Source organism: Apium graveolens, chromosome 2, assembly GCF_009905375.1.
Source record: "Apium graveolens cultivar Ventura chromosome 2, ASM990537v1, whole genome shotgun sequence".
Lineage (NCBI taxonomy): Eukaryota > Viridiplantae > Streptophyta > Magnoliopsida > Apiales > Apiaceae > Apium > Apium graveolens.
The window spans coordinates 126989785-127061873 of record NC_133648.1 but is presented as its reverse complement, the minus strand read 5'-3'; the positions used below and the strand labels follow the sequence as shown (position 1 = coordinate 127061873).

General features: G+C 35.4%; 2 protein-coding genes across 2 annotated transcripts; both read left to right on the top strand.

The window, feature by feature from the left end:
* Positions 1 to 26535: 26535 nt before the first annotated feature.
* LOC141693054 (uncharacterized) lies at positions 26536 to 29901 on the top strand. The gene is made up of 2 exons (XM_074498051.1): positions 26536 to 28266; positions 29224 to 29901. The coding sequence occupies exons 1-2, from the start codon at positions 26536 to 26538 to the stop codon at positions 29899 to 29901; spliced, it is 2409 nt and encodes an 802-aa protein (XP_074354152.1).
* Positions 29902 to 31339: 1438 nt separating this feature from the next.
* On the top strand, positions 31340 to 34286 carry LOC141706073 (uncharacterized). The gene is made up of 8 exons (XM_074508906.1): positions 31340 to 31462; positions 31547 to 31961; positions 32115 to 32378; positions 32486 to 32772; positions 33130 to 33231; positions 33329 to 33395; positions 33474 to 33572; positions 33906 to 34286. Exons 2-8 carry the CDS (start codon positions 31590 to 31592, stop codon positions 33993 to 33995), a joined length of 1281 nt encoding a protein of 426 aa, XP_074365007.1. The 5' UTR covers positions 31340 to 31462; positions 31547 to 31589; the 3' UTR covers positions 33996 to 34286.
* The last annotated feature ends 37803 nt before the right edge of the window (positions 34287 to 72089 follow it).

The window sequence follows — 72089 nt, the reverse complement described above, 5'->3', positions numbered from 1 at the left end:
CTTGATTCTATCAAGGTATTCTGGATCTGTTGCTTCCAGGAACATGGTCATCCTTACCTTCCATATGGGATATTCAGATGGTCTCAGTATGGGAACTCTGATGGTCTCATACCGACTCTGAATTTGTGTCTTTGGTGGTTCCTCAGTTTTGGTAGGCTTAGTTGGAGTTTCTGTGTCCGACATGATTGTGTTTGGATCTTTAACTGTATGTATGTTAACAGATAGGCTCTGATACCAATTGTTAGGTCACACACACACTGTAGAGGGGGTGAATACAGTGTATAGTACACTCAAATCGAACTTTAAGAACTTAAGTAACAGAAAACAAACTTTATTGAACAATAAACTCTGTTACAGTATGGAACTGTTACCTCTCAGTGATGAACAAATATCACGAGAGCTGCTCGGGTTACAATGAATAATCTTCTCTAATAATGATAACACTTATAGTGTAAACCCTATATCTGTGTTTATATACTACACAGTTACAAGATAATCGCTAATTGATATGGAATATAATTCTGCTTCCTAAAATATATCAATCAGATATCTTTTCTTCCAAGTATTCCATTCTTTACAGAATTCCTTCTTCATGCATATCTCTTCTTATGTTTATCTTGATCTTCTTTCCTTTAATCAGCTACTGTCCTTATCTGATTGTCCTTCAGCACTTAAGTTCTGATATCTATCTTCTGACGATTATCTCCTGATAATATATGTACTGATATCCTTAAGTCCTGACTTCCACTATAAGTACTGATCAACAGTTAAGTACTGATTTATCCTGTTCAAGTAAGATCTGAAAGCTAAACATAAAACATATTAGCCATGACATTATCAAATATATCTAACAGGAAATATTCTGGATTTTAAGGTTCTGAAACAAGGTACAATAAATAGAAGGGTTAAACAGAGGAAAAACTGGAAAATATCCCCCATCTACCCCTAACTTCCAACTACTACTACTACTGCACTGGTCTGAAATACAACAAGATAAATGAAAAAAAAGGATCCCGGCATCTGACCAAGTATCCCAAAGCCTACCGGCGCTGAAAATAACAACAATAATCTACGGGCTCAACCAACAGTCCCATCTAATCATCTAGGATCTCTCTCAACACAACCAACATCCAGCGAATGATCTTATGCAGCCTCCGGGCCTCAGCATCAGCATCACTAGTGGATGGTCCCTCATCCAATCTCCTCCTGGAAACCTGCTCCACCAACTGAATCCTAGCTCTCCACTCCTCCACCACCACTGAAGTCCTCTGCCTAGAGTCTCGAATCAACCTATCTACCAAAGCTCCCAGCTCAGGAATGCGGGAGTACACAAAGTCTCGGTCCTGGGCTAACTTGCCACCAATACTGACAGGAACAGTCTTAGGCATCTCCGACTATGGCTCAGGGGCAGGGGTCTCTGAATCAGGCCTCAAAGGTGAAATCTGCATAGGGATCTCACTACTCTCAGAAGGGTCCTCCTCTGGGTCTGAACTAACATATACAGGCTCCTCTGGAGAGGGTGGAATAGGGTCCACAGGGGTACCAGTCAAGCTAATCTCTGAGTCTGAGTCACTACCACTACTAGGATCCTGAGAGAAAACATAAAACAACAACCAAGAAACAATGTTAGGGTCAAATAAAGCTTCCAGCTAACTCACACCCTAACTCTAGTTTCTGCTTTACCAATCAAACATTTTCCTTAGACTATACCTAATAGTCTAACTCAACTCTACATGAGTCGAACTCTCTCGCGATATAGATATATTCCCAAAATACCCCTTTAAAAAAAACCTAACTTGTCTCAGGGACTAGATCCTGTAGCTCTGATACCAACTTGTGACGACCTCAATCTCGGGGTTAGGAAATGAGGACTCACACACCTCTAATCTACTAATTAAATATGCATAAACCCCGATTAACTACTAACAGGATCAACAGGATAAAGTATGAGACAAGATTACAACTACCAATCACAGAATATAACTTACAAACCCAAAATATTATTAAATAATCAATGTCGATTCCGGCTGGGAACCGACAGATAACCCATTGTATCTTTAAACACCACTTTCTAGGCGCGAGCTCACTCATAACCTGTACTACCTGCTCTGGCAACTGGAAGCCCAAAACACGGTAGGGACCACCAGGTACGCTCTTACGAGCAGTGCGCCTAAGCCTGGCCATCTTCTTGCTTAACTGCCATGGTTAGATTAAGACAAAACAAGTGAGTAGAAAACTCAGCAAGTAACTATATAGCAGTTCTACAATATCAATTCTCAATATACTTTGAACAAACTAGGGCATTCTCTTTTAGCTAATCTAGGTGGCAGATTTCCATATATTTATTTTTTTGTTTTCTTTGAGATAAGGAAAGGGTATCCGAAGAATAGTTGGGCTTTCAAGAAACAAAGCTCGAAGCAGGACAAAAGCCGACATTCATCACAATTCATTATAGGATCAAAATAGATCTTTCGATAGAGGAAAGCAACAGTATTCAAGATATAGAATCATTCATATGATCAACAATTTCAGGGATAGGGTTCTAAGCTTTAAACTCCACAATAACATAATCAACTCTTTTCAAAACAGTATAAACCATTTTCATTTCCAAAAATCAATTTACTGAATAAAAGTTTCAGTTCCCTTTTTTAAATAATCATTTAGAACCCTTGATTGGATCACTTATCTTTCCATTTCATTATATACGGGTGATCAGCCCGTATCGACCTCCATTCCGGTCTTTAAGGTACCATTCGGCATAATTTCAGCCTTAAATTGGACTAGTCCCACTAGCCTCTTACCATGACTGGACTAGTCTCACTAGCCTCTTACGTCTCAATCCAATCCATCAGGAATTCATTTGGAAAACCTTGAGTTGGAAAACAATAGGTTTTCTAAAATTCATTTTATCATTACCAAGCCTTTGAAATCATTCAGACTCTTTCAAGTCGAAACTTATTCTTAATTCAGATTTTAAAGAAACAAAGTTCAGGGAGTGAATCAAAGATAAGCAAAGAACAATTCTCAAGAATTCTGTATCAAGGATAACAAGGCACTAAATTTGAAGGATCAGAAATAACTTAGGGATCATTAGGGCGATCAAGAGAAACAGGGTATCATTAACAGAGTTATCCAAGATAATTTAAAGGTTCAATATGATTCATGGCATTATAGGAATCTTAAACAGAAAGGCAGATTATCAACGGGTGAAATCAATAGGATTATCAATAACAGGTTATCAAGAACAAAGGGTACTTCAAATCAATATCAGGGTTTCATAAAGCAAAGGTTTTATACTTTAACAGTTCCATACTCTACATGGTATGAACAATATTTCCTTTATAATCATTTACACAAGTAATCAGAGTTACTTGCCTGAAATTGCTTTCCTGAGGGTTGAACTACTGCCACCTAGTATACTTTTCCCTTTCCTAGCTCGAATGCCCTCACGCTCCGAATCTACAATGAAAACCAAAATCTTAATTAGATTCCCAACTCTCGTTCCCGGAATGATCACTCTATACGATAACTCGATTATATTCTTGACTCGAACTATACGAGTATAGCTTATACACATAAGCACATAACACATAACACAATCCTTTCTCGTAGTTTTTATATCCTTATATACCTAGCAATCAAAGCGTACTCGCTTGACCTTGGCTATTTCTCAAATCAAACTAACAAGACTCTTTTACGAGTACTAGACCCATTTACAACCAAACATTTACGTTCATACTATCACTTATATCAATCGACTTAATTCCCTTTTCTTTTATTCCTTATTTCGAACCAAAACAACAATCCAATCAAGCAAAATCAAAGATTTTCACATATAACACTCAATCATTCTTTCAATTACCAAAATCAAGTTTTGACCTTTATTTCTTATGGCCTATTCGGCCTTAACACTTATCACAATCAAGAATCAAACATGCAAAAATAGATTTTGACATGCAAGGTTATATACCACATTTCTTTCTTGTTTTAATCCCCTATTAAATCATTCCATTCATTAAGTCACCAAACCATGCACTACTTAGTGATTTCAACTTAATCAATCCATCAAATCAACATGCATACACTTAATCACCAAGTTATCCCCTTTTTATCTTGTTTTCATTCGGCAAGAACATAATTTTCAACTCAAAGACTAATTACTAACATGCACTCATTGATCTCCTTTAAAACTATCATGCAATTGCTTTTAAATCATACAAACTTAGTGTTTACCAAGATTATCTCACCAAATTCAATTTCCTTTCTTATTAACTCAAAAATTTGAACCTAAACTTAGCATGCAACAATAATTCATTCCTTATTAATCTAATCACCATCCATCATTACTTTAATCAAGTCTACTCACAACAAACCACTTTAAAGATTCAACCCATTCGGGTTTATCAAGAAAACACACATACAAAGATCAATCTTGACATGCAAAGTCCTATATCACATTTTCAACTTGTTTTAAGCATTAACTTAGTCATTTAACTCATTTTCATCAAGATTTCCGAAGCACAAAGCCAAACATCACCTAATGACTCAACCTTAATCAAATTATTCAATGCATGCATTCACTTAATCACAAATCAATCTCTTTTAAACCCATTTTCCATTCGGCAAACATTCAAAATTCACAATCCAAGAACCAAACATTGACATGCATCACTAACTCCTCTTTTAAATCAACATGCAACTTTATTCCCTACTAATTAAGCTTAGTTCATACCAAGATCAAGTCACAAAATTCAATTTCCCTTTTTATTAGCATAAAGCCGAAGCAAAAACTCACATGCAAATCATCAATTTTAATTTTCTAAGCAACAATCACATGCACACATTCATTTTACAATCAAGGAAATCATTTTACCAATCACATACTCAATTTTCAACAAAAGAAACAAAACCCTTTTTCAAGCTTTCAAGAAACCATAACATGCAACATTAAAATCCAACAATCACATCATGAAAAACCCACCGGCTCTCCTTTGGATCATGCCCGGTGGTGGTCGAACTTGAGAGTGCCCATAACGGGTCTCCTCTTGAGTTTTAAACCATAAAATCACTTGAATCTACTCTTATGATCATATATCAAGAAATTATATTTCCTTGAACATAACCATAGAGATGGAACCATAAAAACTTATACAAACACTTACATGCAAGTGAAATCTAAGAAGTATACCGAAAATGGAAGCTATAGATGGTTATATCTTTGAATTTGGATGAGTATTTGTTATTGCATGCAAGAGAGAGAAAAGAGATGGGGAGAGAGCCGAGAGAGAGAGTGTCCGAGAGAGAGAGAAGAGAAAAAGAAGAGAGAAAAGAATGAGTGTTCGGCAAGAAGAAGAAAATGAGGAAGGAAGGGAGTATTTATACTCCACCAAGATTAAGGGCAAAATAGTAATCTAATAACTCCCTTTTTAGTTTGCATTTTCTTTCTCTTTTTACTTAATTGCAACGAAATTCAAAATAAAAATATTTCTCTCTCGGAAAGTCAAGAATTATTGAAAATGACATTTTTAACGCGTAGGCTCGAAATTAGCTTTTTATCCATTACTCATAATAAGAATTTGAGCGAGCGGTTGATTTTATATGAATTTCGCAAACTCGCTTTAATAAATACCTTTTCCAAATAAAATCGATTTAAAAATGCAAAGATCAACAATTAAATTCACTTATCATTTTTAAAAAGTCTCTAAGACCTCTACGAAGATATCAGAACAAATCCCATGTTTTTATCCATCTCAGATGATTTTATAAAATGCACGAAGGTTAATTAAACCTTTACTTAAATCACATAATTCCTTTAAAATTAACAAAAATTGACACAGATCATACAGTCATGCACACAGGCAAGCAATCACACAGATACGATCATATAACGACTTAGTTCTGATCATAGAATATATCACTCTTAAATCTTTATCCTCTTTTACGCGTATGGGGTCACGTTCAGCCTGACGGCCCGATGCTCAGCGTTTCGATTACGCTTCTCATTATCATTATCGACTGACACGTCACTTAGGACAAAACACTTTACTGACACATTCATTTCATTCAATTACACATAATTCCCCTTTTATATATTCTTTAACTCTTTAATGGAACGGGTTCCGTTCTACCTGACGGCCCGACAACACAGCTTAACTTCTAAGCTGACTCTTTAAATTGGAACATTTTTATCCACGCTCCTTAACTCTAGTATACAGATAAGACAAATAATCACCACTTAATCACATAATCTCATCACATAACACATACTTTACTTTCTTAATTACGACGCAAAATTCTCGGTCGTTACATCACCAGCAGCCGATTAACCCTAACGCACGGATCGTACGATCTGATGGGGGTCAAACGCCTGTTGGACATGTGCCTTCGGGACATGTGCCTGTGGGACACACTGTCATTGGACAGTTTAGTGTTCCTCTTGGACAGATATCGGCAGGATTCACTCCTCCGATCATACCTGCGGTGCCTACTGGTGTGCATACACCTGTAGTACAGACGCACGTACCATCTGTTCCACCTGTGGTGCCTGCTGCACCTGTTATGCCAACTGTGCCTGCTACATATGCTGAAAAACCTGAGAAGTTCAACGGAACGAACTTCAAATGTTGGCAACAAAAGATGCACTTTTATCTGACCATGTTGCATATGGATCCACGTAAATGGTGGATTGATACTGGTGCTACTAGGCATGTTTGCTCAGACAAGGCGATTTTCTCTAGCCTCAAAGCTTCCGATGCTGGTGAGAAGCTCTACATGGGGAATTCAGCAACTTCGACCATTGAGGATGAAGGCACGGTGATCCTGAAGATGACCTCTGGGAAGAATCTGACTTTGAAGAATGTACTTTATGTGCCTGATATTCGCAAGAACCTTGTGTCTGGTTCTCTGTTGAGTAAGCATGGCTTTCGCATTATAATAGAGTCAGATAAAGTAATTTTGTCTAAGAGTGGTATGTTTGTAGGCAAGGGTTATTTAACCGATGGGCTTTTTAAGCTCAATGTAATGTCTGTTAAGGACGATAATGAAATGAAGAATTCTTCTGCTTACTTGCTTGAGTCTCCTAATTTATGGCATGCTAGATTAGGACATATAAATTATGACACTTTACGACGTTTAATTGCAAAAGAATACATACCTAAACTTACTATCGATTCAAAACATAAGTGTGAGACTTGTGTTGAGGCAAAATTAATGAGATCATCATTTAAACGTGTGGAAAGGAACACCAAAGTGCTAGACCTAATACATAGCGACATATGTGATTTAAAATTCGCTCCAACAAGAGGAGGAAACAAGTATTTTATTACATTCATTGATGATTGTACAAAATACTGCTATGTATATTTGTTGAAAAGCAAAGACGAAGCTATATATAAATTTAAAATCTATAAGGAAGAAGTTGAGACACAACAGACTGAGAAAATCAAAACGATATGAAGTGATCGTGGAGGTGAATATGTTGAACCATTTGGAGAATTCTGTTCACAACATGGTATAATCCATGAGGTCACTGCACCATACTCCCCTCAGTCAAATGGTGTGGCTGAAAGGAAGAATCGCACTCTGAAAGAAATGATGAATGCGATGTTGTTAAGCTCTGGGCTTCCACAATCGATGTGGGGAGAAGCCATCTTAAGCGCAAATAATATTTTAAATATTACGATGCGCAAGAATAAGGATGTAAGTCCTTATGAAATGTGGAAGAAAAAGAAACCAAGTTACCAACACCTGAAAGTGTGGGGGTGCCTTGCAAAGGTACTGATCCCTGCACCGAAGAAGGTGAAGTTAGGTCCTAAGACTGTGGATTGTATTTTCATCGGATATCCTCCATATAGTACTGCATATTGGTTTCTTGTTCATGAATCCAAGATTCCTGATATTCAAAAGAATACCATTATGGAATCAAGGAATGCCTCATTCTTTGAGACGATGTTTCCCTGTAATCCAGGAAACCAACAACCTACGACGTCTAAACGATCTCATGAGTCTGTAGATGACGATAATGAGAGTGACGAAAGTGAAGACGAAAATGTGGGGGTAGTGAGAAGGAGCAAAAGACAACGCACGGAGAAATCCTATGGGTCTGATTTTATGACCTATTTGCTCGAAGAAGGTGACCCAAAAACCTATAAGGAGGCGGTTACCTCACCTGATGGACCTATGTGGAAAGAGGCCATCAAGAATGAAGTTGATTCAATTATGCAGAATCATACTTGGGAACTAGTGGACTTGCCAACTGGTTGCAAACCATTAGGTAGCAAGTGGGTTTTTAAGAAGAAGTTGAAAACTGATGGCACTATTGATAAGTATAAGGCCAGACTTGTGATTAAAGGATACAAGCAACAAAAAGGCCTTGATTATTTTGATACATATTCTCCTGTAACGAGAATAACGTCCATAAGGATGATGTTTACTATTGCTGCAATGCGTAATCTAACTGTACATCAAATGGATGTGAAAACAGCCTTCCTAAATGGGGACATAGATGAGGAAATCTATATGGAACAACCTGAAGGGTTTGTTGTCCCAGGACAAGAAAGGAAAGTTTGTAGATTGGTGAAATCATTGTATGGTTTGAAGCAAGCGCCTATGAAATGGCATGAAAAATTTGACGAGGTCGTGCTGGCTAATGGCTTCAAAATCAATGAATGTGATAGCTGTGCCTATTACAAGGATAACGAGAGTGGCTATGTCATGATGACGCTATATGTAGATGATCTACTTATTGCCGGAAGCAATGATAAAGTGATCAAATCTACCAAAGACATGTTGAAATCAAGATTCGATATGAAAGACATGGGACTAGCAAATGTAATTCTGGGAATTCAAATTTCTAGAACATCAGAGGGTCTCGCATTAAGTCAACCACATTATATTGACAAGATCCTTGAGAAGTTTCTTAAGGATGACTTTGAGAAAGCTAGGACACCTGTGGATATGACTTTGCACCTATCCAAGAACAAAGGTGTAACTGTTTCCCAATTGGAATACTCGAGGATAATTGGTAGTCTGATGTACCTCATGAGCTGTACAAGACCAGACATTGCATACTCAATTAGCAAGTTGAGTAGGTTTACGAGTAATCCGGGAGCTGATCACTGGAAAGCGATCATAAGGGTACTAAGGTACTTGAGGGGAACTCGAGACTATGGACTGCACTATGGCAGCACTATGGTTACTCTATAAGATAAAGATCACCTATGTGGGAGAGAAGTGGGGCCGCTTCAAAGGAGAATTGCGAGGCACAATTCTTTAAAAATTCCTGCAGAACCAGGACGATGTTCCATGGCCAAAATGGACATAATCATGAGAACTGAATGAGTCAGGAAAGATATAGTGATGAGTATGTCATCGTTTACACAAACGGTCGAACAGTTCAAGGACATCGCGTCATACTGTCTACCAGTAAAGTCGATATACTTATTCGAGCGAAGGTTCAAGGAGCATTCTCTACCTATCGTATGTTATATCTGACCGCCGGAACTATCACCAAGTCAAGCTCCGCGTCTGTCTGTCTATGTGGTGCGTGCTACTGGACCATCAATCTCATTTGTGGGGGATTGTTGGACAAACTTAGTATTTTAGACTAAGTTGTGAATCATTTTGAGACTCTATATGAGTGAGACACATTATGTGTTAGTGGTGTGTATTTATTGGAACGTATTCTCCTCTTCGAGGGGATTCCAACACATATTTACACGCTCAAAATGAGTAAAAGGTGAATGAGAACTGATGTTCCAAAGTTTTACCTTTTAATATGAAAAGTGGTTTTGTACCACATCGAGAGTAGCACAAACTTATTTCTTAGTTTTTCTTATAAATACCATGTACCACATCGAAAAGAAAAACAAGTCCTTTCAAGCCTCTCTTTATAAATAGAGTCTTAGGGCATCAGTTTTATTAAGTCAAGGGAATAAGAGTCCTTTCTTTCATTCTCGGTCTCTTTAGTCTTAAATTTTCCAATACTCTGGTGATAGTTCTCGGACTTAGTTCAAGTTCGCTGAGAGTATATTCGATCTATCGATTATACTGGTATCTCGTTTTATCCTGGGAGGCTATCGACTCGCACATACGGTGAGAGGCGAAATAGCTTTAAGGAGACAGTTTCAACTGGACTCGAGGATTTCCATTTGGTTATATTCTTCCTTTCTCTATTTGATTTCGTTTACTCACGCACACACTTATTTGATTTATATGTATTAATCGCAGATTGTATTCACACTACATAGTGTATAATCAAATTCCTAATAACTGGCAGAAATTAACATAACAACATCCTTGCAATTTGTATAATGCATGACTCGGAAACTAACAATCATTATTTTGCATTTTGCATTCTCTAATGCATAATTTACAATGAAAGAAATGTCTGCCAGGAAAAAGCCAAAGAGCACTCTTGCTACCACTGATCCGACGAAAGAAATGCATGCCATGATACCGTTAAGTAGAGTTTATAGTTCCGGTATATGAATTACAATCGTCGTGCAAAATCGATGAAAAAACGGAGATGGGGGCGGAATGGCAACCAGCGAATCTCGATTCTGTAAACAGAACGTGAAAAGAATACCCAATTCGATCTGCACAGCATCCGTCTCATTGGCCTTCTCAAATGATCTTCATACGTAGTGTAATATACAGTGGCAATGTGAAGACTTCTTCTCCTAGTACTTGCACTATCCTCCAAACACGCAATTATTGCACCAGCCAATTCGTACAGATATTCCACTAGTGGTTCGTAATCATTGTACTGTCGGACGCTGATGGTCTGCGCTCGCACTTCCGACAATCGGCCATTGCCCAAGAATGCTGAGTATTCGACATGTGTCGAATTTGTTGGTCTTATCACGTCAGCAAGACGGACCAAGCGGCGGAGGAGAGAGATCTCTCGGAAATAGAGTGTTGGAGTTAATTGAACGTGTAGCGCGAGATCTTGATCCGAGAGGCACCAAGGAAGACAAGATTATGGGGGTTTAGTGGGGTTCTTGAATTTCGAGTTCTTGGACGTGGACCAGAGCCACTTTGTTGGATTCTTCTTGCAGGGAGAGCTGCTACATTGCGGGGATGATTGGAGGGTGTACGGCGGCGTCTTTCTTGATCGCCGTTTTCTTGATTGTCAGATGGTTTCTTTGAAGACACGGGATTTTTTCTGTTCATGGCTAACAGAGGACACTTTGTGGTTGATTGTGTTTAGGTGTTTATAAGTTGTTGAATAAGAAATTCAATATGTTGATCTTAATAAAGCAAGAACACGAGGGCACTGTATATATGTAACAAGTGGAGCAAAGCTTCAACTCAAAACCAGAAAAATAAGAGGAAAAAAACATTTACCCGAGACGTGGTTATTCATGGAATGAAAACAAAACGAGCTTCCTAACAAGATATCAAAATATTGTGAAATTGTACTACTTATAGTTAGCGGTCGTGGACTTTTGCAAGTTTTGCATATAATCTTTGACACTCTCATTTATGAAATTTATGATAGTTTATGTTTGATTGGATTTCGTGAAGCCGGATTGTTTTCTAATAATAAAATGTTGTAGGGATAAAATGGTAAAAATAATTAAAAGCAGTAATTTGCCTAAAATAATTTGCAGGGTTTTCTATTTTGTAATTTATTTTAAAATTATACTTTTGTCTCTAAAAATGTGCGTGACAGATGCTTAAGAGATATTGTTAATATAATTTTTATTTTTCTTGTCAGGTGATATAATTTGTATTTGTGTGGGTAATTATGAGCAAGTCCATTAAATCAGACACTATTCGTTTATTTGACTTTTAACTGATGATATATAATAAAATTAGTTTACTAAGTCGCGTCTTGTGTCGGCAATATGAATTATTTTAAAAAAGTCACTTGAGATAAAAATTATAATATTATATAAGGTTAAATATATATAATCAACATAAATAAATTATTTATAATTTTTTATAATCCCGATTTCTCTCTAAGACTTTTTAAGCCGATAATTGTTGTAATTTAATAATTATATATATATTTAACGAATTAATTCAGGAGAATAATATAATTATTTTTGACAACTAGGAGCCAACAACACTACTATGTCATGTGTTTAAATAAATATAAAAAAAATTGTCCGCAAGGATTGACTCAATTGGTTAAAGAGGGGATAACTATCATTTGATCACAGGTTCGAATCCCACGGGTGGAGAATTTATGATTATGCATCATGAGCCAGAACTTATCGCTTAAATCCAGTTTGCAGGTTATTGCGTGAGCCCGTAGGGTTTACCCAGTGCGCACCCGAAGGGTAGCGACTGCGAGTTGTCTACGATAAAAAAAATGAAAATTCTAAGTATTGCGCACATTTAAATTATATAATTAACCTCCGAAAAAATATATAATTCACGTGATCCAACACAAAGATAATACATGCTATAATATTCTAAATAGGATTTTCAAAACTTAACATGATTGATAAGTTTGTAAATAATTTTAAGGCATGAACGTTTTTCGGAGTATAAACATGCACTACTAGAAAAAATATCTTAGACATTAGTTAAAATAAAAAAAACGGAATGATGTCTTCACGACCGATGTTAAATGTATTTTTTCATAGACATTGGTTTTTACCTGATGTCTAAAACTGTCTTACACAACGTTTTGGAAATTTTTTTGATGTCGTATTCCCTATTACACAAGCTATTAAGAGGAATTAACATCGATTCTTGATACAAAAACCGATGTCTCTTTGTATATTAAACATCGATTTTAAAATATTTTGATGTCCATTTTTACTGATTTAGTAAACATGTTTTACTCTACAATCAGTTATCTATAGATGTAGTTTACTCTATAATCAAACGCTCAAACACACCTGAGCCATCTATAACTGTACTATCCAGAGTATAATAACGGGTTACCAATTTTGTATATATATGAACACTTAACTTTACTACAGATAGAGAAATCAAATTAATTTTAATATATACAACATTTGAAACATACTATGGTTTTAGGGGTTCTTATAGGGAGGCATTCATATTACAATTACAAATATCTTCACGAGCAGCGTTGTTTAATTTTTTTTCTTGTCATCAGGTTTAATCAGCTGAACCGGAGCTGCAGGTATACTGTACCACCACTCCCTCATGCGTCTCATCTATCGATCACTGCTTTCTTTCCTCAAGGGCATTTCCCGTGTAAAATGCTTCTTGGAAAGCCATCAACATCAAATATTTCACACGCACAAATACAAATTCCACTACCTTGATGACTAGCGCTGAGGCAGATTTTTCTGTTGCCTAAAAGAAGCCAGATTAAGCGGCAATACATTGTTAGCTTCAGAGAAGTAAAAAAGAGTGACAATTGGAAACTAAACACCAAAATGAAGGTAAAAATTAACCTGGACGATAAAAAAAGAAGAAGAAAGCATCAAGTCAAATCAATTTCAGACACTTGTGTTTAATTTTAAAGTTCATCTATGATTAAGTCGGCATTTGCAAAGATTGTTGGAAAGTCTGAAAAACTGTCCTCCTAGAAGATTTGATGTACAGGAAGTATTGATAAATCATGGCCAGTGAAAGAAGTCAACACCTCAAGATTTATAAATGTGGTTTGTTTCTTGAACACTGTTGTGTTTGTTTCTTCTTTAAGAAATTATAAATAAGGCAGAGATAAACTTCTTAGATCACCACAATTTCGTGAAAATTCAGATCTTATTAGGAAAAAAAATAATTAGCCCTGCAATTTTAACAAGTCAGGATTGGGATATTTTACTTTTTATCTTATATTAATACCTGTTGAAGTATTAAAGAATGATACAGATCAAGAGCAAGCTGACAAGGAAGCACGGATAGCCGACAAACTGGGGTGACTCACAGACAATTCAACTGAGCAAAATCAGTTATAACAAACTCCAGCTGGCAAGACTTCAGGGAATATAGATAAATAGTCTTCATAAAGACACAGTCTCTTTCTCTCTTAATTTTTCAATCTAGTCTCTATAGTTTTATAATTCACTCTCTCTCTCTGGAAGTATGATATAGTAGTATGTAGAAAACTTGTAGTATTAAGTACAGATTTAAGAATGGAGATGCAGTATGTAAAGTAGCTTGTATATTGATGTCTTCTGTAATCTAATGGAGTTAATCAACAATTGTAAGATGGTATCAGAACGCTTCAGGTTACGTTTCTGTGTTTCGTCGTCTTGAGAGCGTAAATAAGGTGCAATCTTCGTTTCGCATCTTCGTATTGCCTTCATATCGTTTTGTGTTTTTGTTTCGAATGATTTTATGAATTAAATCAGACCAGATCTATAATATTCATGTTCGTTCTTCGTTGCAATTGATTTGTTCTTCGTTTTCGATTAATTTGTTCTATGTTATTCTCGATTTTCTTCTAATTGATCTGTGAAGATTGTTGAATCTACGATTGATCAGTTTCATGTTTCTGATCGATAAATCATCATTTCTTTTTAATTGATCCTTGTTATTGAAATCAACTCATTCCTCAAAATATAGTTACATCTTTCTTGTTTACATTTCTTTGCTGAGATGGCTACAGAACAAACACAAAATCAAACACAAAATGTCGATCTATCTCAAAGCCCTAATTCTCCGTACTATATACATCCATCTGATAATCCTGGTATGAAATTAGTTTCAGAAAAGTTTAATGGCAATAGTTATAACGATTGGAAGAGATCAATGATCATAATTCTGTCAGCGAAAAATAAAATGGGATTTGTTGATGGAAGTATAGAGAAACCAAATATTACTGATGATAATTACAAGGCTTGGGACAGATGTAATAGCATGATGATATCATGGTTGTTGGGAGTTCTTGAACAAGATATAGCACGAAGTGTGTTATACTTTTAGACATCACAAGAGATTTGGGCTAATCTAGAGGAGAGATTTGGCCAGGCATCAGGAACTACTCTGTTTGCATTACAACCATCATTGCAAGAAATCAAGCAAGGCACTGATAATATCTCTGGTTATTTTACAAAAATGAAAATGTTGTGGGATCAACTTGACTCAGTAGATCCCTTGCCATCTTGCTCTTGCAAGAATTGTAACTGTGGTTTAACCAAGAAGTTGGTTAAAAGTCAAGAAGATAGGAGGTTGATAGAATTCTTGATGAAACTCAATGAAGGATATGAGATAGTGAGAGGAAACATTTTGATTATGAATCCGCTGCCCTCTATCTCACATGTGTATAGGTTGCTAATACAAGAGGAGAACCATAAGAAACTTTATCAGCATCAAAGTTCAAATGAAGTAGAAGGTATGGCTTTTGCTGTGAATAGAAGAAGGTTTCACGAGAATTATTCAGATAAATCAAAATAATATCAATGATCATTTGGGAGACAGAATTCTGGGGGAATGGAGCAAAAAGGAAGATATAATTCTTACTACTGTGAACATTGTAAAATGAACGGGCACACTGTTCAGAAGTGTTATAAATTGCATGGTTATCCTCCAAATTTCAAAACTGGAAAAGTTGCAGCAAATACTCAGTTTGACAAGGATGAACATGAAACAAATGGTGCAAATATGGGTTTCACACCTACTCAATATCAGCAGCTGTTGCAGTTATTAGGAAAGGAGAAGAAGGAAGATCAACCTATCAATAATCAGGAGAATTTGAAGTTTGCAAATGTGGCAGGTAAGATGTGTTTATTATCAGCAGTTGGTACAAGTTGGATAGTAGATAGTGGAGCTACGGATCACATGTGCCATGATTTAAATCTATTTCGATCATACAGCTGCATAAAGGATAATAATAGCAAAATTACTCTTCCTGATGGAAACAAGTATCTGTTAAATTTAGTGGTGATATACATCTTAGTAATAACATTGTTTTGAAGGATGTGCTATACGTTCCAGATTTCAAGTTCAATCTTATATCCATTCCTAAACTCTGTTATGATATGAAGTGCAATGTGATTTTTAATGATTTGGGTTGTATGCTACAGGGGTCTTCAATGAGACCACTGCCTCTTGGTAGACTTCAACATGGTTTATACTACTTGGAGGACATCTCTTCCGTCCACAATGGTCCTTCAAGTGCTCCTCCATCTATAGCCACCAATGTTCAGCATACATCAACTGATTCTGTTAAGACAAAACTTTGGCATTTAAGGTTAGGACACATGTCTTTCAAAAATATGCATCATATCAAGGAGGTATTTCATGGAGAAAAATGTTTTTTGGATGATATTTGTCAGATATGCCCCATGGCAAAGCAGACTAGGATGAGTTTTCATAATAGTTTCATTAAAACTTCCAAAGTCTTTCAGCTGGTTCATCTCGATACTTGGGGTCCGTTTAAGGAAGCAACATATAATGGTTGCAAGTTTTTTATAACTTTGGTTGATGATTTTAGCATGATGACATGGGTTTTATTTATCAAACATAAATCTGATATGTTTCAGACATTCAAGAATTTCTATGTTTATGTTCATAAACATTTTCAAACTTCAATTAAATCAATTAGATCTGACAATGCACCAGAAATCTGTCAAGGGGAGATGAAGGAATTCTGTACTTCTCATGGAATTTTACACCAGAGAACTTGCTCTTATACTCCACAGCAAAACGGGACTGTTGAACGGAAGCATAGACACATTTTAGAGGTTTCAAGAGCCTTATTTTTCCAGTCTAAAGTTCCAATTAAGTTCTGGGGAGAATGTGTCATGTGTGCTATTCATTTGATCAATCGGATGCCCCTTCAAGTGCTTCAATTTGCCAGTCCTTATGAGAAGTTGTTTGAAGAATCACCATCTCTTGATTATTTGAGGGTATTCGGTTGTTTGTGCTTTGTCTCCACATTAGAACACGATCGAACAAAGTTTGATCCCAGGGCTACTCAACATGTTTTCTTAGGCTACCCACCTGGGCAGAAAGGTTATAAGGTACTAAATCTCCAAACTTTACAAATATCTATTAGTCGAGATGTTGTATTCTATGAACAGCACTTCCCTTTCCATCTCTGTAACGATCCTTCTCAAAACACTTCTTTCTTTTTACCAGTAGTCACTGAACAGACACCATTTGTGGATATTGTCCTACCAGAAATATTTACTCATATTTCACACACAATTCCTGAAAATTCCAGTTCTAATTCTGGTTCCACCTTTAATTCCAGAATAATTTCGGAAACTAATTCTATTAATCATTCTTTTTGTGATTCTCTTGATCTTACTGACATTCCACCATTAAGGAAAAGCACCAGAAATTCTAAACTTCCAGCACATTTCTCTGATTATGTTTGCCTACAAAGTTCCCTCACTCAACACTGGTGCAATTTGGTACATTACTCAGATTTACCTCCCTCTCATAAGGCTCTAGTAACAACTTTAGGATCTTTTACAGAACCAACATCCTATGAAGAAGCTGTAATTGATCCAAGGTGGCGAGATGCTATGGCCAAAGAACTCGATGCTCTTCAGAAGAATAATACTTGGATTTTGGTTGATTTGCTACCGGGAAAGAAACCCATAGGTTGTAAATGGGTTTATAAAATTAAATGTAAAGCTGATGGGTCTATTGAGAGGTTTAAGGCTCGATTGGTCGCTAAAGGATATAATCAGAAGTGGGGGATTGATTATGAGGAAACGTTTTCACCAGTGGTGAAAATGACCACTGTTAGATGCTTAATTGCTGTTACTGCTCATAGAGGTTGGTTTCTTCATCAGCTTGATATTAATAATGCGTTCCTCCATAGTGATTTGTATGAGGAAGTTTACATGGTAGTTCCACAAGGTCTTGATAATCCTGATCATAAAGTTTGCAAACTTGTCAAATCGTTGTATGGTTTGAAGCAGGCTTCTAGACAATGGTTTGCCAAGTTAGTGGGGGAATTGACTGCTAGAACTTTTTATCAATCTAAAAATGATTACTCACTGTTTATCAAGCAGAATGCAGGAAAGAGTACTGTGATTGCTGTGTATGTGGATGATATTATACTTACTGGTGATGATTTACTGGAAATAAAGGATTTAAAACAGCATTTGGATAATGTGTTCAGCATAAAAGATCTAGGAAAATTAAGTTTTTTTCTTGGTATTGAGATTGGATACCATGAAGATGGAATTACGCTCACACAGAAGAAGTTTACAAAGGAGTTGCTTGATACAGCAGGTGTTTTGAAAGGAAAATCAGTTACCCCATTGCCAATCAATCTCAAATTACAGGCAGAGGAAGGGGAAGCATATGCAAATCCTTCTCACTATAGGTGTTTAGTGGGAAAACTTAATTTTCTCACACATACAAGGCCAGACTTATCCTATACGGTGCAGCACTTGAGCCAATTTATGCAAAATCCCAGAATACCTCATTATGAAGCATTAATGCATGTGATGGACTACATAGCATCAACTGCAGGACAGGGAATTCTGTTAAAAGCAAATGAACAACTCACTCTGCAAGCCTTCTCAGATTCAGATTGGGGAGCATGTTTAGACTCAAGGAGGTCTATTTCAGGTTATGTGTTGTTATTGGGAAGGTCACCTATCAGCTGGAAATCTAAGAAGCAAGGAATTGTATCGAGAAGTTCATCAGAAGCAGAATACAGGTCAATGGCAGCTGCAGCTTCAGAGGTAACTTGGGTAGTGAGATTGCTGGAAGAATTAGGAGTAAAAGATCTTAAGCCTGTGACACTACACTGTGATAATCAAAGCGCAATTCATATTGCAAAGAATCATGTGCATCACGAAAGAACAAAACATATAGAAATAGATGTACATTTCACAAGAGATAAAGTTTTGGAAGGATTGCTGCAGATTACATACTTGCCCACTTCTTCACAGCTGGCTGATGTGTTTACAAAGATCATACCATCAGGACAGTTTAACAATTTGTTGTTCAAACTAGGCATGTGTAATACACAGCCTAGTTTGAGGGAGGGTGTTGAAGTATTAAAGAATGATACAGATCAAGAGCAAGCTGACAAGGAAGCACGGATAGCCGACAAACTGGGGTGACTCACAGACAATTCAACTGAGCAAAATCAGTTATAACAAACTCCAGCTGGCAAGACTTCAGGGAATATAGATAAATAGTCTTCATAAAGACACAGTCTCTTTCTCTCTTAATTTTTCAATCTAGTCTCTATAGTTTTATAATTCACTCTCTCTCTCTGGAAGTATGATATAGTAGTATGTAGAAAACTTGTAGTATTAAGTACAGATTTAAGAATGGAGATGCAGTATGTAAAGTAGCTTGTATATTGATGTCTTCTGTAATCTAATGGAGTTAATCAACAATTGTAAGAATACCCAAGTCAAGTAAACATGAGTAATTATTTAGGTCATAAAAAGGTAGAAAAAGGTCATTTGTTCAATATCATGAATATTTTAATTAACCTAAGAAATAATCCCTTCTGTCCAACCATTTTCTGAATGCTACAACAAGCACATGTTCGATCTTAAGAGATGAAAAAGAATCATATTGTCTTTCTTTAAACCCTCAACACTGTGAATTGCTGCCACCAATTTGTACTCCACCTAGCAAAGTCTTTACCATCAGTATTAAATTTGCATGTGCCCATCAGAAGATTGTTGTATTTCTTCTTTCACATTTTCAGCTTTATTACTCCTGAAAGCATAAATTAAACCCTGCTTCGTCGTACTCTGATCATCCCCTGAATCTCCTAATACAATCCCTGCACAATATAATTCTTCATTTGAATTAAAACATTTAAATAGCAATCTTAGCGTGAGTTAAGATTGAAAATTTAAAAAGCCTCCGTGCATATGCTAACTTGGATACTTGTTATACTTCATTTGCTACCTGCAGGCAATAGAGGTCAAACACAAGCCTCAAATATGATCAGCTAATAGTAAGATGATTGAGAATCACAAGAACACGTGTATAAGCACAAAGAATGCTCTGGCGTTTTTTTCATTGTGACCTCGTGCAAGTCTAAATGAGAAAGCATATATCACAATTAATAATCTAACCAACCTGATGTTGCATCTGGACCCAAAGTTTGTTCATTTCTGTGAAATTTTGAAGTACAAACTCTACAACATATGAAACTGTATCTGCATCAAAACTGTATCTGCATCACTGCAGAAATTGGGGAACAAATAGATATCAGGTCGTTGACATGACTCCCAATGGTATAAAATTTTGAGGATATAAAATATTTATTGCTAGAACTATGGAGTCACAACATTCAAATCCTGCTTCTATCCATCTATCTCTATCTATCAAATTTGTCAATCAATCAATCTATGTGTATAAGGATATGTTAGGTCATACACACTGTAGAAGGGGGTTGAATACAGTGTATAATACAATCAAATCAAATTAAGAACACAAGTATGTAACAAAGAATAATCTTATTAATAAAACAGTATTGCAATGGAACCGTTCTCTCTCAGTGATGAACAATATCACTAAGAGCTGCTAGGGTTACAAAGAATAATATTCTCGATAATGATAACACATCTAGTGTAAACCCTATGCTATGTTATATACCACACAGTTACAAGATAATCTCTAATTGATATCGAATATAATTTTGTATCCTAAAATATATCAATTAGTTATCTTTTCCTCTAAGTCTTCTATTCTTCATAGAATTCTTCTCCATGCATATCTCTTCTTGTTTTAGTCTTGATCTTCTTTCCCTTCAATAAGCCGCATTCCTTATCTGAAAGTCTTCTTAAGTCCTGATATTATGTTCTGATGAATATCTTCTGATATCTTAAATTCTGATAACTTAAGTTCTGATATCTTAAGTTCTGACTTCAGTATAAGTACTGATTTCCAGTTAAGTCCTGATTTGTCCCGTTAGTCAAGATCTGAAAACTAAACACAAATCATTATTAGACATGACATCACAAATATATCTAAAAATCTCCCCCAACTTGTGAATTAGCACAATATACAAGTTCAATAGATATTTGATGATGTCAAAAATATTAAGTACAAATACATATGAGAATTTGACTAGATAACTACAACTCACAGTCCTTGTAGCTTTTACCATCCTTAAAGTCTGATATCAGCTTTAGCCTGTATATCCTTCAAAATTTAACAGTTGTAGTCCTCGACCTGGCTTCAGTATTTGATCTCTTGAATTTCAGGAGTTGTTCTGAGATAGGTCTTCAGAAGAGTTCTCTCAGTATATTCAAGTTCATTTATCATCCTCATTTTAGCATCTTTAAGTTCAACTGTATCTTCTCTTGTCTGAAAGATAGCAGCCATGAGATCATTAATCTTTGTTTTCCTTATCTCCTGATCCAGTCTGATCAGATAAGTTTTGTCATATTCCAGATTAAATTCAACACCCTTAATACCCAGAAAAGTAGTGATCTTGGCAGTATTGGGCTTCATCTCAACTAAATCACCATTGTGAGCTCTGTACTTTGGATAGTATGGTCTGTCAGACTTTACAGAGTAAAGTTTCTTCTGCCTCTGAATATCAGATATTAAGTATCTGGCAGCACCATCTGTTGACCTGTTCTTCACTTGAAGCAGAAATAAAACATATTACAGTTCTTCATAATACTTCAACCGAATTGCATTCTTTCTTATCTGGAATACTCTCACATCTGTCATAAAATAAAGCTTTACGTCTTCTTTCAGCTTGGAGTTGTAGGTCATCTGTACAGACTCTAATTGATTTAGTCTTTCTGGAGTTGTCCCTACTCCTGGTTCAGTAAGGGTTGTAGGATCTGAGGTAGAGTTGTTTATTCTTTACTCATCAGGATTACCCAGTCCCTTTTTTATCTCTAGTTTCCTTTCTTTGGATCAATCTACCCTGAAAAACATTTGTTGAAGTCTTCATAGGTTGAGCAGATTGTTGAGCTTTATTAAACCCAGGTAGTAGAACCGTTGAAGGTTTAACATGAGCAATATAAGAGGTTTCCTTTTCTTCTGATGTCAAGACAACTTGAGCTATGTCAGAGGTTGCTTGAATATTCCTTTTCTCCTTCAAAATCAGAGTTGTATCTTCATCAGCATTTACTTCCAGATCCATGGTTGGCATATATATCTTTACAGGTTCATCAACTTTTGCCTTACCCTTGAATCTAGGATCAACTTCCACCTATGATTTGGACTTGGCCTTAGATGCCTCAGTATTTGTCCTCTCTTTGATCACAATGCCCTTAGGCTTAGGTGGTTTCTTTGCTGTGACTTGAGTTTTAGACTTTGACCTAGATTTGTCATTTTCAGCTTTCAGTCTAATCTGTTCTTCCTTCAGACTTTCAATATTCATGCCTGGATTGTCCTTTAGGAACAGCCTTTTAGAGATCTCCTCATCAAGTTTCAGAGTTTATTCATCAGAACTTATCCTTTTAGTATCAGAACTTGTTCTTTGACTTATAGTTCTGGCTTCCCTTGATAAAGAACCCCTGCCTTGACTTAGACCTCTACTCCTATCAGAGTTTCCCCGGTCTTCATTATCATCATCCTTACCCTTCAGTGGTTGATCAGTTGTGCATTTGGATTTAATTACTTTCTCCCCCTTTTTGGCATCATCTGGTAGAAGCAGGGAGACAAGCAATTCCACAGAGGTTTGGATTTTATTGAGTTGGTTTTGTTAAGCAGCTTGATTCTTTAAAATATCAGATAGTTGAGCTTGTTTCTTTTCTTGAGTCTTTTCTATATACTCAATGCGGTCAAAGGCTGGATTAAAAAACCTTTTCTTGTCCAATGTGACATTCATGGTTTGCTTAGTCACTGTATCTTGAATTTTGTCCACCTTGGCTTGAGTTATTGAGTGTTGACCTTGAAGATTTTTGGTACTCAATGCAGTAACTCTGATTTGTGCTTTGAAGTCATCATTCATCAGCATCTCATCAGCTTTAGCCAGGTGCTCAGCAAGAACATCTGCAGTACGAACAAAATTAACTTTGTTCCACTCCTTGATCCACTCTCTTCCTCTGTTAGTTTCACTCCAAGGAACTGGTGCATCCTTTCTCACAAACTTCTTAATCAAATCAACTTTACAAACTGTTTATGGAGGTGCATGTCCAGAAGGACCAGCTGCATCAACATATATATTTGTAGCAGCTTCACCAGTATTTTCTTCAACAGAACTTGCAGAATCTTCAGTATCAGCATCTTTTGATAGAATGATTGTATGTGAAGCAATAGAAGATTCATCTTCATGGTCATCAACATCTAGCAATGGAGTTGGTGGTGGAGTGTGCTGAGAAAGATGTGAAGTGGATGGAGATTCCAGATAAAAGACCAAAGGCACATCCAAGTTATTGATATCAATTTCAGCACTTGTGCCTGGGTTTTCAGCATGTACAGGAGAGTTTATTGGAGACACAGAAGGTGTAGGCATTGGAGTAGTCTCTGGATCTTGGATTGGAGATTTATGAGCTTCATGAAGTTCTGGCTCAGCACTTGGAAGAGATTCAACTACAGTAGGTTCTTGTGGGATCAGAGATTCCTTACCCCCTTCCACAGCTGTTGCTTCCATTCCTTCTTCAGAGGTTGATTCTTCAACAACCTTCCTTGCTCTTTGCTTTTTAAGTCTCTTAGCTAGTGGAGAGACTCTGGGAGCTTGATCATCAGAGTTTAGCTTTCTAAGACTTTTTAGGGGCCTAGAACTCCCAGTTTCTTGAGCTGTCAGAGAAGAGACCTTCTCAGCTACTTCAGCAAAAGGTTCTGATGGTTGAACCTGTGCCTCATCATCAGACTCATCTCTTAAAATCATTTTCCTTCTATTCTGTTGTGCCTGAGGTACTGTCTTAGTCCTCTTTGCTCTTGAAGAAGAAGGCTTCACCTGATTATGTGCTGATGGTTGGTTGGCATATTCTGATGTTTGTGTTTGTTGAGTGGCAGTAGTAGGTTCTGATGGCTGTTGTGGTTTTGGTTGTTGTTGTTGTTGTGGAATATCAGGATATAATACAGAGTAAGTATCAACATCAGCATTTACAAGGGCTTGCATTACTGCTAAAGGAATTCTAAAGGGCCTCAGAACTCTCTTTTTGTTATCAGCAGTTAAAAGGTCAGTAAAAGCCCTTTTTGCTAACCTAAAAGGTTCTATGTGTTCACTTGCTAGTTGTGGTTCATCTGATGTACAGTAACTGTAAATTAACTGACAGAACCTAGCAAAGTAAACTACATTCCTGTCCTCTTTCATTCTATCTCCTATAAAACATAACACAGTCTTGGCATAATCAAAGTGAGACTGGTTTAGGAGAGCATACCCAATTTGTTGAGTCAGAATCGGAATGGCGTCAAAATTTGAGCATTTGTTTGCGAACGCCTTGGTGATGCAATCGAAGAAAAAACTCCATTCTCTTCGAATATGTGGGCGTTTAAGTTGGCCCAACTTTTCCAAACTCTCCTCATACCCTAAATTAGCCATCATTTATTGTAGCAATGGTTCCTCAACAGCAGAACTGAACTGGCAGTTCTCAGGTAGATGTAGAGCTTTCTTGACTGTTGCCGGAGTAACAACGTACTCCACCTCCTTTTGCTGTAAAAATGATGCTTGGAGTCCCATCCTTACCACCATCATCATAAAGTCCCGTTCGCCAGAATGTCAGAACTTGAGTTCCAGATAAAGTGGATGGCTGCGTCAAAGCGAACCCTATTTCACTGTGAGCCAATAAGTCCTGAACAAAATGAAGTTCCGACGGAGCGTCACTCTTGGTTAGAATGGCAGTGTAGTTGTTGGGGACGAACTTTGCTCCATTAAAGATTAGATCCTTTGGTGCCATTAAAAAAAAGTGAGAAATAAGAATGCCTGAAAGGTGTTTGGTAAAATGCATGTGTAAAAACCGTCAGTGAATATAGAGAGAATAAGAGAAAAGAGAGAGAGGGTATTGAATACAAAAGTAGATAAAAGATTTAAAATTTTTTCTCTCTTTTACTTATACACGCCACTTGACAGCAGTTAAGATGAATTGGAACAGTCTTTACACTACTAGAAATAGTAGATACGACATCGGTCCTTAGACATCGGCATGTAATGCACCCGATGTTAAAATGCAATTTAACATCGGTTTTGTAAAAAGTGATGTTGAATACGCATATTGACATCGATTTCACTTAGTAGCCGTTGTCTATCTTCAGAAATTAAAAAGGCCACAAATATGTTTTTAACTTTGACATCGGTTCATTTTGTTAACCGTTGTCTATGGCCTTTTAAAAAAAATAAAAATTACTTAACTCCCCCCCCCCCGCTTTTCAGTACACTTCCCCCTTTAATTTTAACAAAAAATTCACTTTAACATATTTTCCCCCCCTTTTCCAAAAAACCTCCATCGAGCCTCTCATCTCTCCCCGACCCTCGCCTCTCTCGTCTCTCTCGTCTCTCCCCTCCTTCTCTCTTAGTCTTCTTACCTTTCTTCTCTCTTCTTACCTTAGTCTCTGTTAACCGTCTCTTCTCTCTTTTCTCCGAAACCCTAATTTTAGCCCCAATTCTAATTCAAGATTTGGAGCTTCAAATTAGAGCAAATTAAACTTGAAATTGAGCTAGTATCTGAAGGTTGGAGCTAGTATCTGGAGGTAGACAACATCTGGAGGTTGGAGCACTGAGGTTTTAGAACATTGGGGTTTCGGAACATTGAAAGCATCCGGAGGTATATTCTTCTTTACTTCTTTACTGTTTATCTCCCTCATTTTTATGTTTAATATCTTCTTTGTGCATGTAAATGTTTTATGTTTATCTTCTTTTCTTCTTTACTGTTTTTCTTCTTTGTGCATGTAAATGTTTTATGTTTTTGGGGGTTTTATGTTTGTTTCTTTTTGGGGGTTTTATGTCCTGTTTTTGGGAATTTTATGTCGTGTTAAATATTTTAGGTACACTGATGTAAATCAATGTTTTAGGTACATTGATGTAAATGTAAATGTTTCTGTTCTGTTTTTAATTATGTGTTTTCTGGGGGTTGTTCATACATATTAGTGTGTTTTGGGGGGGTTTTGGGGGCTGCATTTGAACAGGTCTCAGATATGAACAAGTCTCTGCATTTCTTGTTTTGTATGATAGTCATTTCTCTGATATGAACAAGTCTCTGCATTCCTGATATGAACTATATGTTACTTGTGTTGTATTATAGTAATTGTTTTGTATAATTATCCTTCTCACAGATACAAGTAACAGATAATTTTAATTTATTTATTTATGGGCTGAATTTGTTTCAATACTCAAGTTCTCACTGAGTTTTATTTATGTGAAGGAAATTTAACAATTGTCTGGGCTGTGAATGTTGGAATTATTGGTTTTTAATTATGTGATATTTTCAAATATCTTGGTTTAATTTGTTTTAATTATCTTGGTTTAATTTAGTCTAGTTTATAAATTTAGTCTAGTTTTGTAATTAATTGGGTATATGTATAGGATCTTAGAGTAATGAATTAGTACTATAAATTATTAGGATATCAAGGTATTTACTCCTTTCTAAGTTTATATAATTAATCCCTACAGTAACCAACACAAATTTGATATGCCTTTTATTAAATAATTATAAATAGGTATGTGTTGGATTTTTAATATTTATAGTGGCTATCAGGTAGGGAAATTTGATGGATAAGACATGGATTTTGCAAGATAGGGATTCTTTAGCATTTGAAATGGGGGTGGAAAACTTCTTGATATATGCTGAAGAAAATTCTGAAGATCGTAACAAAATTCCTTGCCCTTGTGGACGATGCGCCAATTTTAAAAAATTCTCTATAAAAACAATCAGGGGCCATATCTATGACAATGGCTTTTTTCTAGGTTATGTGCATTGGGTTTGGCATGGGGAGACTGCTTCTACGGGTCCTAAATCTTCAAGTGCTAGTTGTCCACCTGAAGAGCAAGCTCCAGACCCACCTCCTGAGCAAGCGTCTGATGAAGCGTCAGAGCAAGATCAGGAGCATGTCGCTGCTTCGGAAACTGTTGATGTTTGTGAAGCGACATATAACTCGGGTCAATATGATAATGATTCATATCAGTTTAGGAGGTTCGTAGCCGATGCTGAGCAACCTCTATATGAGGGTAGTGACTGTACTAAGTTAGAGTCGATGTTGAAGTCGCATAACTGGAAATCTAGATTTGGTATTACCGATAGTGCCTTCACTGACCTCCTTTCTTCTGTTGGGTCTCTACTTCCCAAAGATAATGTGTTACCTAGTAATGCATATGAAGCAAAAAAAACCCTCTCCAATTTAGGTCTAGAGTATATAAAGTTCCATTCATGTCCGAATGACTGTGTACTGTACAGGGGTGTACATGCTGATGCAACCAAGTGTCCTAAGTGTCGACTTTCTCGGTGGAAGTTGACAAAGAAAGGTGAAGAGAGGGTTAATCTTCCAGCCAAAGTCATGTGGTATTTTCCAATAATTCCTAGATTTAAACGTATGTTTAAATCTCCTTCCACCACTGAACTAATGTGTTGGCATGCGCAACAGCGGACACAAGATGGTAAAATGCGACATCTAGCCGACTCTCCATCTTGGAAAAATATAGATTATAGGTGGCCATCCTTTGGTAGTGAACCGAGAAACCTTCGCTTGGCTTTATCGGCGGATGGTGTAAACCCGCACAATAATGGCCTATCTAATAGATATAGTTGCTGGCCAGTCATATTGGTGACTTACAATCTTCCTCCCTGGTTATGTATGAAAAGAAAATTTATGATGTTGTCGATATTGGTCCCTGGCCCGCATGAGCCTGGTAATAACATCGACATCTACTTACAACCGATGATTGATGATTCAAAAAAGCTTTGGAAGGAAGGGGAACCAAATGTGTATGACGTGTATAATAAATCATTTTTCACTTTAAAAGCAGTTTTAATGTGGACGATAAATGACTTCCCTGCTTACGGAAATTTATCTGGCTGCGTTAATAAGGGTTATAAGTGTTGTCCAGTTTGTGGATATGACACCGTAGCTAAATATTTGACTCATAGTAGGAAAATGTGCTACCAAGGGCATCGTCGATATTTGCCTCTACATCATCCTTATAGAAGGCAGAAGGCTGCTTTTAATAGACAACAAGAGTTTGGGCAGCCGCGTCGAACCCTATCCGGAGAAGAAGTGTTAGCAGAGCAAGAACAAATCAAATTTGAATTTGGGAAGAAAATGAAGAAGGCAAAGAAGGTTGAAAGTCCATGGAAGAAAAAGTCAGTATTTTTCGAGTTAGAATACTGGAAATTTCACCATGTTAGGCACTATATTGATGCCATGCATGTCGAGAAGAATGTATGTGATAGTCTGATTGGCACATTACTAAATATGCACCATAAGACAAAGGATAGTGCGGCAGCCCGTCGTGATATGATAGAAATGGGCGTTAGATCTAATTTGGCTCCCCAAGTAGGAGTAAAGAAAACCTATTTGCCTCCTTCTCCCTTTACTTTGTCAAAGGCAGAAAAAATTGTGTTTCCATGCCTGATTTGAATATTTACGGGCTGAAATCACATGATTGCCATATTCTTCTCCAACAATTACTCCCGGTTGCAATACGCTCCGTTCTTCCGAAGCATGTTAGGGTCACAATTATTAGATTGTGTTTCTTTTTTAATGCTTTGTGCAACAAAGTAGTAGACGTGTCAAAACTGGATAAGCTGCAGTCTGATGTTATACTAACCTTGTGCGATCTAGAAAAGGTTTTCCATGCGTCATTTTTTGATGTAATGGTACATATAGTAGTCCACTTGGTCCAGGAACTACGCTTATGTGGACCAGTATTTTATAGGTGGATGTATGCGTTTGAACGGTTTAATAAAGTACTAAAGAGTTATGTTCGAAACCGTTATTATCCCGAAGGTTGTATGGCAGAGAGTTACCTTGGAGAAGAGTCCGTATAATTCTGCACCGAGTTTCTTAGTCAGAATTACTCCACTGCCGGTCTTCCAAATGACCAAGATAATAAGATATCAGGTCCATTATCCGCTGTGATAATAAAATCAGTGGAAGAGAAGGAGCGAGATGAAGCACATCTACATGTCCTTATAAACAACGCTGAAGTGTTTCCATATATTCTGTGAGTTTATGCAGTTTATTGTTTTCAATTCCTCATTATCCAGTAATTAGTCTTGTAATGTGTCTTTAATATATCATTCCATATGCATTTTTCAGAATGCATAAGGAATATCTTGAAGAAATTCACCGAGGGAAAAGGAAAAGCTTACATTGGCTCATGAGAGAGCACAATCGGCTCTTTGCTGATTGGTTTCAAAACAAAGTCAGTGTTGTAGTAGGTTCTTTGATCTGTAGTGTAATGACGACTATTAGCTATTTAGGATTTAAAATTTCTTATCATATCTATAGGTGAATGATGAACTAAGGGAGAACAACAAAGGTGTTTCAGATACGATAAGATGGCTCGCTGCCAAGCCATCATTTTCAGTACTAACTTATCAAGGTTATCTAGTGAATGGAGTGCGATATTTTACAAAGGAACGAGATGACATACGCGTTGTTCAAAACAGCGGGGTGTCTGTCATTGCTAAAGCGGTCCAGGTTTCTAGTGCCAAGGACTTGAACCCCGTAGAAAGTGATTTGACATTTTACGGTATCATACAAGAGATATGGGAATTAGACTACCATGCATTCAAAGCTCCCTTGTCCCTGTGTAAATGGGCAAGTAATGATAAAGGAATAAGGGTTGATGATCTTGGGTTCACACTTGTGAATTTTAGTCGACAAGGTCACAAAAAAGATAAATATGTTTCTGTTGACCAAGTCAAGCAAGTGTTTTACCTTGAAGATCCCGTTGATGCTACCTGGTCTATTGTTCTGTCCTCCACAACTCGAGACTACCATGAATTGTATAATGAAGATGACTTAGGAGACACGATCATGGAACATCCCCCATTCTGCACTGAAATCCCCGCAACTGATGTCGCTACTGATGATGTCGCTCATACTGCTAGACCTAATGTTGAGGGAATTTGGATTAAAAATACTGCTACTAAAACTCCTGCACCTAATGTCGTTACTGACTGATGATGTAGCTTTATGTAAAATATATATCTTAATGGGAATTTGGATGACTGAATGAACCATATATATTTGCCTTTAATTGTGTTATAATGTGTAAAATATATTGTTAAATTTTTTTTTTCTTTTGTTTTGCATTGTTATAATCATATAAGTAATTCATCCATAATTACTGATTGATGGCATTATTTTTTCTTTAATTATTTTGCGTTATTTAACTGTACTTCTATAAAATGCTTTAGAGTTATTTCGAATGTGATTAATTACTGATTGCAGTTTAGGTAAATTATTGTTCTTGTATAGTTGTATTCGTACTTGCTGATTTTACAATTTATTATTTATGCTTGACTGTAATTAATGACGGACTGAAAATATATTGTTCAACTGATGGCTTTATTATTCAATTTAATGCAGACTAAGGGAGCAAAATGGCAAAGAAGCAAAAAGCCAAGAAAGTAATTTTCGAAGAAAATGACGGGAAGAATAATTCTGAAAAGGTTGAGGATGAGATTGTTCCTGATGTCAAAACTTCAGAGACTTGTAATGATAAGTTGGTTCAAGTCCCTCCACAATATCAAACTCAAAGTAGTGGTGAAGAAACGATGACCACTTCTGAATCTGCAAAAAAAAAAAGGCTAGGTAGTGCGCGTGGTGTTTCAGCTCTTCACAAAGTAGTGGTGAAGAAAGCTCGGGGAAAGAAATTTAAAGTTAGATACAATGATTTTGGAGTTCCCATTGGAAATACCAGGCCTACTTTACAGTCTTACATAGGAATGCTCGCAAGGACAATGATTCCAATCGACACTGAAAACTGGCCAAAAGTGGATTATGATCTAAAAGCAAAATTATGGGATGATGTCCAGGTAAATTATATCCCTTGTTGACTTCTTTATTTTATTTAAATTGTGACTGTAAATTATGTGGCTAATTTATATTATGTGGCTCTTTAGGACACATTCAAAATTACCCCAAAAAGTGAGAAGCTTGTGCTACAATCGGCAGGTGAAAAATGGAGGCAGTTTAAAGCTGATTTAACTGCAAAATATGTGATGCCGTTTATTGGAAAAAAGAAGAAATTGATGAAGCCTCCGAAGAAGTATGCGTTTGTTGGTAAAGAACCTTGGAAGAAATTTGTTGCAGAGAGGACGAGCCCCAAATGGCTGGTATGAATATATTCTACTAATAAAATATACAGGATTGCCATTTTACTTGCTAAATGATTAAATAGATTTTGGTTAAATAATATTTATTAATTTTTACTAATTTATTTTGGTGCAGGAACAACGTAAGTTACAGAGTAATAGAGTGGGTAAACGGAAATATCATCACCGCTTGTCAAGGAAGGGGTATATTGGTTTGCGAGAAGAAGAAGTAAGAACCATATCTATTTGGCTTTGCAATTCTAAGTTTTAAGGGAGTTTAAACATTTTATCTTTTTTAACAGATAAAGAAAGGGAACTTAAAGCGGAAAGAGAAACCTGATCGTGCAATTTTTTGGTGGAAGGCTAGGATGCCAAAGAATCCTGATGAGCTTACTGAAGAGCAAGCGGAAATAAATACGAGAATTGTAAGTGATATTTTTAATACTGCATTCCCTTCAAAGATAATTGCGTCATAAATAATGCACTAATTGTTTGCATTTATTTTACAGGCTGAGTTACTTGAAATGAAGGAGAAGGGTGAATTTGTTCCACATGGAACAGAAGATGTTGACTACGGCACTTCAGACTCCTGAGCACGCAGGAAGGGTTCGAGGGGTTGGCGGCTTTGTCACTCCAACAGCATTCTTCAATTTTCCGAAAGCGAAGAAGACTCAAATTACCAAGGCAGAGTTGTTGGAAAGAAATCAGCGGGAGATGGCTGAACTTAAGGCCTTGGTTAATGCTTCGAATGATCACTCTCCTATGTTCTCTGACAAATCAAGTTATCAAGTACCTGTTAATAAAGAGGGAGCTACTAATAAGCGGAATGTTGGAGTTGCTGTTAAACCGCTGAGTGCCAAACAGTTGTTGGTAAATGATGAAGACTTTGTTGGTTTTGACCCCTCTCCTCCGAGCGGAAAGAAGGTAAAATATTATTAAGATCTACTAGATATATGCCTACAGACTTGGGATTTATGCAATAAAATTAAATTTATCATTATTAAGATATACTAGATATATGCCTACAGACTTGGGATTTATGCAATAAAATTAAATTTATCCCTCACTATAATGTAGGGTCCACAGTCATGTGAGCTTGCACTGGATTGCATAGAGAACAAGGTTGCTTTTGGAACAGTTTTTGATGATCACGAAGAGATGAATGTTTCAGTACACGGAGTGCTTCTAAAGCCCGGACATGTTCATGTGTCGGTTGACGGGCACATCCAGCCAGAGGCGTCGGTTCTAGTGCCCATACCTGGTGAAATTGAGGTTGTACGCCAAACAGTTGGCTCTCACGTAGCATGGCCTCGTGAATTGATCATCTACCCAACTGTGGCGGTATGTTATATAAAAATTATGTCAATATACTCTGAATTGATTGTTGCATTCTATAGTAGTTATGTCAATAATAACCGATTATTCTTGTTTTATTTAATTCTGTGTAGAAAAAGAAAAAGGAAGTGTTGCAGGGGCAGTCTAAGCGGAAAGATGAGTTGCAGAAACTTCAAGATGATTATAGAAAAATGAAGTTAAACAAGAATGTGCCAAAGCAGTACAAGGTGTTATACAAACATGCTGCAGTCTTCATGAAAGCCACTGGGGAGTCAATACCGATTCCGTGTGATTCGGACGTGTTTGGGACTGAGAAAATAATTTATATATTGCATGAAAATGTGAAAGCATTGTTGGAGTTCGATATGATTGGTCAAGCTGCAATATCTGTTTATATGGCGTAGGTTAATTTTTTATCGTTACATATTCAATATTCATGTTTTATACGGATATTATAAGTAATGTAATTCACTCCCTGGTATGCTCTTGCAAAGACTGATTAAGATTGAGAGGAAGAATGATGATGTGGTCTTATATGGATTTTTTGATCCAGGAGCTACATTTACGTTGAACAAATCTTTTCATTCTTATTTTGTTAATCGGTTGAAAGAGAGTAGTCCACATCGCATGTACTTCATGCCACATAATCATAAATAAGTATTTTTAATTTAGACATGCTTTTACAAATTAATATATTTAGGTAGTTTTTTTAAAATTTCTGACTTGTGTTTTTCTTTTTTCTTTTTTATAAACATAGTTGCCACTGGATTTTGGTTGTAATTTGGGATGGCGACATTTATATTCTGAACCCTCTGCCACATCCAACACATTTTGACGAGTTGGAAAAATCATTAACAGAGTAATATATTTTTGTTTACTATATATAAATATATATATAGTAAATATTCTCCCTTTTGAAAAATAATCATGTATATTATTGTTGTTCTGCAATGTAGAGCGATGAAATCCTACAATGCTCAAACTGGAAGGGGAAATAAAGCTCCTCAGATAAAGAATCTTCTTGTAAGTTTTTTATATTTTTTTATCACTTTATAATTTTAATTAATTTCTGGAGTTAATTCAGATTTTATATTATAACAGGGATCTCCCAAACAACCAGGAGGGGTTGAATGTGGCTATGTTATAATGCGATACATGAAAGATATCATTGCTGATAAGGAGCTATCTTTTACTACCAAGGTATATATGCAAATCATTTCCGATAGATGCCATGTAGAATTTTTTGTGTAGTTTTTCAGAACAGATAAATATGAGTGCCATTTTTATTATCACTTTTTATTATTAGTGATTTCCAGATGGATCTTGTTTTTATTATTAGTAATGATAGATAACTATTAGTGATAAGGAACTATCTGGTATAGTTTTGGATTAACGAAGAAAATTACGGTTAAATATAGAAAAGGTCATCTTCTGGTTAAATTATAAATAGTTGGTTCTGTTTATATTTAATTATACATATGGCAATTCTAGTTAATAATATTATGGTTGCTAATTTTTACGTGTGTTTTATAGTGGGCAGCCAAAACTCGAAAGTCCTACACAAGGCAGGAGCTGGATGAGGTGCGGATGGAGGTGCTTGAATTTATCCAAGACAAGATGTAAAAATGATAAGTATCTATATATATAGCTTTCCTCTGAACTATGTGAATTGATATTGTGTTTGCTGGTGGTTGGTGGTTAATTAAGGGATGTTTGGTGACAATTACATCCATCATTCTGATTTATGTTTGGAATTGTCGAAATTTGACAAGTGGTACATATTAACTAGTCAAATATGTTTAGAATGTTGGATGTAATAACTAGAGAATTTGGGTTTTATTGTTTTTAGTTGGGATGTTTATTTTAGACTTGGAATGTAATGTCCGAATTGAGCTCTTGTTGGATTGAATGTTAGTAAATTTGGTATCAATGTATACCTCTATGTTTTTACAAATTTGGTTGGATGTATTGCATATTGTTGGTATTTTTCTGGTTGAAAATGCAATTGGTTCCCTGGGCTATTAATAGTACTAGGATGGCATATGCAATTTACAGTACATTAACATCAGAATGGTAATTTAAAACCGATGTAAAAATGAACAAAAGACATCAGGTGAAACAATATTAAAAGAAAAAGAACTACAAAAACCAATGTCAAATAGTCATTTGACATCGGTTCTGTAAAAAAATCAATGTATTTTAAGCCAAATAACATCGAATTTTCAATAGCTGATGTCTTAAATTTTACAATATTAAAGATTAAACATCGGTTAGAAAAAAACACTGATGTTAAACAAAAGGATTTAACATCACCAAATGAACGAAACCGATGTCTAACCCAGTATTTTACATCGGTTGATAAAAGTACCCGATGTCTGATGGACCATTTCACATCGGTCAGACAACATAACCGATGTCTGATCTAGATTTTCACATCGGTTTGTTTGAAAGATTTTAAAAAAATGTCTTTTAGAGCTTGTAGGTTTCATGTTTTAATGGATAATTACCCCATAATATACTCATATTCACCTAGAAATACTGTAATATAAACTGAAATTTGTTGCAAAGACATCAGAATTATTCTTAAAACTGATGTATAGCACTGTAATAGACATCGACTGTGAACCGATGTCAAAGGCTGATGACATTTAACATCACACGCGAAGATATCGGTTTAGTTTTTTTAACATCGGTTCGAAACCGATGTCTGATCCCATATTTCTAGTAGTGTTACACCTGTCAGCCATTCAATAGTTAAGACAATAGTTAATGGGCACGGGAAATAAGTAATGATTACTATGCACATGCAGTTTTTCAATAAAAAAAAATTGTTCCCACTAAACAAGTAATTATGACTGTCTTTATCTCACTTAAACCAATATTCTGATAAAATAGAACCGTTCACGTATTGACCAAAAATAAATCAAGTAAATAAATACTGCCATGTAAGCATCAGAACTTGACTATTATCAGAATTTAAAGATCATCAGATTATGGCTTCTGTACTCAAAAAGTAAATGTTTATTTCTGTAATTCTTAACACAAATATTGATATGGTTTCCGCAGAACTTTATCATCAGAACTTCCATCAGAACTTGTCCTCGGAATTTATGCAACTGACACTTAAACTTGTTCATCTAAAACAACATTGATCACCACTGTAATTTTCATCATTCATATGGAGTGTAAGTGTGTGCTTTTAAGCTAAATATCAGACAAAGAGTAAAGTATGATTCACTTCAATACATCTTAGAAATAAGGCATAACTAAGAACTTTGCTCAAAATCTGTCATTAGTCTGAAGTCTACTATAGAATGAGTTCATGCATGAGTCCACCTCAACTATTTTGTGCTCATTTTATGCATCTTTTAATATTCTTTTTCATAGGAGCTCCTCAGTGTAAGTGAGTCATAACTGCTTATCAGAATTTATACTATTATCAGAGTATTTCTCCAGTAACCAGAGAATGTGAAAAGTCACCAAGAAAATTTTATTTTGCTTTTCAAATGCATATTACTTAATACCAGCAATGCACATGGGTCTTCCCTTTCACATATATTTTTCTCTAGATCTCAAAGGAGTACCTGATTTTTTTTTACTATTTCTTTTGATAAGTGAAGCTTATCAGCACTTAGTACATTCATAAGATTTACCAACATCAGAACTTAACAGATAAGAAGCATTATTCTAGTTTTTGACTTAGTAATAAGATACACAAAGTAAACCTAACCAAGCTCAATATCAGAATTTGCTTGTGTCAAAAGATTTCCACATAAACAATTACTTCAAACATGGGATCTTTAGTATATTAGAGACTACTAGGTCAGCATCTAGCACAGTTATCCTCATTGGATTGAATAGTCACAGAAAAATTCATATCACTTTCAGAGTTTAGAAATTCATATCAGACAATAATCAGCGCTTAGGTAAATTTCGATTTAAGCACAGATTACATAAAGAGAGTAATATCTGTAAATACTGATCATAAGGTCTGATGTATCAGAACATAAACTAAACAGATTTAGAGAAAGAACCTGAAACCATTCCAAGTTCATTTACTAATCTTGTAAAAGTAGCTTCACACAGTGGTTTTGTGAAGATATCTGCTAGTTGTTGATCTGTTGGAACAAAATGCAGTTTCGCTGTACCTTCCATCACATGTTCCCTTATGAAGTGGTACCTAATGCTGATGTACTTTTTTATTGAGTGTTGAACTGGATTACCTGTCATAGCAATAGCACTTTGATTATCACAGTAAATGGGTATTTTAGAATATGTTAACCCATAATCCAGTAACTGATTCTTCATCTAAAGAATATGTGCACAACAGTTTCCTGCAGCAATGTACTCTGCCTCTGCAGTTGATGTGGAAATTGACTTTTGTTTCTTACTAAACCAAGAAACTAATCTGCCTCCAAGAAATTGGCAGCTTCCACTTGTGCTTTTCCTGTCAATTTTGCACCCTGCAAAATCTGTATCTGAGTAACCTATTAGCTTAAAGTCTGATTCCCTAGGATACCACAATCCTAGATCAGTTGTACCCTTAAGGTACTTGAAAATTCTTTTCACAACTGTTAAGTGAGGTTCTCTTGGATCTGCTTGAAATCTTGCACAAAGACAGGTAGCATACATAATATCAGGTCTACTTGCAGTTAGATAGAGTAGTGAGCCAATCATACCTCTGTAATCAGTAATATCTACTGATGTACCAGTATCCTTATCCAATTTTGTTGCAGTGGCCATAGGAGTGGATGCACTTGAACAATCTTGCATTCCAAATTTCTTCAACAAATTTCTGGTGTACTTAGATTGACAAATAAAAGTTCCTTCTTCATTCTGCTTGACTTGAAGACCCAGAAAATAGCTAAGTTCTCCCATCATACTCATTTGATATCTTGACTGCATTAGCTTGGCAAATCTTTTACAAAGTCTGTCATTTGTAGAACCAAAAATGATATCATCAACATATATCTGTACCAAAAGTAAGTCCTTTCCATGGTTGAGATAGAATAAAGTTTTGTCAATAGTCCCTCTGTTAAATCCACTTTTTAGAAGAAACTGAGTTAATGTCTCATACCATGCTCTTGGAGCTTGCTTAAGGCCATAAAGTGATTTATCAAGTCTGTAGACATGATCAGGAAATTTTGAATCTATAAAACCTGGAGGTTGTTCAACATATACTTCTTCTTCCAATTCTCCATTAAGAAAAGCACTTTTTACATCCATTTGAAAGACTTTAAACTTTTTATGAGCAACATAAGCCAGAAATATCCTTATGGCTTCCAATTTAGCAACTGGTGCAAATGTTTCATCATAATCAATTCCCTCATGTTGAGAATATCCTTTTGCAACCAGCCTTGCTTTATTTCTTGTAATTATGCCATCACTATCAGTTTTATTTCTGAACACCCACTTTGTACCAACAACAGATCTATTCTTTGGTCGTGGCACTAGGGTCCAGACTTTATTTCTTTCAAATTCACTTAACTCTTCCTGTATTTCTTGCACCCAATCAGCATCTTGAAGAGCTTCTTCCACTTTCTTTGATTCAGTCTGAGAAAGAAAAGAATGATAGAGACATTCATTTGATGTTGTTGTTCTAGTTCTAACACATGCTTCAGGATTTCCAATAATCAAGTCAGGTGTATGTGCTTTAGTCCACTTTCTTACAGATGGAAGGTGATCTCTAGAACTGGATGCTCCCATATGATCTGTAATGTCTCCATCAACATTTTCTAATACTCCCCCTGAAATTATGCTCTCTGAGTTTCCAGAATTATCAGAACTTGATGAATCAGAACTTGAAGAGCCTGTTCTAGGTTCTGATGCTTCTTGAGATGTGGTTGGATCTTTAATATGCCCCCCTGCACAAGTGCATTTTCCTTTGGCGTAGTCACCATAGTTTCAATAACATTAGAGTTTGTAGTATCAGGATTTAGACTATCAGAATTTACAGAATCATAATTTAAAACTTCATTCTCAAATCTCAGCTGATCATGATCATTGAAATCTTCAAGTCCAGTAATCTTCTTATCATCAAAAGAGATATTGATAGATTCCATGACAACCCTTGTTCTTAAATTGTAGACTCTGAAGGCTTTTGTGGAAAGTGGATATCCAACAAATATTCCTTCATCATCTTTTAGGTCAAATTTGGATAGCTGTTAAGGATGAGTCTTAAGAACAAAACACTTGCATCCAAATACAAGAAAGTACTTCCGATTTGGATTCTTTTTCTTCACCATCTCATATGGTGTCTTTCCATGCTTGTTGATAAGTGTTGCATTCTAAGTAAAACAAGCAGTCTGCACAGCTTCAGCCCAAAAGTAGGTTGGTAACTTTGCTTCATCAAGCATAGTTCTTACAGCTTCAATAAGAGTTCTATTCTTTCTTTCAACAACTCCATTTTGTTGTGGAGTTCCAGGAGCAGAGAATTCCTGCTTTATTTTATGGTCTTTGCATAACTCTTCCATGATCAAATTCTTGAACTCAGTGTCATTATCACTTCTTATGATTTTCACAGAGTCGTTGACCAATTTATCCAGTTGTTTGACATGATCAATCAAGATAGATACAGTTTCACTTTTTGTGTGCAAAAAATACACCCATGTGTATCTGGTAAACTCATCTACTATGACCATAGCATATTTCTTCTTTGCAATAGACATGACATTCACTGGACCAAATAGATCAACACGTAGTAGGTGATAAGGCTCAAGAATTGAAGATTCAGTCTTGCTCTTGAATGAAGATTTTCTTTGTTTTGCCTTTTGACATGAATCACAAAGGCCATCAGGAGCAAATACTGATTTTGGCAGTCCTCTCACAAGATCTTTCTTGACTAGTTCATTTATATTGTTAAAATTTAAATGAGAGAGTTTCTTGTGCCAATCCCAGCTTTCTTTAATTGATGCTCTGCTTAACAGGCAGATTGCAGAACCATCAGAACTCGTTAAAATCTTAGCTTCATAAATATTACCATGCTCGTATCCCTTCAGAACAACTTTGCCTGTAGATTTTCTTACAACTTCACAGTGTTCTTCAAAAAAATCCACATGATAACCTCTGTCACATATTTGACTAACACTCAGCAGAATGTGTTTAAGTCCTGAGACTAGAGCTACTTTTTCAATGATGACATTCCCAAGATTGATATTGCCATATCCCAAAGTTTTTCCCACGTTGCCATCTCCATAAGAAACTCCTGGGCCAGCTTTCTACACAAAATCTGATAGCAGGGCTTCATTTCCAGTCATATGTCCTGAACATCCACTGTCCAGAACTAGGATGTTTTTCCTGTTGCCCTGCAATCACAAAAACCACTAATGATTAGTTTTAAAGACCCGGACTTGCTTGGATCCTTTGGCCTTATTAAGTTTGTTAACATTTGTAGCGGATTTAACTTCAGAGTTTATGCTAACATTTTTCATATCAGATGTTACAGTATCAGACTTTGCATCAGAACTTATACTAGAAGGAAAAATGCTAACTTTCTTTAAAGAAGGTTTTATTTGATAATAATCATAGTACAAACTATGATATTCCTTACAAGTATAAATAGAATGCCATAAACTACCACAATGAAAACAAGGATTTTATGGTTTAAACCTAACAGTCTGACTCTTAACTCCTGATTTAGGAGGTAAAGAGTTTATATCCTTATTCTTCCTGCAAAAAGAAGCAAGATGGTTAGTGTTTCCACAGTTATTGCATTTCTTTCTAGGAGCATTAGGAACAGACTTATAATTATTGCTTTTATTCACACCTTCCTTTCCATTCCTATTTTTCCTAGGTGGTTTTATCTTGTTTACATTCTTAATCTCTTTCAGCTTATACTTAAGCTGCTTCTTTGTCATTAATCCCGTGTTAACTTCAGTTGGTTTATCTTTTTTTAATTTGTCAGAAGTTGACTCTGCCTTAACTTCTGTATCAATATCTTTCATCTTTTCAGAATCAGACTTTACAGTTTTAGCTACAAACTTAACAGGATTTACCTTTGGCTTAGTAGTCTGTTTAACAATAATTGGCTTAATTTGTTCAGTTCCTATTTCACTTTTATCATCTCCATAACCTAAGCCCTCTTTCCAGTTTCCACTACTTAGCAAATTCTGAGTTGTTCTGCCAGAGTTAGTCCAAGTCCTGATAATCTCTCTTTCCTTTTCTAACTCAGTTTTTAGAGATTGATTCAATTTTAGCACTTCATCTCTAACATAAAAAGCATCATCTCTTTCTTTCTGAGTTTGATGGAACATAACTAACTCCCTTTCTAAATAGTCATTCCTTTTCTTACAAGCCAGATTTTCAGAAGTTAACCTATCACATGTTAAAGTCTGATCTCTATAGCTAATGAATATGGTTCTAAGATAAGATCTCAACTCAGTAATATCATCAGTATGAAAAATATAAGTTGTTTGAGGTACCTTTAACTTAGCAGCTTTAGAACTGCTATCAGCATATGGCATCAAGGCATAGTTCACCTCATCTTCAGAATCTGAAGTGTCTGTCCAGCTTTTCTTCTTTGTGACAAGTACCTTGCCTTTGTCACCTTTTCATTTCTTATAATCAAGAGATATGTGGCCTTTCTCACCACAATTATAACATTTAACATTTGAGTAATCTCCTCTGTCATACTTTCCTCCTTTGCCTTCAGATTTTCTGAAACTCTTCTTATCAGAACTTCCACTTTTCCTGGAAACCTTCTTTCCCTTTCTGAATTTCCTGTAGGCTATCTTTGTGATACCCTTCACCATAAGAGCACACAATTTCATCATCTCTTCATCAACATCCATCTCAGATAGACTTTCAGTTTCTGAATACTCATCATCATCATCAGAACTTAATGAATCTGAATCAGACTTTATGATGAGAGCTTTTCCTTTGCCTTTCTTTGAGGCAACCACTTTGGGGGATTCCTCCCCATCCTTAAGAGCAACTATTCTTGACTTTCTCCCATGCCTCTTGCTTCTTTGATCTATCTCAAGTTCATGAGTTTTAAGCATACCATAAATTTCATCAAGAGTAGTTTCATCAAGAGCATAGTTGTCTCTTATAGTAGTTGCCTTCAAATCCCAACTTTCAGGAAGAGCTAAAAGGAATTTAAGATTAGAATCTTCAAGATCATATTCCTTATCCACCAGTCACAGATCACTCAAGAGTTTGACAAATCTGTCATATAAATCAGTTAATGACTCATCAGGGTTTGAGTCAAAGTGCTCACACTCTTGAGTGAGTATAGTCCTCCTGTTCTTCTTAATTGCATCAGTTCCCTGGCATCTTATCTCCAAGGCATCCCATATCTCCTTTGCAGTCTTGTAGTTAATTACCCTGTTTGACATGATATTATCAATGGCACTATGCAGCAAATGCCTTACCTTTGCATCCTTGGCAATAGATGAGATATCTTCAGCTGTATACTCACTTTTCTCCTTGGGTACAGTCTTTGCTGGCTGATCTGCAACTACTACAGAGAGCTTGGTTGGCTTATGTGGTCCTTCATTAATTATGTCAAGGTATTCTGGATCTGTAGCTTCCAGAAACATAGCCATCCTCACTTTCCATATGGGATACTCAGAAGATCTCAGCATGGAAACCCTAATAGTCTCATATCGACTGTGGATTTGAGTCTTTGGAGTTTCTTCAGTTTTGGTGGGCTTGGTTGTAGTTTGTTCTTCTTCAGACATGATTATTTTGGAACTTTACTGTATATGTGTTAACAGATTGGCTCTGATACCACTTGTTAAGTCACACACACTGTAGAAGGGGGTTGAATACAGTGTATAATACAATCAAATCGAATTAAGAACACAAGTATATAACAAAGAATAATCTTATTAATAAAACAGTATTGCAATGGAACCGTTCTCTCTCAGTGATGAACAATATCACTAAGAGCTGCTAGGGTTACAATGAATAATATTCTCGATAATGATAACAAATCTAGTGTAAACCCTATGTTGTGTTTATATACCACACAGTTACAAGATAATCTCTAATTGATATCGAATATAATTTTGTATCCTAAAATATATCAATTAGTTATCTTTTCCTCCAAGTCTTCTATTCTTCATAGAATTCTTCTCCATGCATATCTCTTCTTGTTTTAGTCTTGATCTTCTTTCCCTTCAATCAGTCGCCTTCCTTATCTGAAAGTCTTCTTAAGTCCTAATATTATCTTTTGATGAATATCTTCTGATATATTAAGTTCTGATAACTTAAGTTCTGATATCTTAGACTTTAGTATAAGTACTGATTTCCAGTTAAGTCCTGATTTGTCCTGTTAGTCAAGATCTGAAAACTAAACACAAATCATTATTAGACATGACATCACCAATATATCTAACAGGATATACCTTTTAATATTCAGAAATATAATAGGTGACACCTGATCTACTAAATGCTGAAAGAAGGTCTAATAACACACTAAAGCATTTCAGTCCAGATTCAATTTATTAGAACAATTGACAACTATAGCTGACACATCATGGATTAGCTCCGTACAAGTGTTAAATAGATCTTGTTGAGGTTATGTAAAAGAAACTAAGTCTCAAAGCAATTATACAAGTAGGTGACGGTGATGTACCTCTAGTTAGTGCCATTATAAGAGCACGAGCATGGTCAGAAGTAGCATTACATAAAAGGACTATGTGTACAAATCTCCCATCTACAGGTACTGATATCCTCATAACTGGTGGGAACCTTCCACATCTGCAAAAAAACCGTGCATAGAACATTCAAATTTCAGACTGATCATTTATGAAAACATTATGAAAGACGCTTACTTACAGACTTGCAGTGTCGATTTTTGTGACTCGGTTGGAATAACATCCCAAATCATCAACCACTTATCAAATACGTATCCATGTGGGATGTGTTTGTTTGTAAAGAACGATAATAGTTGACAATTTGACAAACAAATAATTTATACCCCAGTAATTGAAGAATTAGTAAGCTCCAGATCTCTTGAAATAAGAACAAACAAACAACACAATCAAACTTGAGTCACTCACAAAATCAAGTAGAAAACAAATAAAACCCAATCGAAAAAGAAAACCACCAAGCTTTGTCAAGAAATTGAAGTTTCTCAAAAATGGGATTGAATTAGTTGAAGATACTCTTTAATTAGGGTTTTAATTCGGACTTCTTTCATAGACACAGTAAGATGGTGATGGAAAATTAAGTATTAGTTACAGGGAGATGGTGAGAGAGAGAGAGATGTGAGAGGGCAGAGAGCGCACCAAGAGAGAGTGAGAGATGTACAAGAGACAGAAGGGAGTGAGAGAAAAGAGGAAAGGGGGAGAATAAATTTTTGGTTAAGGGGGAAGGGTGAAATAATTGTGAAATAAGCGGGGAAGTGAGCCCGAGTCTTTTTTCAGTTTTTTTAAATTAATCATAGACATCGGCTATTATTTAGACCGATGTCTAAAAAAATTGACAACGGTTATGTTTCGGACCGGTGTCTAATTCATTTTTCTTATTTTTTAAAAATAACTATCAACGTCGGTTATTTTATTGACCGATATCTAATGAACGCAGTATAATCGCTTTAAAAATAACCGATGTCTTGAATACCTTTGACATCGGTCGTCTGAGCAACCGATGTCTAAGGACCGATGTCTATTGACAGAATTCTAGTAGTGATGGTCAAACATTAACTTAAGCGGCAACATACAAATACATATATCTTGCAATTCACGAAATCAGAAGCATGCTCAAGAAATTACAAAATTCTTAATATCAAACCAAACAAACGCACCTTAAACCGAATTTTTGTACGACTCAATCAGTTTTAGAGTGATTCCCATATATGCACATGAAACCCTAAATTCAATTAGGTAATTCTAAAACATTGTTTGTAAGATTTTACCACCTCTCTAAGTAATTTCAATTTAAAATATAAATATTCTATAAACATAATTAAATTAAATATAAATATATCAATTTTTTAAAATACTTGCACAAAGATATCAAATTTCTAAAATACTTAAACGCTTCTTTTCAACATATCTTTATTTAAAATAACTTGCACAAAAAGAAATGTAAAAAGCTAAATTTTTGGAGATTATTAAGATATTTGCACAAAGATATCGACTTTTTAAAATACTTGTACGCTTCTTTCTGATAATACTGAAACATATCCTTATTCATAATTTAAAATAATTTGTACAAAAAGAAAATGTTAAAAGAAAATTTAAAATAAATGATTTAAATTTAAATCAATCATGGTTAGAGTTGGTGTTAGTGTATACTGAAAATATTTATTTGAAGTATGTACATTTATTTCTGGCCAGTTTATTTGAGAATCATTTGAATGTTTACATGTTGTCTAATATTATATATTGTGAACAATCTAGTATCAAATGGGATACAAAATATTAGATTATTAAATACGGTTATATAATATAATAAGGTTCACAGCACAGGTGGTGTTGGACAATCCACTGGTATGGCTATAGTATTATTTAGATTAGTTTATATTGACTAATAAATAATGCTAGTATACTTTGTGTATATTGAACAGGATCAAATTTAGAATTGTTCCCTTAATACTGATTAAGAAGGAGAACTAAGATTCTATGTTATTATTAATGCTTAGGTTCTTAATTCGGAAATAGTAATTGACACGTGTATATTATTTACATGCTTTGATTTATATATGAAATAATTCTTTTGAATTATATCATTATATTTTGGGTGATGGAATTATATACATGGTGGATATTATTTATTGAAGGAATCCATGTCCTGATAATATTCGGGTTAATGATGTCCCCTTGAAAGCTCAAAAAAATTTAATTATGTGAAACCCTGCAGGTGGAATTTATTCTGGCATAATTAAATAAAGGTTGAGTGGATGATCAAGGATAAAATATATTAATTAAATAAATTATCATTAATTTATTTAATTAATGGACATATGATATTTTAAATATGGGGAATTTAATAAGCAAATAATATTGGAACCGAATTAATTAAATTACGGTATTAGGAAAGGTAGTGCAAATATTAATTCTTTAGTGGATTGAATTAATATTTAATTACATTGGGCTAGGTTCAAGATGTAATTAGAAGGCCCAACCTAATTATCCATGGTCCCTATTGTAGCCTATATATATTCTTATTCTCTTCTTGCTTGGGATTGTGTGAAAACATATTGTAGCCACCAAGGAGCAAGAAGAGAGGATAACTTGAGAAGACGGAGGACACACTTCGCTCAAGGGAATTTGGGAATACAATAGAAGAGCATGGAATCAACCATTAACAAGGTAATCCTCATTTCGTAATCTTTATCGTAAAACGTAGTAACACCCTAAGTTCGTGGTTCCCAACAGTTGGTACCTTTGATTTTGAAGTAGATGCTTCTCCTTGCTCAAAATTCATGAGTGCATAGTTTCCAACTTCTTCATCCTCATCATAAACATCAGTATCATCCCAACTTTTTCCCTCTGCAATATAAGCTTTTCCATATTGCTTCTTCAAGAGAGCTTCATACTTTGCTTCCAGCTCAAGATAGGCCTTGTCTTTCTTCACCTTTTTAGTCTTTCTGCATTCAGTAGTAAAGTGGCCCAACTCATCACAGTTGAAGCACCTTATCTTTGATCTGTCCACAGATCCTGTTTTGTAGCCACTTTTGCTAACTAAATTATACTGAGTTTTTGGTTTCCAATTGTTGTTGTTGGAAGATTGTCCCTTGCCTTTGAAAAACCTTGGCTTTATGACTCTTATATTAGAGAATTTTCTAGCCAAGTAAGCCATGGATTGGTCCAATTCAATTAGTTCATCCAAGGTATAATATTCATCTTCCTCCAGCTCCAACACAACTTGCTTTTGGGGTCCTTTGTTCTTTTGTTCCATAGCTTGAACAACTGAAACTTGATCATCTTTCTCATCTTCATTTTCTTCTCTATCATTCATAATTAAAGCACTTGAACCATCAACAACATGACCATGGTGTGCTTTCAATGACTTTCTTTGCATTATTTCAAGTTCATAAGTTGTCAAGATTCCATATAGAACTTCCAAAGTTATTCTGCTTAAATCTCTTCCTTCTCTAATAGCTGATATTTTCTGTTCAAGATGGTCAGGAAGAGCTAGCAGAAACTTTAGGTTAACCTCCTCAACCTCATAATATTTATAATATAGCTGCAAGTCATTTATCAATTTATTGAACCCCTGAAATGCAAGATATAAACTGTTAGTAAACTAGTTAATACAACTAAATGCAAGAGTAAAAAATGAAAATAAAGATGTATTACCAGTTAATCGAAGAACCCCCAAATCGAAGAACCCTAATTACCTACAAAACAAAAATCGATGTGTTAATAACCCCAATTGAAGAAAGTATGTGTGTGTTTTATTAGATATATTTGAGATGTCATGTCTAATATGTTGTATTTAGTTTCAGAACTTAATATCAGGACTTACTGGAAATCAGAACTTACTGAAGTCAGAACTTAAGGCTGTCAAGATTTATATCAGGACTTAAGTGCGGGTACTTCAGATAAGGAATGCGGATGATTTACAGGAAAGGATCTGGACTAAAATAATAGAAGATATGCATGAAGAGTTGGACAGCTAGAAGACTTGTAGAAGATAATATCTGATTGATATATTTTAGGAGACAGAATTATATTCTATATCAATTAGAAGATATCTTGTAACTGTGTACTATATAAACACAGCTTAGGGTTTACACTATAAGTGTTATCATTCACGAGAAAGATTATACATTGTAACCTAGCAGCTTTTAGTGATATTGTTCATCATTGAGAGAGAACAACTGTTCTATTGTAACAGAGTTTATTATATTGAATATACTTGATTACCGTTACATACTTGTGTTGATAAATCGATTTGATTGTATAAATACTATATTCAACCCCCTTCTATAATGTTATGTGACCTAACAAGTGGTATCAGAGCCTCTCTGTTGATTTACAAATAGTGAGATCCAGTTTACAATCATGTCTGAAGAAACACAAACTCCACCTAAGCCCACCAAAACTCAAGATACTCAAAATAATTAAACTCACAGTCGATATGAGAGTATTAGGGTTCCCATACCGAGAGCATCTGAGTATCCTATATGGAAGGTAAAGATGGCCATGTTTCTGGAAGTCACAGATCCAGAATACCTTGATAGAATTAATGATGGACCATATAAGCCTACCAAGCTTTTTGTTGTAGTTGCTGATCAACCAGCAAAGATGATACCAAAGGAGAAAGGTGAATACACAACTGAAGACATCTCATCTATTGCCAAGGATGCAAGGGTAAGGCATCTGCTGCATAGTGCAATTGACAATGTCATGTCAAATAGGGTAATTGGATGCAAGACTGCAAAGGAGATATGGGATGCTTTGGAGACAAGATGCGTGGGAACTGATGCAATCAAAAAGAACAGGAAGACTATACTCACACAAGAGTATGAGCACTTTGACTCAAAAGCTGATGAGTCATTAACTGATTTATATGACAGGTTTGCCAAACCCTTGAATGATCTGTCACTGGTGGACAAGGAATATGATCTTGAAGATTCAAATCTAAAATTCCTTTTAGCTCTTCCTGAAAATTGGGATTTGAAGTTTACTACCATAAGAGACAACTATGACCTTGCTGAAACTACTCTTGATGAAATTTATAGTATGCTCAAGACTCATGAACTTGAGATGGATCAAAGGACCAAAAGGCATGGAAGAAAGTCAGAGACATTTGCTCTTAAAGCTGAGGAGGAATCTCCTAAAGTGGTTGTCTCAAAGAGGGGCAAAGGAAAGGTTCTCATCATACAGTCTGATTCAGAGTCATCATATTCTGATGATGATGATTTAGAATCTGAAAATTTATCTAAAGTGGATGTTGATGCAGAGATGATGCAACTGTGTGCTCTTATGGTGAAGGGTATCACAAAGATAGTCTACAAGAAATTCAGAAATGGCAAGAAGTTTTCTAGAAAAGGGGGAAGTTTTGAAAAGAAAAGGTTTAGAAAGTCTGAAGGCAAAGGAGGAAAGTCTGACAGAGGAGACAACTCAAATGTCAAATGCTACAATTGTGGTGAAAGAGGCCATATCTCTCCTGACTGCAAGAAAGGAAAAGGTGATAAAGGTCAGGCACTTATCACAAAGAAGAAAAAATGGGCAGACACTTCAGATTCTGAAGATGAGGTGAACTATGCCTTAATGGCAAATGCTGATAGCAGTTCTGATGCTGCTGAATTAAAGGTACCTCAATCAACTCTTGCTTTTCATACTGATGATATTTCTGAGCTAAGATTATATCTTAAAACCATGTTCATTAGTTTTAGAGATCAGACTTTAACGAATGAAAGATTAACATCTGAAAGTCTTGCTCTTAGAAACAGAAATGACTATTTAGAAAAAGAGTTAGTTATGTTCCATCAAACTCAGAAAGAAAGAGATGAGGCTTTGTATGTTAGAGATGAAATGCTAAAACTGAATAAATCTCTTAAATCTGAACTGGAAAAGGAAAAGGAGATAATCAAAATTTGGACTAACTCTGGAAGAACAACTCAAAAAATCTTAGAAAATGGAAATTGGAAAGAAGGACTAGGTTACCAAGATGATAAAGAAGAAAAGGAAACTGTGTCATCTAAACCAAACTTTATCAAGAAAGCTGAAAAGCCTAAAGTTAATCATATAAAATTTGTAGCAAAAACGGTTGTGTCTAATTCTGAAAAGATGAAAGACTCTAAGACAGAAGTCAAAGAAAAGTCAACTTCTGACAAATTAAAACAGGACAAACCAGCTTCAGTAAATATAGGTTTAATGACAAAGAAGCAGCTTAAGCATAAACTGAAAGAGTTTAAAAATGTGAACAAGGTAAAGGAAGCTAGGAAAAATAAGAATGGAAAGGAAGGTGTTAATAAAAGCAATAATTATATGCATGTTCCTAATGCTCCTAGAAAGAAATGTTATAATTGTGGAAACTCTAACCATTTTGCTTCTTTTTGCAGGAAAAATAAAGATATAAACTCTTTACCTCCTAGATCAGGAGTTAAGAGTCAGTCTGTTAGGTTTAAAACACAAAATCCTTGTTTTCATTGTGGTAGTTTATGGCATTCTATTTATACTTGTAAGGAATATCATAGTTTGTACTATGATTATTATCAAATATAACCTTCTTTGAAAAAAGTTAGTGTAATTCCTTCTAGTGTAAATTCTGATGCAAAGTCTGAAATAAAGTCTGATAAAAAGCATGTTAGCATAAACTCTGAAACTAAATCCGCTGCAAATGCTAACAAACTTAAAAAGGCCTAAGGATTCAAGCAAGTCTGGGTCCTTAAAACTAACCAATAGCGGTCTTTCTGATTGCAGAGCAACAGGAAAAATATCCTAGTTCCGGACAGTGGATGTTCAGGACATATGACTGGAAATTAAGCCCTGCTATCAGACTTTATGGAGAAAGCTGGCCCATGAGTTTCTTATGGAGATGGCAATATGGGAAAGACTCTGGGATATGGCAATATCAACCTTGGGAATGTCATCATTAAAACAGTAGCTCTTGTCTCAGGACTTAAACACAATCTGCTAAGTGTGAGTCAAATCTGTGATAGAGGTTATCATGTAGATTTCTTTGAAGAACACTGTGAAGTTGTAAGTAATTCTACAGGCAAAGTGGTTCTGAAAGGTTACAGATATGGTAACATATATGAAGCCATACTTTCAACAAACTCTGATGGTTCTGCAATCTGTCTGTTAAGCAGAGCATCAATTGAAGAAAGTTGGAATTGGCACAAGAGACTCTCTCATTTAAATTTCAACAACATAAATGAGCTAGTAAAGAAAGATCTTTTGAGAGGGCTGCCAAAATCAGTATTTGCTCCATATGGTCTTTGTGATTCATGTCAAAAGGCAAAACAAAGAAAATCTTCATTCAAGAGCAAAACTGAATCCTCAATTCTTGAGCCTTATCACTTACTGCATGTTGATCAATTTGGTCCAGTCAATGTCGTGTCCATTGCAAAGAAGAAATATGCTATGGTTATAGTGGATGAGTTCATAAGATACACTTGGGTGTATTTCTTGCACAAGAAGAATAAAACTGCATCTACTCTAACTGATCATGTCAGACAGCTGGATAAGTTGGTCAAAGATTCTGTTAAAATAATCAGAAGTGATAATGGCACTGAGTTCAAGAATTCAATCATGGAATAGTTCTGCAAAGAGCATGGAATAAAGCAGGAAATTTCTACACCTGGAACTCCACAGCAGAATGGAGTTGTAGAAAGAAAGAACATGACTCTTATTGAAGCTGCACGTACTATGCTTGATGAAGCAAAGCTACCAACCTATTTTTGGGCTGAAGTTGTGCAGACTACTTGTTTTACACAGAATGCTACACTCATAAACAAGCATGGAAAAACACCATATGAGATGGTGAAGAAAAAGAAGTCAAATCTAAAATACTTTCATATATTTGGATGCAAGTGTTTTGCTCTTAAGACTCATCCTGAACAGCTGTCAAAATTTGATCTAAAAGCTGATGAAGGAATTTTTGTTGGATATCCAATTTCCACAAAAGCCTTCAGAGTCTACAATTTAAGAACAAGGGTTGTCATGTAATCTATCAATGTATCTTTTGATGATAAAAAGATTACTGGACTTGAAGATTTCAATGATCATGATTAGCTGAGATTTGAAAATGAAGATATAAATTCTGATGCTGTAAATTATGATGACTTAAATCCTGATCCTGTAAGTTCTGACTGGTTAAGTTTTGATGTCATTGAAACTGTGGTAACTACTCCAAAGGAAAATGCACCTGTTCAGGGGGAGCAAGCTGATGAACATACAATATCTCAAGACTCTCAAGAAGCATCGGAACCTGTCACTGGCTCTTCAAGTTCTGATTCATCAAGTGCTGATGAGCTAAATTCTGATAATTCTGGAAACTCTGATTCTTCACATATAACTTGAATTGTATCTCAGACATCCTTAGCAGTTTTGAAATTGATGATGTTGTCAAACATGTCATCATTAAACAAAATATTCATGGCCTTCATATCCTTATGAACTTGCTCAATATCTAGATCAAACCATTTGGCTCTAGGCTTTGGGATAAATGGCTCATTTCCTGTAGCAGCTCTCATAGGGACATGAGGACCTTTCTCAATACAATTCACATATTCTCCATCTTGAGAGAGGAGATGCATGTGCATTTTCACCTTCCACTGGTGATAGTTGTCTTTGTCCAGAAATGAAATTTTTACTCCAACATCTTTTCTGCTCATCTTGTTAGTTGTTGTGATCTTTAAACTCTTTGTTCTTCAAGAGCTTGTTCTGATACCAATTGTTATTCCCAAACAATCTAACAAGGAATTACATAGGGGGGGGGGGTTGAATGTAATTCTGTTTTTTTTAAATTTTAAGAACTCGTCTATCTTAAATATATAACTGTGTTTGATTTAGCTAGGGTGGGGAATGAAAATATTGAAGAAATCAAACACAAAGTAATCAAATACAAGTATTTAAAAACTTTATGGTGGATTGAACTTTTCCACCAGATATATATATATATATAATCGAGAACTCTGTGATGCAAGATTTGCACACAGCTTCTTACAAGTAGAAGTTACAAAGAACAGAGAAATTCTTTACAGATACAGCTTTATCTATTTCTCTGGTAAATTACTTACTCTCACTCATACAATTATACTTGCTACCCTTGGTTTATATATCACCAAGTTACATGATAAAAAGATAAATAAATAAGACAAAGTGTTTCTTAGTCTAATTACATGCTTCTTCATTTCTTTATCCAGCATCTTTGAATATCTTCAGGTTAGCATGGAAATAAATATACTTCTTTGTTCTCTAAAACCTGTAAATAGGCTGCCACATTCCATTTGCATCTAATCAACCCATGTGACTGTCAAGTCACTATCAACTGCTATTTGAACTTAAACATCCGTTGAAACTTCATTGGATCATCCGTTGAAACTATGTTAAAATCATCCGTCGAAGCTTCACTAGATCATCCGTTGAACGTGACTTGGGTCATCCGTTGAAGCCTTGTTGAATCATCCGTTAAAAGTCTTCCATAGCAGTTAACTCTATTTCACTTATGCAAGATTACAAGGCATCTAATATTTACAATTAGCCAACCTATTTTACATATCAACCTGGTAGTCAACATGACTTTGAATATCCTACAAATTTTAGACTCTTTAAGGCATTGTAATATGCATTAATATGTTACAAGACTTATTAATACATAAGCTACTCTCTCAACGGATGTTAAAGTGATCATCCGTTGAAAGATACAAATTCACTAAATTAAATCTACTAAGGTGTTTTATTTAACTTATCATCAAGTACACATCATATTCTTAACAGTAAGTAGACATTTATAGCTCAATCTACTATGGAAGTATAGTTTATAGCTTGTTATGAGGCAACCATTCATGCTATATGATTGCAAAATTTTGTTACATGGTTGCATATAGTAGATGGAATTGAAAGAACATTGAAAGTGTACTATGATAATCGTCTGACAACTGAGTTTTCACATAATAATGGAAGCTCCACAGCTTTTAGACATAAAGATATTAAATATCTAGTTGTCATAGAGAGTGTGCAAAATAAGATAGTATTTATTGAGTAATAAGAACAAATTTTATGCTAGCAGACCCACTTACTAAAACTTTGACACCTAAAGTTTTTCGTGGACATACTGCTCAAATGAGTGTTGTCTCTTTGGAGGGTATTCAGTTTTAGTGGGAGTTTTATTTTATGGTTCTTATATTAAAAACTCAATTTTATATCGACACTATTGTGATACATTATATATTAAGTTTTCTGCAGAATAAAGTCAGTTTTTTCTCTCTTTATTTCTTTCAATTGTGGTTTTGACATAAAGTTGAAAGTATGAAGATTGATCTAAATAAAGTATTAAGGATCAATTAAAAATAGGCATGATTGAAATTACATTGCATGTAATTTCCAGTTAGAAATCCATACTTGATCTATGCCATTAAATATATTTATGTGGTGATTATTGATGATCGAGTTATAACAATGTGATGAAGGTCGCATTAGTTTCATATTTATATATAAGATGTACCATATTGACTAAAGAAGATGTTTCTAAAGAATAAATAATTTTGTGCGCAACTATGGTAATTGAATGTAATTGTTATTTGGAATAATTTGTAGCCCAAGTGGGATATTGTTAAAATATTTTATAATATTCACAATATATGGGCTTACAAATTAAAGATACTTATATTTAATGTTTATTTTATATTTGGATAATATAGTGGTTTAAAAAAAGGATTCAATAATATCTTATTCGATATGGACTTTCTAATGTGTAATATCCAATAGTAGTTTGATTATCGTTAATGTGATATGATTTGACTAATATAAAAAAAACAAAATAGGGTTTTGGTCCGCGAGACTATTTATAACATTTACTTCTCTATTCTAATCGGTTCGAATAAGATACAACTAGAGGCGAATCAAATTCCATAATCGGTATTCACAATTCGTATTCATATCGATTGTAATGAAATCATGTACGCTTCTCTATTACAATTTTTATATAATTTTGATAATATCATATAAAAATATACTGACTATGTATTTAGATCTAACAATTATTAGCATCTTTTCTTTGCGAATGTTAAGCTATGAAACAACTTGAACCTTTCAAAAATGTACACCCGTGATAAATGTTGGAAAATGTGGGTATTGAGCCCCACATTGTCAAGTCATTTTGAGCCGTTCTTGAGTGGATGTCGCTTGGAATATGTTCACCTCCGTGAGAGCTTTCCGAGGCACTTTGAAACACCCAAAATGGTTAAGGGATGAATGAGATACGATCATTCAAAGTTGTTCCCTTGAAGGTGGAATTGTAGATGTGAAAACTTGTATCCCACATTGAAATGGAAAAGGGGTTTCCATTGCTTTATATAGCACAACACTTTAGAAGTGTTTAAAAGTGTTAGTAAGGTGTTGCTCCATCTCCTACGTGCGCGCGCATGGGGGGTGCAAATTGTGGGATTTCGAGGGATAATCCGAGGCTTACGAAGCCTTCGGGCTTGCCCGTGTGTGCGACGTGCGGACACGAATGTAGTAGAAAATTGGCCCGAATAATCACGGACTAGTTTTGCTAATTTAATTTTCCACTGGGCTTGGGCTCTTAAATAAATATTCATTATTCGGTATTTCTTTTATAAATACGAATATGAATTGATTTGACAGTTATAATTCGATTCAATTACGGATAATAATTGACTCTAGAATTAAATTTAATTAACGCGTTTAATTAAATAAGAGAAGTAGTGCACACATTTCTCTAAGCCTATATATTGTCTCTATAGGGTTTAAGGTTTACTTACTCAGAATGCACATCCATCCTCCTAAACACAAACCCTACCTCTCTCTCTCTCGGTGATAGTTTCGTACCCGTTCAAACTCGCTGAAGGTGCTCGTTATCCGTAACGCCGCCGCTGCCTCGTTTTATCTTGGGAGGCTATCGACTCGCACATACGGTGAGAGGCAAAATAGCTTTAAGGATTCAACTGGACTCGAGGATCTCCCTCTGTTTATATCATTTTCTTTCTCTGTTTGATTTCGTTTACTCACGCACACACTTATTTGATTTATATGTATTAATCGCATATTGTATTCACAATCTTAAAGCTATTTGTTTTATACATCTGTGACTGCTACATCTGTAACTACTTGTTTTGTTGAGTAACAGATCGATGGAGAACCAAACTGTGAACGATCCGATGAACATGACGGCTGATCCCAACGCACTGATCACTGGATCTGATGGGGTTCACCAGCAACCGATTAACCCTAACGCATAGATCATACGATCTGATGGGGGTCAAACACCTGTTGGACATGTGCCTTCGGGACATGTGCCTGTGGGACACACTGTCATTGGACAGTTTAGTGTTCCTCTTGGACAGATATCGGCAGGATTCACTCCTCGATCATACCTGCGGTGCCTACTGGTGTGCATACACCTATAGTACAGACGCACGTACCATCTGTTCCACCTGTGGTGCCTGCTGCACCTGTTATGCCAACTGTGCCTGCTGCACATGCGGAAAAACCTGAGAAATTCAACGAAACGAACTTCAAACGTTGGCAACAAAAGATGCACTTTTATCTGACCACGTTACATATGGATCGCTTCCTTAAGGAAGAACCACCGTTGCTCACTGTTGAGAGTAACATGCAGACTGTGTATGCTGCTAATGCTTGAAAGCACTCCGACCATATCTGTCGGAACTATGTGCTAAATTGTTTGTCTGCCTCGTTGTATAACGTATACAGCGCGAAGCCTATAGCTAAGGTCTTATGGGAGTCACTTGACCATAAGTATAAAACCGAGGACGCTGGGGCAAAGAAGTGGATTGTTGGCCGCTTTCTTGATTATAAGATGGCAGACTCTAAGACTGTGGTCAGTCAGGTGCAGGAACTGCAGGTGATCATTCATGACATTCATGCTAAGGGAATGGTCATAAGTGAGTCTTTCCAAGCCGCTGTTGTTATTGAAAAGCTTCCACCTGGATGGAAAGATTTCAAGAACTACCTTAAGCACAAGCGAAAGGAGATGTCTATGAAGGATCTTATTATTAGACTTCGTATTGAAGAAGACAACAGAGGGTCCAAGAAGAAAGTTAATGTGTCCACTGAGAAGGCAAACATGGTGGAGCATGCTCAAAGCTCCAAGTCCAAGAAGACTAATTCTGGTAAAGGGGCAAAACTGGCACCCAAGGGAGGGATTTTGAAGTCAAAATTTCAAGGGAAGTGCTACAACTGTGATAAAGTTGGTCATAGGTCTTCTGACTGCAAGAAGCCCAAGAAGCCCCACAAGAAGAAAGAAGCAAACATGGTAGAGAATATCTCCAAGGAGATGGGTGATATAGACCTCTGTGCTACGGTCTCTGAAGTGAACTTGGTCGGTTCTAATCCACGTGAATGGTGGATTGATACTGGTGCTACTAGGCATGTTTGCTCAGACAAGGTGATTTTCTCTAGCCTCAAAGCTTCCGATGCTGGTGAGAAGCTCTACATGGGGAATTCAGCAACTTCTACCATTGAGGGTGAAGGCACGGTGATCCTGAAGATGACCTTTGGGAAGAATCTGACTTTGAAGAATGTACTTTATGTGCCTGATATTCGCAAGAACCTTGTGTCTGGTTCTCTGTTGAATAAGCATGGCTTTCGCATTGTAATAGAGTCAGATAAAGTTATTTTTTCTAAGAGGGGTATGTTTGTAGCCAAGGGTTATTTAACCGATGGGCTTTTTAAGCTCAATGTAATGTTCGTTAAGGACGATAATGAAATGAAGAATTCTTATGTTTACTTGCTTGAGTCTCCTAATTTATGGCATTCTAGATTAGGACATGTAAATTATGACACTTTACGACGTTTAAGTGCAAAAGAACACATACCTAAACTTAGTATTGATTCAAAATATAAGTGTGAGACTTGTGTTGAGGCAAAATTAACGAGATCATCATTTAAACGTGTGGAAAAGAACACCAAAGTGTTAGACCTAATACATAGCGACATATGTGATTTAAAATTCGCTCCAACAAGAGGAGGAAACAAGTATTTTATTACATTCATTGATGATTGTACAAAATACTGCTATGTATATTTGTTGAAAAGCAAAGACGAAGCTATAGATAAATTTAAAATCTATAAAGAAGAAGTTGAGACACAACAGACTGGGAAAATTAAAACGATACGAAGTGATCGTGGAGGTGAATATGTTGAACCATTTGGGGAATTCTGTTCACAACATGGTATAATCCATGAGGTCACTGCACCATACTCCCCTCAGTCAAATGGTGAAAGGAAGAATCACACTCTGAAAGAGATGATGAATGTGATTTTTTTAAGCTCTGGGCTTCCACAATCGATGTGGGGAGAAGCCATCTTAAGCGCAAATAATATTTTAAATATTACGATGTGCAATAATAAGGATGTAAGTCCTTATGAAATGTGGAAGAAAAAGAAACCAAGTTACCAACACCTGAAAGTGGGGGGGGTGCCTTGCAAGGGTACTGATCCCTACACCGAAGAAGGTGAAGATAGGTCCTAAGACTGTGGATTGTATCTTCATCGGATATCCTCCACACAGTACTTCATATCGGTTTCTTGTTCATGAATCCAAGATTCCTGATATTTCAAAGAATACCATTATGGAATCAAGGAATGCCTCATTCTTTGAGACGACGTTTCCCTGTAATCCAGGAAACCAACAACCTACGATGTCTAAACGATCTCATGAGTCTGTAGATGACGATAATGAGAGTGACGAAAGTGAAGACGAAAATGTGGGGTAGTGAGAAAGAGCAAAAGACAGCGAACAGAGAAATCCTATGGGTCTGATTTTATGACCTATTTGCTCGAAGAAGGTGACCCAAAAACCTATATGGAGGCGGTTACCTCACCTGATGGGCCTATGTGGAAAGAGGCCATCAAGAATGAAGTTGATTCAATTATGCAGAATCATACTTGGGAATTAGTGGACTTGCCAACTGGTTGCAAACCATTAGGTAGCAAGTGGGTTTTCAAGAAGAAGTTGAAAACTAATGGCACTATTGATAATTATAAGGCCAGACTTGGGATTAAAGGATACAAGCAATAAAAAGGCCTTGATTACTTTGATACAAATTCTCCTGTAATGAGAATAACCTCCATAAGGATGATATTTGCTATTGCTGCAATGCGTAATCTAACTGTACATCAAATGGATGTAAAAACAGCTTTCCTAAATGGAGACATAGATGAGGAAATCTATATGGAACAACCCGAAGAGTTTGTTATCCCAGGACAAGAAAGAAAAGTCTGTAGATTGGTGAAATCATTGTATGGTTTGAAGCAAGCGCCTATGAAATGGCATGAAAAATTTGATGAGGTCGTGCTGGCCAATGGCTTCAAAATTAATGAATGTGATAGTTGTGCCTATTACAAGGATAACGAGAGTGGCTATGTCATGATGACACTATATGTAGATGATCTACTTATTGCCGGAAGCAATGATAAAGTGATCAAATCTACCAAGGACATGTTGAAATCAAGATTCGACATGAAAGACATGGGACTAGCAAATGTAATTCTAGGAATTCAAATTTCTAGAACATCAGAGGGTCTCGCATTAAGTCAACCACATTATGTTGACAAGATCCTTGAGAAGTTTCTTAAGGATGACTTTGAGAAAGCTAGGACACCTGTAGATATGACTTTGCACCTATCCAAGAACAAAGGTGTAGCTGTTTCCCAATTGGAATACTCGAGGATAATTGGTAGTCTGATGTACCTCATGAGCTGTACAAGACCAGACATTGCATACTCAATTAGCAAGTTGAGTAGGTTTACGAGTAATTCAGGAGCTGATCACTGGAAAACGATCATAAGGGTACTAAGGTACTTGAGCGGAACTCGAGACTATGGACTGCACTATGGAAGATACCCAACAGTATTAGAAGGATATACTGACGCAAACCGGATATCTAGCAAGAAAGCACTTAAGTCTACGAATGACTATGTGTTTACATTAGCTGGAGCGGCAATATCATGGAAATCCTCAAAACAAACGGTGATAACTCATTCCACGATGGAAGCTGAGTTTGTGGCACTAGATAAATGCACCGAAGAGGCTGAATATCTACGTCAGTTTCTGGAGGATATTCCAAGATGGTCAAAGCCTGTAACTGCAATAGGGATTCACTGTGATAGTCAATCCACTATTGGCAGAGCACAAAACACGATGTATAATGGAAAGTCTCGTCATATACGACGACGACACAGTTTCATCAGACAATTGATCTCAACCGGAATTATCACTATTGACTATATACCGTCAAAAGATAATATCGCGGATCCACTAACCAAAGGGTTATCAAGAGAAGTGGTTGAGAAATCATCGAGAGGGATGGGCCTAAGCCAATTTCTTAACGGCATCATGGTGGACACCCAACCATTGCTGACTGGAAATCCCAAGAACTTGGTTCAATGGGACAACTAAATCATGATGACCAAATCACTATGGGGGTAACCCCTGGCCTGTTCCTATGATGAGGAAACAGTGAGACCCGTAAGGTACGAGGTTGAGCTTTTAATGATCTTTGATGAATACATGGAGTTCAGGAGTGAACGCATGGAATTCAGTTGAGTAAACGCAGGTTACTCTATAAGATAAAGATCACCTATGTGGGAGAGAAATGGGGCCGCTTCAAAGGAGAATTGCGAGGCACAATTCTTTAGAAACTCCTGCAGAACCAGGACGATGTTCCATGGCCAAAATGGACATACTCATGAGAGCTGAACGAGTCAGAAATGATATAGTGATAAGTATATCATCGTTTACACAAACGGTCGAACAGTTCAAGGACAAGCACGTCTACTGTCTACCAGTAAAGTCGGTATGCTTAGTCGAGCGAAGGTTCAAGGAGCATTCTCTACCTATCGTATGTTATATCTGATCGAATAAACTATCACCAAGTCAAACTTCGTGTCTGTCTGCCTGGTGTGTGCTACTGAAATATCAATCTCATCCATATAGGGGATTGTTGGAAAATGTGGGTATTGAGCCCCACATTGTCAAGTCATTTTGAGCCGTTCTTGAGTGGGTGTCGCTTGGAGTATGTTCTCCTCCGTGAGAGCTTTCCGAGGCACTTTGAAACACTCAAAATGGTTAAGGGATGAATGAGATACGATCATTCAAAGTTGGTCCATTGAAGGTGGAATTGTAGATGTGAAAACTTGTATCCCACATTGAAATGGAAAAGGGGTTTCCATTGCTTTATATAGCACAACACTTTAGAATTGTTTAAAAGTGTTAGTAAGGTGTTGCTCCATCTCCTACGTGCGCGCGCAGGGGGGTGCAAATTGTGGGATTTCGAGGGGTAATCTGAGGCTTGCGAAGCCTTTGGGCTTGCCCGTGTGTGCGACGTGCGGACACGAATGTAGCAGAAAATTGGCCCGAATAATCACGAACTAGTTTTGCTAATTTAATTTTCCACTGGGCTTGGGCTCTTAAATAAATATTCATTATTCAGTATTTCTTTTATAAATACGAATATGAATTGATTTGACAGTTATAATTCAATTCAATTACGGATAATAATTGACTCTCGAATTAAATTTAATTAACGCGTTTAATTAAATAAGAGAATTAGTGCACACGTTTCTCTAAGCCTATATATTGTCGATATAGGGTTTAGGGTTTACTTACTCAGAATTCACAACCATCCTCCTAAACACAAACCCTACCTCTCTCTCTCGGTGATTGTTTCGTACCCGTTCAAACTCGCTGAAGGTGCTCGTTATCCGTAACGCCGCCGCTGTCTCGTTTTATCCAGGGAGGCTATCGACTCGCACATACGGTAAGAGGCGAAATAGTTTTAATGAGACAGTTTCAACTGGACTCGAGGATCTCCCTCTGTTTATATCTTTTTCTTTCTCTGTTTGATTTCGTTTACTCATGCACACACATTTGATTTATATGTATTAATTGCTGATTGTATTCCCAATAAATATTGTAGTATTGTTCATACAAATTTATGTACCTTAAAAAGTAGAGTGAACGGAGTTACACGTCCGGTATACAGGCAAAACAATTTTCACTGTGCAAAACTTGAATGTGGATATTCAAATGAATAGCGGTCAACACAAAATAAACAATGTGCATATTCACAAGTTTAAACCCGAAAGCTATAATCATAAAAAGCATAGCTAGGAGCTAGAGGTGAATACATACGTAGACATACAACATATGCAGGCAAAATAGAAATGAAGAACCAAAGGTAAAGAAACACAAGGATTAAAGAAGCATCAACCTACCAAGCCAACAAAAATATCATAAAAACTAAAGCAAGCTATGTTAGCAATCTTGTACGATAAAGACATTGTTATATATATATATTGAATATATAACTACTTCACAAAAACATTGTTAATTCTTAAATCACATAAGCATATGAGAATTAACAATTAAATTAGGAGAAGGGTTTGAGAAAACAAACAGAGATTGGATTTAATCTCGAGTCCAGAAAACTGTCTCCTTAAAGCAGTTTCGCCCCGCACCATCCGTGTTTAGCGACCTGCTTCCCAGGATAAAACGAGATACTAGTATAATCGATAGATCGAATATACTCTCAGCGAACTTGAACTGAGCCCGAGAACTATCACCGGAATATTGGAAAAATTTAAGACTAAAGAGACCAAGAATGAAAGAGATGACTCTTATTTTCTTGACTTAATAAAACTGGTGCCCTAAGACTCTATTTATAAAGAGAGGCTTGAAAGGACTTGTTTTTCTTTTCGATGTGGTACATGGTATTTATAAGAAAAACTAAGGAATAGGTTTGTGCTACTCTCGATGTGGTACAAAGCCACTTTTCATATTAAAAGGTAAAACTTTGGAACATCAGTTCTCATTCACCTTTTACTCATTTTGAGCGTGTTAATATGCGTTGGAATCCCCTCGAAGAGAAGAATACGTTCCAATAAATACACACCACTAACACATAATGTGTCTCACTCATATAGAGTCTCAAAATGATTCACAACTTAGTCTAAAATACTAAGTTTGTCCAACAATCCCCCACAAATGAGATTGATGGTCCAGTAGCACGCACCACATAGACACCACATAGACAGACAGACGCGGAGCTTGACTTGGTGATAGTTCCGGCGGTCAGATATAGCTTACGATAGGTAGAGAATGCTCCTTGAACCTTCGCTCGAATAAGTATATCGACTTTACTGGTAGACAGTATGACGCGATGTCCTTGAACTGTTCGACCGTTTGTGTAAACGATGACATACTCATCACTATATCTTTCCTGACTCATTCAGTTCTCATGATTATGTCCATTTTGGCCCTGGAACATCGTCCTGGTTCTGCAAGAGTTTCTAAAGAATTGTGCCTCATAATTCTCCTTTGAAGCGGCCATACTTCTCTCTTACATAGGTGATCTTTATCTTATAGAGTAACCCGCGTTTACTCAACCGAATATTATGTATTCAAACTTGAAATCCTTGTATTCGTCAAAGATCATTAAAAGCATAAAGCTTAACCTCGTACCTTACGGGTCTCACTGTTTCATCATCATAGAAATAGGCCGGGGGTTACCCCCACAGTGATTTAGTCATCATGATTTAGTTGTCCCATTGAACCAAGTTCTTGGGATCTCCAGTCAGCAAGGTTGGGTGTCCACCATGACGCCGTTAAGCAATAGGCAAGGCTCATTCCTCTCGATGATTTGACAACTATCTCTCGGTCTAACTAGATTCTCTTGTCTTAAACAGATTCGCTCAGTTTAACCATCTGGTTAGTGGATCCAAACATTATCATTTGACTTTACATAGTCAATAATGATAATTCTCGTTGAGAATAGTTGTTTAATGGTATTATGTCCTCATCATAAATGTGAGACATACCATTTCATACACAATAATGTGATCTCCCAATTTGCATATTGATTACACGATATATGCATATTGAAGACACATTTTCCTTGTCATTTAGGAATATCCTTACAAAGTGGCTACTCGGCCTTTTAACTGCATTTATTTTATGCACCAGACTCGTATTCCATCATGAATCGAGCTAAGTTTAGGATTTCCATGACACGACTGCTAAGTGTGAAATGTATTCTCGAATGACTTTAAAGTTCTTAAAGTCAAATATCTAATTTACATACTATATTCACATAGTACAATTAGATATCTTTCGTATTGAAGTCCAAGCTCACTAGCACATATCATACACCTTAAATCTCATTGCAATCACTTCCAAGTGACCAATTTCCATTGTACTCGTGCATCTACCCAGTTTACCAACTGTGTAGCCTATGTCTAATTTTGTACAATTTTAAAAAGTACAACAGACTTGCAATCCTTCTTGAGAGATCCTTGTTCATCTACACTTGGATATATATAAATCCATTCCAGCTATGACAACTTTAGCTTCGTTGACCTCTTCAAAAGTCACATCACTAACATGTGACATGTATCATCTAAAAGTTTTAAAGTCGCGAAGATTGTAATCTTCAAATCAAAACTTTTCAATCTCATCAAGATTTTCAGAGATGATCCTCTTGTCATTACTTCTCGTAATGATCAGATCACTCACATGCAATCAATTATGACTTGCATATCATGTGTAAATAACACATGCACACTTGTCAATTCTCTGATTTTGAATCAGTTTGACATCTCATATTGACATATTTCATATTTATGAAATAACTTTACTAGTTATTACTTAAGGCTTCACTTGTTATTGATATTACCAGCTTTTAGCGTCCCAAAAACCAGCAATTTCAGTTTGCATCATTACCGAGTTTAAGCGTCCTTAAACTGGCAATCCTTATTCACATAGCAACCAATATTGAGCGTCCTCAAAATGGCAACCATGTCATTTATTTGAAGCCGTTGCTTATCATAGCAATATCAAATTTAATATGCCATTATTTCGTGTCAATGTTGTTTCACTCAACATGATCACCGAAAATACAGATTTTCTACTCTTGCTTTATCTAGAGCAACCCTCGGGTTCACGTAAATAGATATTTCTCCAAATAACTATTTAGAAAGACCATCTCAATGTTCATTGATGCACTTTTAAATTTCACAATACGATAATTTTAGTATCATCTTAATGAACCTTATTCTCAAACTCGAGAATATTTCATAAATTATATAAGGTCATCACTTTCGACTGTAATATTTTTTGTATCAGTCTGACCTTATACTTCCTTCAGACCCAGATATATTTTTCCAATTTAAAAATTCATTTGGGTCCTAATGCTTCTATCTCGTAAGAAGATCTATATATTTTTTTAAACAAGATTCTGTCAAACAGAACCACTCTCTCTATTTCTTAACATCCTTTCCCCCACAAAGGACATAGAGAGAACATGCACAATCCATTTTCTAGTACACGTGCTAGAAAATCTTGATTTATTGACTCTTAGTAATAGTCAAATTTTCTCTTGATATATTCACTTATCAAGAAATTATACGAGAAGCACATTGCTTCTATTAAATTTACGAGTTCACCTTCAAGCAAATTATCAAGACATTCGGGACTAGCAATTATCCAAGTCTTTTGCTCTCTGCAGGTTCATCCTCACATTCATCCAATAACTCGTAAGTTCATTTAGATGACTTTTAATTACAGATCTACTAGGATCTACTAGCTTATCGCATAAGCATTCCTAAACTCTGTAATAGTATTCTTACAAATCTCAAAAATTAGATTCATATATCGGATATTATTAGACTCAACCATTGTCTATGTATCCATCCAAAATATCTCAATTGATTTTGGATCTCATGCTACCAACAGAGGTATTGGTATCAAGTTTCGAGATACCCCCACATTTCAATTATTTTCAAGAATGTTTCATTACATTCCAATATTCATAGAAAATTCAATAATTTTCTATTTTAGATACCCCCACAATTTTAATATTTTACAGAATGTCAGAAAATATTCCAAAACTAATAGGAAATTTAATTATTTCCTTCTGTGGTATCATGTTTAAGGAACGATTAGCCCTTCGTAACTAATATCCTCAAATTCAGTGATAGTCTGAGCTGATCACAATCGTTTTGCATCTCTCTCAGAGCGCAACTCAAGCCTGCATCTACTCCATTTATTTAATGCGAGTAAGGTGCAACGACCTCATGAATATTCACGTTGCAAACAGAATTTGCCCGGTGATTATTCATCATCAAATTTATTCACTACCATCTTAATTATCTGTATTAAGTTGGATTTGCCCTTGAGTTTATAGAGCACACATCTCTCTATTTAGCTTCAATATTGACTCGACTACGAGTACGAGTGATAAATGTTTTACTATCAAACCAGACAGTAAACACGTATCGTGTCACTACCTCTCATCTGAGCAGGTTTTACGTTATTCATTAAAACCTATAAGATTTTAATATCATGTTAAAAGAACTTCCCGTAGTTCTTATCATTAAAAATTCAATTACCGAATTTCTCGAAAATATTTACATGGTTCACACGAACCTACATTTATGGCTCACCTACTGGTACAACCAGAAAAGGCCCAAGGAAGAACATAAATCTTCAATAAACCCACATTCAGTGATCCTTGATCAACTGATGCGTTAGGGTTAACAACTTTCCGGATTCTCTCCGAAGTTCAGCATAAATACTGATATCAATATTCGCCGTATTAAGTATCACATGGATCACTATAATAGGCTCGTGTGTCACTGCCGCAGCAGACCGACACCAACACGTGAAATTATTATTTAACTGGAGGAAAAATCCAACCAGAAAAATATAATTTATGTGCCGACCCATAACCTGTACTCCAGGCCCATTAGGTTTTTTAATGTGGAGAATCCTGAGCAATTGTAAATCTGGTTCACTTCAGCTGCCCACCTCGTCACATTATTTAACAACAAACATGTTACTGCATTCTATCCAGTATTACAAGTTTGTGATATAACTCCATTATTAAAGATTAAACAATAATAATTGATGCATTATCATCACTCAACAATGATTAAAAAATTAATCACCAAATAATCAAGTTCCATCATGAAGGGTCACATTTATGTAGCCATATCATTTAATTGCATAGCAATATCATGTTATGAACTTGCAAACATGCATGTAAACTATAGCATATATGATTCTTGTATCAGTGTACTAATAATTCCAAAATCAATTCAGAATTAAGAAATCAATCACCATGTTAACAAAACATAATAAGCTATCCATTAATAGCAAAAATATGGACGAATTATAAATTTGGGTTTAATCTACCAATTTATAATGATCAACCCGAAAGAGATGTCACCAAATATGTCCACTTGAATATAAGTTGATCATAAATCAATAACCATTAAAGCATCAATAGCCTTATAAGAAACCAATTATCCAACAACTTTGTGCTTACTTTTGCCTCGTACCTGTTATGCTTAAACAAAGCACCACTTAAAATCAAATTTATATTAATTTCAAGCACATGGCAACAAGTGATCAAAGAAATTAATGCACTAAATTTAATTTAATTAATGAGGCAAATAATGACCACTCATATACCCATAAATAAATCCAATTTAAACAATCAAATTGACTTTTACGTCTACTCACAAGAAAGTATGAAAATTGAAGGAAACTGCTTTAAGATTGTTAGCAATCTTGTACGATAAAGACATTGTTATATATATATATTGAATATATAACTACTTCACAAAAATATTGTTAATTCTTAAATCACATAAGCATATGAGAATTAACAATTAAATTAGGAGAAGGGTTTGAGAAAACAAACAGAGATTGGATTTAATCTCGAGTCCAGAAAACTGTCTCCTTAAAGCAGTTTCGCCCCGCACCATCCGTGTTTAGCGACCTGCTTCCCAGGATAAAACGAGATACTAGTATAATCGATAGATCGAATATACTCTCAGCGAACTTGAACTGAGCCCGAGAACTATCACCGAAATATTGGAAAAATTTAAGACTAAAGAGACCAAGAATGAAAGAGATGACTCTTATTTTCTTGACTTAATAAAACTGGTGCCCTAAGACTCTATTTATAAAGAGAGGCTTGAAAGGACTTGTTTTTCTTTTCGATGTGGTACATGGTATTTATAAGAAAAACTAAGGAATAGGTTTGTGCTACTCTCGATGTGGTACAAAGCCACTTTTCATATTAAAAGGTAAAACTTTGGAACATCAGTTCTCATTCACCTTTTACTCATTTTGAGCGTGTTAATATGCGTTGGAATCCCCTCGAAGAGAAGAATACGTTCCAATAAATACACACCACTAACACATAATGTGTCTCACTCATATAGAGTCTCAAAATGATTCACAACTTAGTCTAAAATACTAAGTTTGTCCAACAAGCTACAACTACAAGCCGCATAACTTAAAAACAAGGTTTTCTTTTTGCCACTAAAAAGGTTGACAAGAAAGCTAAAGACTTGAAGATTAATTGGGATCATAGGTTTCATTAACGACGCCAGCCCAACTACACAACCTGACCCATACCCCCTTTATACTTGGCACTTAGCATTGTTCATCAGTCCAGATTCGTGTACACAATATATGTATGTATGTATTCATGTACAAGTATACTTTAACTTTATTACTGGGGGTAGCTGACAAAAGTGTCTTTGTACCAACGAGACAACATCAAGCACCAATTCTTAGGTTGCATCTCACAGGAAGCATGCAACCTGGGCTCCATTACTGTTTTCTTTTGTTTTCTTTTTTTATTTGTTTTGTCCGACAAGAGAAAAAAAAGCAGAAATTAATTGTATTATACTACTCCCTCCGTCCCACCGATTCTTTACATACTTTTGCCTCATGTTTAGCACACACTTTAAGGCTACTATATAAAATATAGTTCTACAATTTTTTTTAAAATTTTTTTTTTCTTTATAAAAGTTTAAATATTATATTTTAATTTAAAAAAATATATATTTAAAATTATTTAGAAAACCATATTTTACGAGAGCTGTGTGCCCATCCCCGTCCCCAACGTAAACAACCCAGTAAGTACTACTATAGAAACAGGGTATTTTTCAATAAGTGTGCCACATTGACAGAATATAATTAAACAAACATGTTCTTGGAATTTCTCTTGTCTTTGTGTCTCGGCTTATACTCCTCGGTACTTGCATTTTCCAAATTATAATAGTATATTTTTAAGGTGTTATTCAAGAAAATAATATTAATTAGACTATACCTTTTTTAGTTTTAAATATGTGCTTAAGGTTGATATATATATATAATTTTCGTCAGAATATTTCTCTAATACAACAGAATACTTAACAAGAATAGTATTAATTAGGATGTCTCAATCATTCTCGGATACAATATTATATATTTTATATTTAAATGGAATAAAAATGTTAATTTGAACATGATTTGGTTGTCAAATATATCATAATAATTTGTTAGATATCATAATAATTTTAGAAATAGTAATATTAAGTAAAAAGGCTAAGGTTCGATTACTTTTGATTACTCACAAATATTATTAACCTATATATAATTATTCAATAATCACAAATTTTATAAATCTAAATTCTAAAAATTATAAATATTTACATTTTTTAAGAGTTTTTTAATTTATAAAATTATAAAATATCTATGAAATCTTTCGTGCACTACACTAGTACAGAACTTGTCGTACTTTTTCGTCCATTTTTAGTTGTCGCATTTGTAAAGAAAAATGTTTCCAAATAATTGTCATGTTTCTCATTTCAATACATTTTTGTACAGTTTTTTCATGTATACCCCTATTTTTCCAGTTTCAGTGATTGACTCTGTAATACTATCACTGTATAATTAAATGCAATAGTTGAGGGTAAATATGAAAAAAAAAATATCTTAATATGTGTATTTTTTGTAAACGTGACAATTAAAATATGGACGGAAAGAGTATTGTAGCTTTTCTAAAACACTCACAAAATGTTAGATTAGAGCATCTTCAACTAACTCTTCTTATGATCTCTTAAATTAAACAATAAAGACTAATGTTTAAATTTGACTAAATTTGACTTTAAGAATTTTTTAGTATATCTCCGGCAATAATTTAAAAATTCAAATTTGGGGTAAATTATTCTCAATTCTTCTCCAACGGTGATCTAAATTTGAATTATTGTACATTATTGATCCAAATTTGGATCACCGATATTCACTAATCAAAATTTAATTTAATACAAAATATTTTTTTATTAATATATTTAAGTTTATGAAATTTAAAATTGATTTATGATCAACTAATGAATGTTAATGATGTTTTACATCTTAATTAATAAAATAAACGTGTTTTTTGTTAATTAAGAATATAAGTTTTAATTATTTTTACGTATAATAATTTTTTTTGTCTTTAATTTAAATAATCTATCAAATACAATATAAATAGTTGATAATGGTTAAACATTAAATTTAATAATAAAGAGTTTAATTTAATATTTGTGAATTATAATATGTAAAAAATAATTTGGATCAAAATTTGGATTCATTGGAATTCTTCAGAAATTTGGATCATAGTTTGGATCAATTGATGATCCAAATTTGAATTTTTTTATCAAAACTGTCGGAGATAATCCAAATTGTTAATGCATAAACACCAAATCGGGCCGGATTCGGGCCATGTCTTACAAAATCCGGATTTTTTAAAATCTGATCGGGTCGTTTTTTTTTAATCTGGCTGGCCTGAGTTGAATTTCCTTCCAAATAAGTAAGCCTGTGTAGGCCCGCAGATCGGGTTGGGCCTCCGAAATTTTTAAATTATTTTTAATATTTATTATTTTAACTTTTCAGTAATAATATATGATTTTCATATTTTTTTGAATTATATTTTTTAAATTTAGGCTTTTCTTTATACTACACATTTTTATTAGAATTTAGAATAAATTAACAAAAGGTGTTCACTTGTGTGACTATCAATTCTTTGAAGAGTTAAATAGAAATTTAGGGTTTTTACTCGAAATTATATTTAATTATAAAATAAATTTGAATAAATAATTTTTTCAAATATTTATTAAAAATTAACATAAAATCCATGCTTTTAACGAATGTGGTCGGACCGGACCGAGTTTTTATCTAGATTGGACCAGACCTTTTCTTTTTGAGAATCGGATATAACTCAAACCAATTTTTTATCGAATTCCATGCCAGTAATTCAGATTACACCTCTACGTTCAAATACCGATTATGTTAGATACCGAAAACTTCAAAGAACATGTAACAAACCGAACAAATTCGCGGGCGAGCTGTGTGTGCGGGCTGTGCGGGTTGGATTCGTGAGTTGGGCGAGCCGTGTGTGCGGGCTGGGCGAGCCGTGTGCGGGCTGCATTGCATAATTCAGATCCTGACTGGAACTTTCAAGAAAGATAAAAAAGTTCCATTTCAAAGAACAGAAAAGATAAACTAACTCTGATAAAAAAACTCGAGCAATAATAACTCGAAATTAGTAATCAATTAATAAAAAATAAATAACAAAATGTAACATTATTTTCTATTATCTCACATAATTTATTCAAAATATTATAGTTGTAATCAATTAATTTTATTATTTTAAATTTTTGGTTAAAAAGAGGACGGTACCTCTTATAAATTTTATTAATTTAAAAAAATTACAAATGATGTGAGAGGACTCCTCTCTCTCTAAAAAACGGAACAAACCGTATCAAACATTAAAAAATTACAAATCAAATGATATTAAAACTTAAAAAAAAATTACATTAAATATTTGTTCTAAAGTTGTTCGCTAGTTGAGGTTCCCGATTCGGATGAAGTATCCATTGTCATCCATGGCTCGTCGTCATCGTCGGAGTCTTCTTTCCTTCCTTGTTGTCTTTTATCGGCTTGATCCCAATCTTTTTTGCAAACTAAAATTTTTACAACGTCTGGCGCAAGACTGGATCTCTTCTCATCTAACACTCTTCTGCATGCACTAAAAGCGGACTCGGACGCAATTGTAGAAGCGGGGACAACTAAAATATCCTTTGCAATTTTTGCTAAAACCGGAAATTGTAACTCATGATTCTTCCACCATGTTAGTATATCAAAATCATCATTTAACTCATAACTATATGAAAAAAAATCGTGAACCATACTAGTGGCAGAAGAAGGTACGGTAGATGACTGGGAAATTCTACATTTTTGTTTTTTTGTTAGTATAGATGAAATGGTACTACTAAACCTACTAGAAGTATTACTACTCTTTGGTGGTATAGTACTTTGAGTTTTTGGAGCATACATATCTATAAGACGAAACAACAAATTTAAACAATTAGTTACATATAAAACATGATTATATGAAACTCCTAACACAACATAATAATGTTCTAACATATTTTCTAAACCTTCCTTCCTAACACCGGGATCAAGAAGACATGCAATACCATAAATATACGGAAATTCGGTAAAGTATTCGATCCATTTAATTTTCATATCCTTAATAATATCACTAAAATTATCATTTTCTTCGTATTCCTTTAAAGTAGTAACAATACTAACACATTCAATGATACAATGGTGTACATTTGGTTCATAAACATAAGAAAAAACTTTAGTAGCATGCGCAAAATAATAAAGTATGTCACGTACAGTAGATGCTAATTCCCAATCTTCCTCGGTAATAATTCCTCCTTCGTATTGGTGAATTGGATCGTCGTTATATAAGATGGTAATAATGGGTTTATATTTAATTGCTTCAACAAGTAATTTATATGTCGAACTCCATCTTGTAGGACAATCGATACCCCATTTTTTCGGCCTTAGTCCATTTTCTTTACACAATTTCTTATACCTAGACCTATATTTACCCGCCAAACGTAGATACTTAATTACCTTCCTAATAGGTTCTAATAAATTAGTTATTTGTTGAATTCCTACTTGAGCCGTTAAGTTAACTATGTGAGCACAACATCTAATGTGTAAAAATACTCCATCTAAAACTAAAGGAATTTCGGTCCTAATATAATTAATACATTTGTTGTTATTAGCAGCATTATCTAAGGAAATTGTGAATACCTTGTTAAACAAATTAAATTCTTTAATTGTATCTAAAATTCTAGACATAATATTATAACCGGTATGTGATTCGTCCATAACATCAAATGCAATAATTCGTTTTTGTAACATGTAATCGACACCAATCCAATGAACGGTAACACATATATAAGGCTCACCTTGACTCGAACTCCA

Coding starts and splice junctions, on each gene's coding strand:
- LOC141693054 (XM_074498051.1), top strand. CDS start 26,536: ATGGGGGTGGAAAACTTCTTGATATATGCTGAAGAAAATTCTGAAGAT. Junction 28,267..29,223: donor GATCTAATTTGGCTCCCCAA/GTAGGAGTAAAG, acceptor TCATATCTATAG/GTGAATGATGAACTAAGGGA.
- LOC141706073 (XM_074508906.1), top strand. CDS start 31,590: ATGGAACAGAAGATGTTGACTACGGCACTTCAGACTCCTGAGCACGCA. Junction 31,962..32,114: donor CTCCTCCGAGCGGAAAGAAG/GTAAAATATTAT, acceptor ACTATAATGTAG/GGTCCACAGTCATGTGAGCT. Junction 32,379..32,485: donor TCATCTACCCAACTGTGGCG/GTATGTTATATA, acceptor AATTCTGTGTAG/AAAAAGAAAAAGGAAGTGTT.